Source organism: Theobroma umbraticum, unplaced genomic scaffold (assembly GCF_002168275.2).
Source record: "Theobroma umbraticum cultivar Fairchild unplaced genomic scaffold, ASM216827v3 scaffold_44.0, whole genome shotgun sequence".
In the NCBI taxonomy this organism is placed as follows: domain Eukaryota; kingdom Viridiplantae; phylum Streptophyta; class Magnoliopsida; order Malvales; family Malvaceae; genus Theobroma; species Theobroma umbraticum.
In genome coordinates, this window is record NW_018397255.1 from 8308217 (window position 1) to 8380061 (window position 71845).

General features: G+C 32.9%; 5 protein-coding genes across 9 annotated transcripts in view; 1 reads left to right on the plus strand and 4 right to left on the minus strand.

Annotated features, from left to right (window-relative positions):
- Positions 1 to 1140, minus strand: part of LOC110429376 (putative receptor-like protein kinase At2g42960) — a 1645-nt gene extending 505 nt beyond the window's left edge. Inside the window, 3 exon segments of the mRNA XM_021445394.2 lie at positions 1 to 97; positions 284 to 388; positions 476 to 1140. The exon segment at positions 1 to 97 is cut by the window's left edge and continues 26 nt beyond it. Of these exon segments, the coding sequence (XP_021301069.2) occupies positions 1 to 97; positions 284 to 388; positions 476 to 1140 (867 nt within the window).
- A 3864-nt stretch (positions 1141 to 5004) lies between these two features.
- LOC110429142 (uncharacterized) lies at positions 5005 to 8224 on the minus strand. 2 transcript variants are annotated; one of them, XM_021445033.2, is made up of 4 exons: positions 7871 to 8224; positions 7711 to 7778; positions 7201 to 7295; positions 5005 to 5870 (listed from the first exon to the last, which is right to left on the minus strand). In XM_021445033.2, the coding sequence occupies exons 1-4, from the start codon at positions 7980 to 7982 to the stop codon at positions 5333 to 5335; spliced, it is 813 nt and encodes a 270-aa protein (XP_021300708.1). In that variant the 5' UTR covers positions 7983 to 8224; the 3' UTR covers positions 5005 to 5332. The 2 variants fall into 2 exon arrangements, with proteins under 2 accessions (XP_021300708.1, XP_021300709.1); XM_021445034.2 differs by having other exon boundaries at positions 5005 to 5867; positions 7871 to 8218.
- A 1626-nt stretch (positions 8225 to 9850) lies between these two features.
- LOC110429139 (callose synthase 7-like) lies at positions 9851 to 36139 on the minus strand. 2 transcript variants are annotated; one of them, XM_021445032.2, is made up of 42 exons: positions 35498 to 36139; positions 35061 to 35161; positions 34265 to 34377; positions 34088 to 34175; positions 33875 to 33985; positions 33621 to 33776; positions 32643 to 32735; positions 32433 to 32524; positions 32174 to 32297; positions 30485 to 30619; positions 30319 to 30395; positions 30160 to 30247; positions 27695 to 27817; positions 27493 to 27607; positions 26961 to 27292; positions 26786 to 26838; positions 26498 to 26558; positions 25440 to 25521; positions 25260 to 25309; positions 25058 to 25144; positions 24772 to 24876; positions 24484 to 24578; positions 24306 to 24387; positions 24052 to 24215; positions 23760 to 23883; positions 23539 to 23642; positions 23341 to 23452; positions 23091 to 23242; positions 22640 to 22749; positions 22425 to 22556; positions 22267 to 22335; positions 21900 to 22077; positions 21701 to 21812; positions 20431 to 20553; positions 20141 to 20259; positions 19920 to 20003; positions 12776 to 12888; positions 12474 to 12703; positions 11445 to 12242; positions 11261 to 11311; positions 10907 to 11092; positions 9851 to 10242 (listed from the first exon to the last, which is right to left on the minus strand). In XM_021445032.2, the coding sequence occupies exons 1-42, from the start codon at positions 35703 to 35705 to the stop codon at positions 9988 to 9990; spliced, it is 5787 nt and encodes a 1928-aa protein (XP_021300707.1). In that variant the 5' UTR covers positions 35706 to 36139; the 3' UTR covers positions 9851 to 9987. The 2 variants fall into 2 exon arrangements, with proteins under 2 accessions (XP_021300707.1, XP_089641916.1); XM_089785790.1 differs by having other exon boundaries at positions 12474 to 12888.
- Positions 36140 to 36840: 701 nt separating this feature from the next.
- On the minus strand, positions 36841 to 58943 carry LOC110409041 (callose synthase 7-like). Its single transcript, XM_021418254.1, has 42 exons — positions 58433 to 58943; positions 57020 to 57120; positions 54963 to 55075; positions 54792 to 54879; positions 54580 to 54690; positions 54360 to 54488; positions 52063 to 52152; positions 51835 to 51929; positions 51572 to 51695; positions 49562 to 49693; positions 49394 to 49470; positions 49230 to 49317; positions 48499 to 48621; positions 48284 to 48401; positions 47702 to 48033; positions 47503 to 47555; positions 47327 to 47387; positions 45653 to 45734; positions 45496 to 45545; positions 45299 to 45385; positions 44958 to 45062; positions 44642 to 44736; positions 44489 to 44570; positions 44237 to 44400; positions 43965 to 44088; positions 43751 to 43854; positions 43175 to 43274; positions 42941 to 43092; positions 42531 to 42640; positions 42347 to 42445; positions 42169 to 42237; positions 41876 to 42029; positions 41660 to 41780; positions 40714 to 40836; positions 40524 to 40642; positions 40299 to 40382; positions 39689 to 39801; positions 39387 to 39616; positions 38217 to 39014; positions 38030 to 38080; positions 37605 to 37790; positions 36841 to 37287 (listed from the first exon to the last, which is right to left on the minus strand). The coding sequence occupies exons 1-42, from the start codon at positions 58632 to 58634 to the stop codon at positions 37051 to 37053; spliced, it is 5676 nt and encodes a 1891-aa protein (XP_021273929.1). The 5' UTR covers positions 58635 to 58943; the 3' UTR covers positions 36841 to 37050.
- Positions 58944 to 68402: 9459 nt separating this feature from the next.
- Positions 68403 to 71845, plus strand: part of LOC110429209 (DEAD-box ATP-dependent RNA helicase 53, mitochondrial-like) — an 11332-nt gene continuing 7889 nt past the window's right edge. For all 3 annotated transcript variants that reach the window (XM_021445130.1, XM_021445131.2, XM_021445129.2), the window contains exons 1-5: positions 68403 to 68888; positions 69007 to 69134; positions 69562 to 69973; positions 70348 to 70446; positions 70623 to 70847. In XM_021445130.1, coding sequence (XP_021300805.1) covers positions 68517 to 68888; positions 69007 to 69134; positions 69562 to 69973; positions 70348 to 70446; positions 70623 to 70847 — 1236 coding nt within the window. In that variant the 5' untranslated portion in view covers positions 68403 to 68516. The remainder of the gene's footprint in view (positions 68889 to 69006; positions 69135 to 69561; positions 69974 to 70347; positions 70447 to 70622; positions 70848 to 71845) is intronic.

Below are 71845 nucleotides of genomic sequence, written 5' to 3' on the forward strand. Positions count from 1 at the left end.
CATGCGAGCCTCCCAAGTAAGGGTACCATGCTGGCGCATTGCCCCATGTAGCCATTGTTCCAAGTTACCATTATTCACATATTCATATACCAGCATCCTATAAAATCAACCAGCAATTAAAGTTATAATCTGATTTGCAGTCAAATCAAACTCAAATAACTATAAAGACCGGGGTAGGATGAGAAAGGCTAGCATGCATTCACATATTAATACACAATTATGGTTAAAAGCGAAACTGCAATGAAATTGACGAATAAATCGATGAAACATATTCAAATTTCACCTGTGAACTCCTTCTATGCAATAACCCAAAAGCCGCACAAGATTCTTATGTCGAACATGACCAATGGCCTCCACTTCAACCCTAAACTCTTTTTCTGCCTGCCCCCTACAGATCCAATTCACCAATATTGCTACAAAATAAATAAAAACTGCATTAAAAGATATAAGATAGTGTCTCAGAAGATATCCTTACAGATTATTAAGAAGCTTCTTTACTGCTACTTCAGTTCTGTTGATCAGTCTGCCCCTGTAAACCACCCCATATCCACCCTCTCCAAGCACATTCTCTGTTGAGAAACGATTTGTTGCGAGCTCAAGATCCCTAAGAGTAAACCAGTGACCCCACCCAAGATGTGAAATTTCTGGCAGACCAACTAAGGGAGAGGCTGTTACTAGTCCTCCACATGACAATGCAGACTGCTTTCGGACTGTTCCAGAGCTCCCTTCTTCCCCTGAATGGGAACTAAAACCTCTCTCATGATGGTAAATTGAACTACATTGACTGATATTATCAGGATCACTCGATTTGCTTATCCCCAAATGAGCTAGCATTTTCTCTGAATTTTTATCACTTGATTTATCATGAACAGAAAGGAATAAACTTTCAGGATGATCATTGAAGCTCTGAACCCCAACCTTGTCAACCTTGATATCTTTTGAGACATTTGGTATTTGAGAAAGTGGGAACTTGTCTACTGATCTTCTGGATCTCCTTCGAAATGTAACCCATATAGATAAAATACAAAGAATCAACACTATAAATGCCCCAACAGATATACCAATCAAAACCCAAAGTTTTAGACCCAAAAATGATGTCTTCTTTGATAATTCAGCATTTAAGGCACCTTCAGATGACATATCTTATCTTCTGGGTTTTAACAGTCAAAATTGTATGTAGTCTCTTGCGGACAAAAGTTTAATGCATTCCTCTCTGCATACCACAAACATGTCATGTAACACCAGACATATCAAAATGAGCAACATGTTTAATAATTTTCAAAGTCCATAGATGCATTTTTTATCAAATTTTATGCAGAATAGGCTAGATGTGATTGACATTTCATCCATGCTCATCAAAACCATCCTTACACTCAAATCGGAAGACCCAAAAAGATAATAAATTCCATAAGATTCTTAGCTTAATCTGCACCCACTTAAAAGAACCAAAAAGATGAAAAAGAAAAGGATAAAACATAGCAGGAGAATCTGATACCACATGTAATGAAGTTTATGACATTTTTAACAGTTTCTTGAGTTAAAAAAAAAACTACTTTTTTTATGCATTTAACAAATCAAGAAAAACCATTCTTTAAACAAGGCAGACCAATAAATATTTCACAATTAACTCAACATTCCATGATAAAAATACGCCCCAAAAAAGAACTCCATTTCTATTGAAAAATGAATAAACTTGTGAAAAAGCATCACTTGTGATCCAAGTAAGAGACAGAAAAAGTAATTCAAAAAGAGAAAGCATTTACCTTGATCTTCTTCCTTGAGCATTCACAGAAGCAAAGAAAAAGCCTTTTATTTTAGCATCCAAGAGGGACTCTCAATGAGCAAAAGATAAGAAGCCAATGCAGAACAAAACCCAAAGGCCAGAAAAGAGGTATAGCTGCAATTGCAAAGAGGAGTAGTTTACAAGTAGAAGCCTTTTCTTTTTTCTTTTCTTTTTTTTTTTCTGTTGTGGTCTTCCAAGTGGGCCAAAACAAGAATTCAGCTAATGATAAAAAGAAATGGGCAAGAAAACGCCAGACAAAAATCTAATCTTTCAAGCAAAAATGGAGAGAGAGAGAGAGAGAAAGAGAACGATAGAAGCTTACATATATAAGCAAAAAAAAAAAAAAAAGAAAAGGGAAGAGGTGGGTAAAATGGTTGGTGGGTCTTTGGGTGTTTGAGAGAAAGCTGGAAAGGAAGCTTAGTTTGCAATGGAGGAAACGAGAGAGAGAGAGAGAGAGAGAGAGACAGAAAGAAAATAGTAAAGGAAAAGCAAAAATGAGGTGAACAAGGAAGGTGGGCATTTATAACTGCGTAAAGAAAAAAAAAATTCCACTGAAAGCATATAACAACACACACAAAAGTTTATGTTAAAGAAAGTTAAAGAAAAAGAGGGAAATTGAGGAATGGGAAGAAAATCATTCGAAAAGAAGAAGAAGAGTCAACCCAAATCCAACTGGAGGAAAGTGACACAGGAAAACTATTCCTAAAAATAAAAATCTAAGCCTACCTTGATCCCTACTTACCAAATTGTCCTTCTATCTCCCATTCATTTAATTCTTTAAAAATTTCATTTTCCAGTAATTAGCATATCTTCATCTGTCATGAAAATGGCTTTTTAGGGTATGATTCAACCCTTCCATCCATCGACAACTCCACTGTACTTGTCATTGTTTTCTTCTTTGACATTTCATTTGAAGTTAATTACCCATAAGGCTGATTTACCTACACACATATATATATATATATATATGTATATGTTTATTAATAAATAAATGAAATAAGTGCCATTTGAACACAAAAACAAAAGATATTTTTATTTAGATTGCAAGAGTAGTCACCATCTTCAACCATTCAACTAATACATCTCACTGAGATTTGGTAGGAACCCAACTTTCCAATGGGAAACAGAAAAAGATAACATTTATTGGTTCTACATTGGGGCCATTTAATTCAACTTTATTTATAACTATCTAAACCTTTGCCAACAAATCCAAGCAAGTTTCAACACTGTATGCTTCAGGCTTTCCATTTCCATTCTTGCTCTCTTTCGAGAACCAAACGTTGTTGAATGCATATATATTAAAAAAACAAATGAAGGGAGAAAAAGCATCCTCGGTTCTTTGCTCCTTGCTAATGAATTCAATTTCTTTCTTTAGTAATAATCATGAATTTGTTTTGTAGTACTTTGATAGAGAAAAACCTTAAAATATGTAATACTTTTGACTTTTTTACTATCTGTGGGTAATAAAATTTAAATTTTAGCGCATTATCAAAAATATCAATTAATTGATTTTATATAGATATTCACTAGTATTGATCTAATAATATAAAATTTAGATATTTTATATTTTAGATTTAAAATGTATTCAAATACATATGAGATCCCATGTAGAATAAATTTGGAATTGGAAAATAAATTTGGTTGGTTGATTGATTGACAGAAAAGTTAGCTATAAGAGTTTGATTGTATTTATCAAAGACACATGGTGCATTGAATTCAACACCCTTTCTATCATCAAAGAAAACCTAGAATAAAGGGCATGGAAATATGAAATTTCTCCAATAGGTCCAAATTATTTGTTTTAGTACTGCAGGTCGAAATTATTCCTATCTTATCCAAAACTATAAATAAACTCTAATCTCTAATTAAACCTGACAAGCATTAACAGTCATACTAGTAAGTATTAATATTTGCATTGCATAAAGTTGGTTGATATACTTAAGAAGCCCAGTTGTGTTGAATATAAATAAAACAATCGTCAGACTTTTGACCAGCCAATATGAAGGATTTCTTTGGGGTTTTTAAATGATTTGTCTTTTTGGCAACGGTTCTCAAGGGTAATCATGTCATTTCAAAGCGATCGAACCTAAATTCGCAATGTTCTGAGATTAGATAAATTAATAATTTCCAAAGGGAACAAGTGTGCCTCTCCTGGGGATATAATCATGGGGTTTAGGGAGAAGAGAAAGGCCCCCAACGGGGGAAGTTGTGGCTTCTGACAGCCTTTGATCTCAAGCATGACTTTTCAGTAAAGTATTTGTCTTCAATTTCTCTTTCAGATTTACTTTAAAATTATATAAATTTTTTTATATAATGGTAATAATAACTTTGTGTTTGTATTATTGTTTTTCTTAGGGGCAAAAAGTTGCAGCCAATGAGACATGCATTTGTGGGGCCCGGTTGAGAGATCTGTGAACCCTAGCATTGACTGGCAGCATCCAAACCACGATAAGTATTAACCCTAGCATTAACTCAGCTTGTTTTAACAAATCTAGAATTGTTCAGATCATATGGGTTTCATGTGGTTTTTAGTGTTTAGGAGATCAGAGACCTCACGCCCATTGCAGCTGAACTGCCACTCTTTTTTCTTCTCCTTTTCAGTCTCATCTTGTTTTAATTAATTAATTAATTAATCTGCGTCAGAAAAAATATAAAAATTAATGAAGGAAATTATAGTGCCAACTAGTTAGACCAGTCATCATGGTGGCACAAAATAATAATGCGGGAGGAATGTGTCCATGCTTCGCCACACAACACAGAGGGTAGGAATGTAGCCATGGCCATGAGAAATGGGAATAGATGTACTTAATTCTTTCCTTGAAGTAATGAATGAGACAGATACACACATATTCATACATTTTTTAACTGCTAAACTTTGTCTTCGAGAGGGGTCCGTTGTACCAAGCATAGAAAAAAATACTAAAAAGGCTGGGTCCCGAATGAATTATTTAATATCAAATAATAACTATATTTTTTTATTTTTTAATTTTAAATTATATTTTATTATTTTAATAATAAAATGTATGTACCCAAACTTGGCTTTAAAAAAAAAAATAAAGCCCCAACCTGAACCTACTTAAAGGACAATCATGTGCGACCAGTTGAGCGAAACACACACACACACAAACATACATTCATGAAGTGAGAATAAAAGCTAAAACATATTTTCATACGATTATATGAAATCCAAATTATTATAAACTTCTGCAAAGGACACCACATTATTAAATAACAAATTTCTTATTGAAAATAGTAGTAACTGCTCTCCTCCCCCCCCACAAAAAGAAAAAAAAGATAAAATAATACATCAACTATTCTAACACGTACCAATTAAGATCACTGGCTAGTCTTCTAGATGAGAATGTGACTACAGTCATGCTATATGCACTAGCTCTGTTAGTGTCTAAAATACATGTAATACTGCATAAGCCACCTCTAAAGGTTGTGAGCCATTGTGCAACAACAATAAAACCTGATGATGTCAGTTTCAACCTCTACAGTCTTACCTTGTGGTCAATTATATCTAGACTAGACTCATCCTTAATAAATTTAGGAAGGGCCATGTATCCAATCCTTCTGCAATGAAGATTTGAATATTTGAAGCAGCAGCGATGCTTCCCTCCTGCCTAGCTTTTTTATTCCATAGCCCTTATAGACACCAAGTTTAAGAGCTTCTCGTCCTTCTTCCACAGCTCTTTTTCTAACAGCTGTCAGTAAACCTGAACCTTGAGGACCAATGCCATCATCTAATTTTCCATTTTCTTCAAGTTTCTCATTGGCCATGTCACCAGGCTTTTCTACACATTGATGCTTGTCTTCCCCCTCAGTTTCAGCTCCATCAACATGAACATCTTCATGACCATCAGACTTGCTACCACCCCACCATTTGTTTGTAGTAATTGATAAGCCATCAGATGGGAATCCATACTTAAATTCATCTGATGTTGTCATCCCTGTCATCAAGCTTCGATGGCCAAAATTCAGGGCCTGCCCAGTTTGTATGTTTTTTGCTCCTTGTTGCTGCAAGTTAGGCAGTGCTGTGGCACCTTGTAATTTGGATAGTTCATTGTTTTGTGTTTGAGAACTGCTGCATACAGAACCATGAAATTGGAAACTTATTAAAACAAGGATAAGGATTATCTGGCAGGAAAGTCTCAAATGGTCAACAATCTGAAAAACTGACATGCCAGTGGGAGAGGAACAGTGTGGTTCAACAGCAGTAATTATGTGCAAAGAAGCATCGACAAGCATACATTTCTCATGAAAGAAAGTTTTATACAGTCTGAACGACTACAATACCAGTAAGTGAGGAAAGGAGTTGAAGAGAAATAATCAAGTGCGAGGAAGCAATCAAGCAAGTCTATATGTGTTTTTGCAACAATGAATAGCCTTTGAACTTGTAATCTGTCATCTGTTTTGAAGCTGGGAGTGGTGGGCCATAGGACCAATCACTTCTTCAGTTCTTTTTGATATGGATAAAAGAAAGAGTTGAAGGGCTTAAATACCATTAACTTTAACCTCTCTCATATAAGTGGGACTCTAAATAGTGATACAAGTCAAAACTTGCTCTATTCTTCTCTTTTTGTTCTTTGTGACTAAGAAAAGGAAACTCACATACACACCCCCATCCCAAGTGACTTCCAAAGTCTAACAGAGAGATGATGTGATGAGATACTGGTACAACGATCTCATTTTTGTTAACTTTAATCTACATCATTAAGAGAAACCTAGTGAGAGTTTTAAGGAAAGACAAGCATGATATCAGCAATTAATCAAACATATGACTAACAGAAATAATGTGCTCGAACTCTTCTTTTTGCTTAACTACCCACAGAGGAAAAGAAAAAAAATCTGTTACAAGAGTAACACAAGAATCTATTTATAGAAGTTTGGAGAGGCTTGATTATGTGTCCACAAAGCACTAAGATGGAGCTCAGCTATACTATAAGTATGAAGAACACATTTGACAAACTAATGGATTGGTCCTTGTTTACACTAGATAAGGTCCATGAATTAGTTTTTCTTTTCTTAAAAGAGAAAAGAAGAAGAGAAAGCTCATAACTTAAAAAGTTCAAACTTGATTTTTCCTTTTATGTTGCATGTTTTTCTACTCCTTGCTAGTATATGATCTACCTTTTTCTTATGAGAAGATATATCAACATGAATTTTATTTAGCATTATCTTCAATGGTTTTTATTATTCAATTGAATAGATTTTCCTACTGTAAAGCATATGAACGCAACTCATGGTGATTTATGTGTGCACCAAAGTAAGAGAAGCATAAAACACACAATAATAATCAACATGAATCAACAAAAACACCAATTTGGCCACCAAAAAGTAGTCAGACCCATTAATACAAAAGCATCCAAGTAATCATGATGACATCAAATTGTACAGATCTTGCTACGTCATACCCCTGCCGATGAACCTTTGACAGCTCTGTGAGTTCCTTTCTTTTTTCTCTAGCTGCATGCCTCTTAATTTCTTCAATGCTCTTCCCAGCTAAAAACTAAACCACATTTCAAAATTACATTATACATAGAATAGAACATTGAATAAAAGAGAAATGCCAAAATGAAAAAATTAAAATCTTTCCCAGGAAAGAAAAAAAAACATAAAAAAAAAACCATATCTATATAACAGCATTAACATGTGAATTGTAAAGCAGGCAGAAAACAAACATGGGTATCGAACCAAATTGGTTAAATGTTATTAGTTTTTAAAATGTAAATGGGTAAAGCCTTGAAATTTCCTTTTATCTACTAACAAGCTAAATTACCCAGTATCCATCAGAGCTTATGACAGTTTTCAACCAAAACTATCCAGTATCCATCAGAGCTTATGACAGTTTTCAACCATTTATCTAACTTTAAATCATACTAGAAGAAAAAAAGGTAAGATAATGCGCTGAAGAAAGGGGTTACCTTCCGATGAGGCCATCTGTCAAGACCATTTTCACGGCAGATTTTCTTGAGAGCACTGGCGCATACACCTGAGGATCGAGAAACAATCATAACCAAAAACCCCAAAAGAATTCTTCAATAAATATACCTTAGAAAAAGAAGACAGAAAAAAAAAACTTACCAAAAGTGGAAGCAGCGTCGTAGAGAGGAAGAGAGAAGAAGTCGGCAATGTCATCGAAGGAGAGAGATTGAGCAGCTGCTGAGCTTGAATTCTGTTGCTGTAAGCTCATCATTTGATCTACTCTAATCCAATCTTAATCTCACCTTTTTCTTAAAAAAAAAGGAAAAAAAAGAGGCTAAAATAATATAAGGGAAAGGTTAAATTTTGGGGAACAAAAATTCTAACAGGTTTCATCTTTTTCTTCTAGGCTCTCGGCTCTTGCTGTGGCTGTCCCAGTCGACTCTTGCCTCTTTGGGTTCATGCCATGGTTAATTCAATAGGGTTGGGCCAATTAGCGGATGGATTGGACAACTTTAACCCTTAATGACATCAAACCAGTTGGGCCCTATTTGAGGCACTGCTCTTTCTGGTATATAAAATTAAAAAAAAAAGAGAAAAAATAAAACTTTATGATATCACTGTCCTCAAATATAAAAAATAATTTTTTGGGATTAGGTCCAAAATTATTATCTAATTAATATGATTAATCAAAAAATTTACCACTCATGGATGCATTTTAACTTAATAAAAAATGATAAAAAATTAACAGTAACTGAATATCTATGGTAAATATAAAATTGACCTAACCTCTGTGAAAATTCCATACCCATATCTGGACCTTTTTAAGTATGATTTTTTATTAATATAATTATTAAATTTCATTATTGTATTTATATTTATGAATTTCAAATTTCAAGTTGATCCAAAATATTTAACTGTTTGTTAAAAAAAAATATAATTTTTAATCATTAAATATAATAGTACTTGAATCAAATCTGATTCCTCTATAGATTTATGTGTATATATATATATATATATATATATAAGGATTTCTATTATGAGGGGCATCATTACATCTCAGAAATCTTGACTATAAATTATAATAAATAATTAAAGTAAAATAACTCTCATCTTATTAACTCTTAATCATAAGTTCACATGAGTCTTATTAATTTTTGAATAGACAAAATTCACAAGTATAAGCACCATTAATAAAAAATATAAAAAACTTAAAATCAATTTAACAAAACCTTAAAATCAATTCACAAAACTCTATATCCGATTCAACAAAATTTTAAAATCAATTCAACAAACCCTAAAATTGATTGAACAAAATCCCAAAATCAATTCCACAAACCCTAAAACTTGCTCACAAAACTCTAAAATCGATTCATGAAATCTTCTGTGAGGGGTGCCTGTATGATCACGGAGGAAACTCTTGAATGCCTAAACAATGGTGCCTGAGCTTATACTATTTTCACTTGAGACTTTGGGATAAAGCTTTGAGTTATTCTGCTTTTATCTCGTAAAGTGATATTTCAAATTATACGATAAAATTATCTATGGTCAATTAGTAGGCCTCGATCAACTCCAGGAAGCTCAGCAAGCAAAATCCTCTTTTAAATCTCTTGAAGTGGGATCCATTTTATGAGCCTTCTCATTTGCAAATGGGAAACAACGTGATTCACTCATAATACAGGAAAATTATGACATAAAGGAATCGTCTTTAGACAAAACAAAAAGAAAAGAAAAACAATTAATATAGCAAGGGTATGAAAAAGACAAGGACAAAAAACAACAAAAAAATAAAATAAAATAAAATACATAACCAATTTGAGCTAACTTTTAATATATGTAGACGTGGACATCTCCCTATTTTTGTCTTATCAACACTAAGTAGAGAAACATAATCCATTTTAATGTAGAGAAATTGAGCATCATATTAAAACCTGAATTGGAATAGCCTGGGAAATGGTGAGGGAAGGGGAGTTTGTTCATTAACTCCGACATTAGCTTTGCCATGCAATGCACCGCATATAATTGCCCATCCCAATTCCTATTTGGTGGAACTGGAAATAAAATATATTTTGATTGAGAAATTCAATTTAAAGCATGCCTCCAATCCTAATATTTGTCCATGCATGAGTCTTACTTCACAGATAACGATTGTAATTCTTTTTTTTTTTAAATTAAAGAACTAATATTGTAAAGAGTACGCAATAAACAGGTCAGAAGAATTGCTAAAACTGAATGGAGCTTACAAAAATAGTATGGCTGATTCAGTCAGCACAAAGAATTCAAGCATACTTTAGTGGAGATGTGATGTCTTTCTCTTTCCTTCCTGCAAGGATCATAGAAATCTGGAGGCCTCTGCTGAATGCTTGGTTGAAGAGCAGTCGTGTTTGGAACTCCGACACAAATGGGAACCATGACAAGATAGCTATGGGCATGAACAATATCAGACCCATAATATACTCGTATGCCCTTGCCAGCTCCTTTATCGACTCCCAGAATCCTAAACCTTTCAACACTGACCGCAGTGCTTGTCCAATCTATGGATGGCACAACACAAAAAGAGAAAACGCGGGTTTAATGAGATTGCTGCACGTAATCAGCGACATATGCTGTACTTCAAGGACAATAATGTTACAAAAGAGTAAGAAACAAGAATTAGTCTACTAAATAATCTTTATAATTCTGAAGACAATCTTCAAAAACAAAATAATAAATAAGGTTATGCATCAGTAGTTTTCTTCACCGTATCAACCAGCTAGAATGAAGGAACTTACAAACAGGATGACTGGGGATTCCAACTCTGGCTTGAAAATATAAGGTACAGGCCATACTCAAGTGGAAAAAATTTACAAACTTGGGAATCATTGTGAGAAAAGTTGCAAAAAGGTAGATGGATCAGCGGTAGAAAACATATTTCAGCTAGAATATTTACAACAATTAAGCAAACAGAAATCCTAGTAGTAATTAAGGCATTAGCTTCAATTCTTCTTCATGAGAGATGCTCGAAGCTTGTAGTGTTGCTGTGATTTATACTAGTGAGCAATTTAATGAATTTTTAATTAGTTTTTAACTTATAATGGTTGCCACCCACTGCCAAATTAAGAGAATAAGATGTATGCAACATTTAAATTGTGCAGCTGCTAGTATGATGTCATATAATGTATAAAAAGTTGTATTATAATTTCTGAAGTTTAAACTTACAAGAAGAAGTGCCCATCCAGTGGGCAAGAAGGCAAGGATGGCAGCAAATACATCCGAGATTGTGAGGCCACATACTACAAATAGGACAGTCATGACTGACATGAAACCGAGGAATAGAAGTGCCTTCAGAATCCTGAACATGAGCTGAAAGTCGGTACCAAATCTTCGCCTACCCATGGATACCATCTGAGAACATGGGGAACACATAAGCAGGAAGGGTCAAAACCAAAATTAATATTTATGCTACTTAAAAAAAATTAGACAAATATGAATGCATGAGCAGCCAGTGGAGCATACTGCCAGTTCTTTAAACTTGAAGCTACTCTAGAAATGTCTCACTTAAATTGTTCATACCTTTAACACCAGAAGGACTGTTACCATAACTAGCCAAGAAAGTCCATAAACCTACGGGGATCAAGTTAGACAGTAGGAAGATGGAAATATGAACTAGTAAAATTAAAGAGAAAAATTTCCATAGAGAAAAGAACCATTCATAGGCAAAAGCAAATGGTATATAATTGAAGTTAGAAAATTATACCAGTAAGCTCTTGCTGTGATGAGCTATATCAAGGTGGTAGACAATCCCATACTGGAAAATGAAGAAGCGAAATGCCAGGATAATCTCAAGCACCCTTCCCCTAATAGTAGTGAATTTAAGGTGTAGTTGTTCTTCTTCCCACCATGATTCCCAACTTTTATCAGGGTCTATACCAATACCACCGCGATTTCCCATCCACCTCTTCCAATCTGTCCAGTCATCCACGGTTTTTTGCCAGTCAAAACCAGATGGATTAAACACAAAAGGGGCAAACAACCAGGATCCAACCAGGAACCACATGGAGAATGTGATGAACAAATAAAGACTTGAACTGCGATAGGATTGCCCATAAACTTCATACAGGACCAATAGTATGAGCAGCTCCAACCCTTTTACGAAATGACTTCTGGAGTACAGCCTGTAGTTATCTGCAAACTTTGCATGAAACACAACAAACCCACGGCCGGTAGCTCGATATTTAGAACCACCATGCAAGATAGTTCTTCCAAAATAATGCGCTTTTGTACCAAGCTGAAAAGTAAAGAATACTGAGGCCAGCTGTAGCTGCATGATGATAAAGTCACCCAGAGCAGTACGAAAACCTTTTTCCAGGCCAATTTCCATAACCATGGGCAGGACCAGCAACAAGCCCAACTGGAAGACTGACTGTGTAGCCAAAGCTTCTTCGAGGGCCTTGCTCTGATGTACAGTTGCATTCTCAAGAATCTCTTTTTCCAAACCACTCATAACCATATATAAACGTCCATATAAGAACACATATACTGTAAGGACCGTAACCTGAATTGAAATAATGCCCAAATCAAGCTGTAAGTAGTTAACCCAAATTATTTAAGAAACAATCTTTCATACTTGTAACCTGATTAGACTATATAAAATTCTTAGAAAGCAACCTAGTCACCAAAAATTTGGAGCAGTCCACTTACATATCATCTGTGACAAGCATCTACCAGTATGTAGTATAGTTTCTAAGAACAAAATAACCAAAACAAGTTTCTCTAGTTAACATACCATGCTACTGAAATAGAAGCCCACAGTTGTGAAGTAGAATGATAACATTCTATAGAAATCAAACCGACGCCCAAGCCGATAAACATCCCGGCTAAGTGTCTGCTCTCCATTTCCATTGGCAACCTTTGCCTCAAAAGCAGATATCTGATTCATTCCAACATCACGCCCTTTTCCGACTTGGATGTATTCATGATGTGTTACATAACCCCCACGCAAAGTAGAATTGAACCCTGAACAAGATAACACAATTAACAAGCAGACTATGGCTTCTGATTTAGAGTATTTGGCTGACTGAAGATTACCAGCAAATATATCCTCGCTTAAGTTAATAATTTTTGAAGCTTTGCTTATGCCACCTCTTGTTATATGGAAGATTCTGTCAAATATATCAGGATGACCATAATGGAACCTTACCCTGGAAAGGTAAAAAGAAACATTTAAGAGAAACTCAGGTGATAATGCAACATAAATAAGACAGCTCAACTAAAATCTTGCAAGGCCATAAACTTTGGACTTTCCACAATCATGGTTATGATATATGATTGGACTCAACATATACTCATAAAAATTGTAAGAAATTGGGCTGAAGGCCAAATTTACCTTTCTGCTAGGGTGATGGATCAAATTTACCACTAATCTATAAACCGGTGTAAGTTTATCATTGTACTTTCTAATTTGGTTGCCAAATGGTCAGAAGTTCGAATATTCAAACAATCCTTTATTTTCTCATGGAATATTCTTTTACCATTAACTTTAGACCATTTTTTAACCAAATTAGAAAGTACAGTGGTAAAATTGCACCTGTTCAAAGATGAGTGGTAAGTTTGAACCATCACCCTAAGTAGAGAGCGAAATTTGAACCTTATCCCTAGAAATTTTATCCAATGAATATATTGAAAACATATGGATAAACTTCCAACTGCATTCATTTCTACCTTTTTCTTTACAATTTCTCATCTTCCCAAAAAGAATTTCATTGGTACTGAGCAGCTCCAAAGTCCTATGAGCCACTAAAAATATGAACAACAATAACAAGTGCCACTAATATATAGTCATTAAGCTTCACTGAAACTTAACAGCCTTATTATAATAATGAATGGTCATATTTTACACAGCAAACTTATTTACACATGTAAAGCCTGATGATGATGCCCAGATTAAGATAGGTTAAGCTGGATTTCTAACCAACACTAGAATTGAACAAGCTGTGCATAGTATTAACATTCCTAAGCTTTCATATCAAACTCTAGTCAAGTCAAGATAGAATTAGGATGTCACTGTTTTGAATTGCTATTAAACAAGAAGGATGATCAGGTTGGGTCAACTGTCCAGCAGAATTCATTTATTATGGGCAATAAGTATAAAGATTTTGCAGTAAATTCACTCCAATACTAGTTGAATCGATATGTTGACAAACCTTGAAAAGCAATGGCATTGTAGAGGAGAAAAGATATCATGTGATGAAAAAGAAATGGGAGAACAAATTCCTACTACTTCCTCATTAAGCTATTTTTCCCTAATTCAGTGTGTTCTCATACACAAAAGCAAAATTTTAATGCAGTAATGTCACAACCTAGGCATATCTTGGTGATTTAATCAGGTATAGGGCTTATCTGAGTATCATAAGTCTTGTGAATTGTCTTGATGTTGACATTATTCTTCATTTATCTATAAGTTGGTGTTCTGTTTGCATTTCTGATTTAAGGAGATAAACCAATATTCCATAAATCTATAAACAACTGTACACTTTTCATATACTAGGAGACTTTGCTAGTGGGTATTACTTATTTTCTGTTTCCTTTTCTCTTAATCTCATATGCTAATCTGCTCTTGATAATTCTTATTCTGAATCTTTGCCTACTTTTCTAATGACATATGCAGCTGGTTCATTTGTTTCTCAAAAAAGAACCCCCAAATTCTTTCAACAACTCTAACCACCTTTTGATCAGTCCAAAATTTACTAAATGAACTCTTAAGTCATATTGAGTATGTCCATCAGCAGAAAACTAGATGATTTGTTCTTTAATTCCAGCCAACAGATTGCCATCAGTTTTGTTGATAGCTCATCAATTTATTTCATTGACTATATTCCAAATTTGTAGGAGTTAGTTTAGGGATATTATTTCCTTTCTATTTGCCTCCTTTTGCTGGATTATTTCTTGATTTCCTGTTCCCTAATTTCCGGTAATTTACCAGATTCCAAGACCTAATTTAGATAGGTTTTCTAGTATATAATTAGCATCTAATAATTCCAATAGAGACATCAAAGAATTTTGTTTCATTCTCTGTTTTCATGGTATCAAAGCCTCAGCTCCTCTGACCAATATTATTGGCCAAAGCAGCCATGGCAGATGTAACTCTAGAAGGTACCTCAAAGTTGTCATCTGAAGCTTCTAGAAATATGTCTTCATCTGTGATTCCTACTGTCGGGGAAACCCATTCTCTCCAAATAACCCAACACAAACTCAATGGGGCCAATTTCCTTGAACAGTCTCAATCGGTTATGCTAGTAACATGAGGCAAAGGAAAACTCGGTTACTTAACGGGTACAAAGGCAACACCAAAGGAAGGAGCAGCAGGTCATTCAGCTTGGGCGTAAGAGAATTCCATGGTTATGGCATGGTTTATTAATTCCATGAAACCTAAGAATGGCCGTATGTATTTATTCTACAAGACGACAAAGGAGATATGGGATATGGTGCATGAAATGTACTCAAATCTGGAAACTCAGCACAATGTTTTGAGGTTACATCTGCCCTAAGAAATACAAAACAAGGTAATCTTTCAATGACTGAGTATTTCAATACTTTGACTAAGTTATGGCAGGAGATGGATATGTTTTATGAAACAAATTGGCATTGTCTTGAGGACAACTTAAAGTATAAGCAAATGCTTGAAAACGAATGAGTATTTGATTTTCTTCATGGTTTAAGTACGGAGTTAGATGAGATATGAGGTCGACTTTTAGGGACAAACCTTTTTCAAACATTAGAGGCATGTGCAAAGGTGAGAAGGGAAGAAAGCAGGAAACGTGTTATGTTAAGAGTGACCACAGAGGTTGTTTCAGATAACTTGTCCCAAAGTTCTGCTCTTGTTTCAAAAAAACATGAACTTGCCAATTCTGGTGATCAGCATGAGAATTGGAAAAATGATAAAGCCTGGTGTGATCATTGCCAACGTCCATATTATACTAGAGAAACTTGCTGGAAGATACATGGAAACCAGCAAATTGGAAGGAACGTAAACAAGGTGAACAAAGCAGAGATTTTCAAGTTGTTGTAGAGGAAAACAAGGCTGGAGGATTAGTTTTTAGCAAGGAACAGCTTGAACAACTACAAGTCCTTCTTGCCCAACACCAAACTGGTGCACAAGTTCCAACTTCAAATTGTTCTATAGCCCAGAAAGGTAGTTATCCCTCTGCCTTGAGTGCAAATTCTGAATCTAATGGCCCTTAGATTATGGATTCAAGGGCTTCGAATCATATGACTGGATGCCATAGGTCTTTATCTACCTATGCCCCATGCCTGGGAAATATCAAAATAAGTGTTGCTTATGGTGCTTTATCATCTGTTGCTGGAAAAGGATCTGTAAATTTGGTTCATATGACACTAAAATCTGTACTTCATGTCCCAAATTTAAAATGTAATCTAGTGTCTATTAGCAAATTGACAAATGATTTGAATTGTGTGGCTAAGTTTTATCCATCATTTGGTGAGTTTCAAGATTTACTATCAAGGAGGACGATTGGCAATCTTAAGATGCGTGACGAGCTGTGCTACCTTGAAGATAATGGACAAGTGAATAAACAAGCTCTAGCTCTAAGTGGTGAATTGACTCCTGTTTCCAGTAAGGTTATGTTATGGCATAATAGGTTAGATCATCCTAGTTTTCCATATCTGAGAGCTTGTTTCTTTCTCTGTTCAAGAATAAAGACATCAATTCTTTTCACTGTGAAACTTGTATATTTGCCAAACATACCCGTAATTCTTATCCAAATCAACCATACAAGTCATCTAAATCTTTTTCATAGATCCATATTGATATTTGGGGTCCTTCAAGGGTAAATAATATTTCGTGAACCAAATGGTTCATAACCTTTATTGATGACCATTCAAGAGCATGTTGGGTTTATCTTCTCAAAGAAAAATCAGATGCAGACACCATTTTCCAACATTCCATAAAATGATCCAAACTAATTTGATGCATCAATTCAAATTCTTCGAACAGATAATGGTTGAGAATATTTTAATTCAATTCTTGGCAATTACTTTACAGAAAATGGAATTTTCGCCCAAAGTTCTTGTATCAAAACCCACAGCAAAATGGTATTGCTGAACGTAAAAATCGCCATCCGTTGGAGACTGCACAGGCATTTTTGTTCACAACTCATGTTCTTAAACAATTTTAGGGTGAGGCAGTCTTAACTGCATCATACTGATAAACAGACTTCCATCCCAAGTCCTCCGATTTAAAACTCCTTTAAGTATCTTACTGGAAACCTATCCTCAAACTTGATTGTTCACCTCCTTGTCTCCAATAGGCTTTGGCTGCAGTTCCTTTGTACATAATACCAGTCCTACCCATGAAAAATTAGATCCTACAACTATAAGTGTATCTTTGTTGGATATTCTCCGAGTCAAAAAGGGTAAAAATGCTACTGTCTAACCACAAAAGAAATGTTTGTTTGCTTAGATATCACTTTCCTTGAATATCAACCTTTCTACCCAAATCCTACTCTTTAGGGGGAGATACTAGGAGAAGAGAAGCTTTGGGATTGTCTTATTCCTCTTCTTGTAGTTGCTAACATGCCTGAAACGCCACCAGGAAATAAAAATCCTCCAATTATGGCATTAACAGATTTTGGCTTGGAAACAAGGGAAGATCCAAATGATCTTAGTCAACAACAATCAGAGGTTTGTGTTTATTCACAAAGAAACAAAAAGCCTCAAGTGCAACCCTTCACTCATCAACCATGTTTGCAAGAGCCCAATCTACAGGTAAATGCTGAAACTGATATTATTGCTGCTAGTGATTCTTCCAATTTGTCTCAAGTGGATACTCAACCTAATGAGTTGGACATTCCAATAGTTCTCAGGAAAAGGGTTAGATCATGCACCCAACATCCTATTTCTAATTACTTATCTTACCGCCGATTGTCACAAGCATTCCACTTTGACAGCAAAGGTTGAAAGGGATGAGATTCCGAAAAATATTCAAGAAGCTTTTGAAAAACCAGAATGGAGGGCTGCTGTACATGAAGAAATGAGAGCCTTAAAAAGGAATGAAATTTGGGATGTAGTGGAGTTACCTGAGGGTAAGAGTTCCGTAGGGTGTAAATGGGTGTTTACCATTAAGTATAACTCAAATGGTGAAATAGAGAGACACAAGGCTCGTCTAGTTGCCAAAGGATTCATTGAAGTTTCTGGGGTGGATTACACAGAAACATTTGCTGCAGTTCCAAAGTTAAACACTAAGGGTGCTACTATCACCAATAGCTAATCTTGATTGGGCACTACATCAAATGGATGTCAAAAATGCCTTTCTAAATGGAAAGCTTGATGAGGAGGTTTACATGGATTTGCCTCCAGGTTTTGAAAGGGAAATTGGTAATAGAAAAGTATGTAGATTGAAGAAGTCACTATATGGATTAAAACAATCACCAAGAGCTTGGTTTGACCATTTTGCAAAGACTATAAAAAGGTATGGTTACCAACAAGGACAAACTGATCATACTCTTTTTTTCAAGCATTCATAAGATGGAAAGAAAACTATCATGATTGTGTATGTGGATGATGTTATTTTAACCGGAGATGACCCAGAAGAAATGGAGAGGCTTAAGAAAACTCTTAGGAGTGAATTTGAAATCAAAGACCTTGGGCAACTAAGATATTTCTTAGGGATGGAAAGGGCAAGAAGCAAGAAAGGTATTATTATCTCTCAAAGAAAATATGCATTAGATCTTTTGAAAGAGACAGCGATGCTTGGTTGCAAGCCAGTTGAAACACCCATAGTTATGAACATGAAGCTTGGAAGAACAAGGAATGGAATTCCAGTAGATAGGGGGAGACATCAACATCTATTGGGAAGATTGATTTACTTATCTCACACAAGACCAGATGTTGCATTTGCTGTAAGTGTAGTGAGCCAGTATATGTATTCTCCGAGTGAAGAACATCTTGAGGCAGTCAACCAAATCTTGCTGTATCTAAAATCTACACCCAGTAAAGGCTTGTCCTTCAATAAAAATGAGCTGAGAAGTGTGGAGGCATCCACTGATGCAGATTGGGCAGGTTCAGTTGAGGATGGGAGGTCTACATCTGGTTATTGTACAAAGGTTTGGCGGAACCTAGTTACTTGAGAAGCAAGAAGCAACCAGTTGTAGCTCGCAGCAGTGCAGAAGCAGAATTTAGAGCCCTTGCACAAGAAACCTGTGAGCTGATTTGGTTAATGAGGCTAATGGAAGAACTGAAAGTGTCTAGTATGGGACCTATGAAGCTATAGTGTGACAATAAAGCTGCAATAAGTATTGCACATAATCCGGTTCATGATGACCGAACAACGCATGTGGAGATAGATCGACATTTTATCAAAGAAAAAATAGAAGATGGGGTAATTTGCATGACCTATGTGCCTACCAAACAACAAATAGCTGATGTTCTAGCAAAAGGGCTGCCTAGACCGAGTTTTGAAGTGCTAGTACAGAAGCTCGGAATGACCAACATTTATTCACCAGCTTGAGGGGGAGTGTTGACAGCTCATCAATTTATTTTATTGACTATATTCCAGATTTGTAGGAGTTAGTTTAGGGATATTATTTCCTTTCTCTATTTTCCTCCTTTTGCTGGATTATTTCCTGATTTCTTGTTCCCTAATTTCTGGTAATTTACCAAATTCCGAGACCTAATTTAGATAGGTTTTCTTGTATATAATTAGCACCTAGTAATTCCAATAGAGACATCAGAGAATTTTGCTTCATTCTCTGTTTTCAAAATTCAATCAACTTAAACCGTTTTTCATTTATTATCCTATAACCTTTCTCTACTTTTAACCCTAAAAGACTCCTATGAAAGGGTTTAAATCTTGTTGGTAACCCAACACCAACCTGACTCTCCACAGTTCTCATTTAAAGTTCGTTCACAGTTCTATTTTATGGAGTTGTGCCAGAATTGAGATGAGTAGGGTCTTGGAAATTTCAAGAACCAGATCATGATAGAATCAAGATTATTAAGTCATGTCTGAAACTGACCTAACCCATCCAACTGGACCCAACTTGCACCCCTCACTAGACAGGTAGGTAGATTCTTCATCAACTCCTCTCTCTCTCTCTCTCTCTCTCTTTCAGACATTAGGCTCCTCTATTGTACTATAGTAGAGTCAAATATGGATGTCAATCACATGTAACATCGCATAATATTCAAGGGTTTAAGACAGAAAGTTTAGGCTTACCTCAGAGGATTTGCTAAAATCCGTTGCCCAATAGTTACAAAACTAGTCTCTTGATTGGACATGAACCAAGCTAGTGAAGAAACACTGTCAAATAAATAACAATATACATTACTACTATCAAATTGTTCAGTGTAATGTCTTGTCCCATTTTCACTAGCTTAATCTCAGCTATTATGCCCCAAAAAATCAAATTGAATTCTTTGAGATATTGGTAAACTCACCTTCCAGTAAATATATGCTCCCTTAGACCTAATATTGACGGCTTTCTCTGTTTACGGCGAGTTTTCAGAAATTCCTCCAAAACATTTCTCATTTTGTATGCCTCTTCAAAGTAATTATCCTGAAAACAAAGCTGATTATTTGTAAATGCATCTTTCGAATAGGTAAAACAAAAGGCTAATTCCTTCAAAATATTTCCCATTGTCAAGCCTCTTCAAAGTACTTCTCCTCCACAGAAAACATAGAAGAACTTTTGCAATGCATCTTTGAAATAGGTAAAAGAAAAGGCTACCTGATTCATGTCTATGGTCTGAAGGGCTTCTCCACGAGTAAAAATAATTGCATGATTTTGATTTTCAGGCTTGCCTTCACCGATATCTGTTGGGGGACCTGGTAGCCTGATGCGGTATATTTCCTAGCAATAACATCATTTTGCTATTCATGAATAAAAAAAAAAAAGAAAAGAAATTGATTGTAAAATTTTGAAAGTTTAAGAAGTTTTCACAAATAAGAATACAGGGAGTAATTTTAGCAGTTCGCACAAACAAATACAGTGCTAATTCAGACTAAAACCCGACATTTCTTCCTCTCCTTCCACATCAATAATTACCAATAGCGAAATGGCCACTCTTCAGCATCTCTAGTACCCTATTTCAACTACATCCCCATCTTATGTTTGGCTTGAAATACTAGCATTAAAAGGATGAGCAGGATAAAAAATTGTCCTTGTTCATATGGTTTAGAATGTACTCCATACCTTAGAAGAAGAAGAAGAATGAGACAAGCATCGGCATGATGGACATGTATGAACTGGACAAATCACTCATCTAAATATAAGCAAATTACATACTTAAACTTTCATCAGATGTGTGACATTAGAGTGGCTAGTACAGACATCAAGCTATATAAAATATGCACAGAAAATGTCTGTTAAAAGTAAATGTAGGGCTAGCAATTTGTTAGACAATCTAATAACAATGGGCATACCCCAGTTAATTTGAAGGGTTTAGATTTAACATAATTGTATTCATGTCATAATCATAATCATATCATATGTTTGTGTATAATGTAAGTTGACCAGCTTAAGCCAAAAGTGACATGCACTGAATCCTTTAATTAACCATGTAAATATGTTATCTGTTTAACACAAACTCAATGCATCTAACACATTTAAACCCTTTTCTAAAAATTATTAGCACTTAAAATTAATGTTTTTTATTGATTAACTGTACTTCAATATATTAATCATGTCATGTTGCACCTAAATGTTGATATGTCTTATTAAATTAAACAGATTATTGTCTATGTTTTCATATCACATTTTCAGTGTTTGTGTCAGCTATTCCTTTTGCAATAAGCTGACATTGAAAACAACATAATTAGGATACGATAAAAAGAATTTTTACACTTAACTACAGTTCGAAGAACTACCACTTCTTGTCAAAGGAAAAGACTCGACCTTTTGTGCACAGTTTGGAAAAGTTATTTGTATAATGGGTTGGGACAAAATAGATGCTCTATATTGTCAGTTAATTTGATATTAAACAAGTTCTGTTTCATACCTCGTCCAATTTTTCACCTCCCTTGACAAGAACAGAATAATAAACCTTCTGAGATCTTTCATTCACTGTCTCCTCTCTTTCATCGATATAAGCAACACGCAGAGATGGATACCTTTGCAGTTTCCACATATATAAAGATGAAATCAAACTCTATTCTATGTGCCGAACTTTGAGATTGAAATAGTTAACACTAACTTACGTTAACATGAGATTTAGAATGTTAAGGTAACAACTCCTATCTCGTGAGTCAGCAGATTTTTTCTGAGTGCCATAGAGCTGACAGGAAACTACATAGGTGAACTTCATATCGGCCAGTGCTTGCGCATGCTCTCTATAATATCCCCGATCCTCAATGGCCTGGAAGCCTTCCAAAATTGCTACAAGGGAACAAGTGAACACTTCATCAGGCTAGTTTCATCACACCAGCTTTTAAAGGGAATTGGAATGATACATAGGATATATATATATATACACACACATATATGTATACATGTATGTATATGTGTACATGTATGTACATAATGTATACATATATGTATATATATATCTAAACAGAAACAACTAACCAGAAGCTCCAGAAAATTCTAGAAGGAATTGGAGTTCCAGAGCCTGCCTGTAGTACATCATCCCTCTCACTGGCAGAAAGAGAATGGCATAGCTCAAGTGAGAATCTATACAGTTAAAGCTACTAAAAGATAAAGTGATATGTTTGATGTTTCTAGACCTGTTCTGGAGAGTGTCTGCCCTCTATAAGATACCCACTTCCGAATTTCCTCTTTCATATGAGCCTCCTCATTCTCATCTTTGATTCCAACATTATTCTGTTTCATACGCTCTAGAAAATTGTTCCATTCATCTGGCTTGCAGTCGCCAATATCCAGTTAGTCATATGTTTTACATACAGAAAAAGGCATAAAATAGCAAGAGATCACAACTCACCTGGATATATTTTCTGTAGGTAAAACAGAATTGAGATTCCATCCTCATTTTCCTTAGTGAGTTCTTCATCTGAATAAAGAACATCTTCTTTGTAGTATGGAGTCAAAACGCTGAACCAGAGAAGCAGTCTAAGTGAGCATATAGAGGCATCTATCTACATAATACTTTTAGAAGGCTGCCAAAGTGCTCTCATTCATGTGATATAGAATGCATAAGCACATTAACTGATCATGAAGATACTAAAGTAAAACAAAATCTTAAATGTAGTTTAAACAAGTTAAAATATTAGTTATGACCCACAATTAAAGCAACTAGCCACTGATAGTTCTGAAACTGGCTTTAAGTATATTACCATAATAAATCTTTAAAAGGAAAATTTCCCCTTTCTCAGTTCTTTTTCTTGCTAGCAAACAATAATATGTCACTAATTTGATGTCCTGCAATACCTCACCTAAAGGAAAGCATGTCACGAACTTTTGGGGCACTTGGCATATTCATAAACAAGGAGTTTGCAAAAAATGTGATGCGGCGCCGAGCCTCCAAATTTGGAGGCACATTTATAGCAGATTCTTTAACAGTCAAAAGCAAATAAAGCCTATTGGTCTGCAGAAAAACATATAAATAAATATATTACCAACCAGATATTTGTGTGAAAAATAGTTACACAATAAATAACCAATATGAGTCCATCTCAAATATACCTTCTCCCTCCAAGTTTTCTGCTGTATAAGACTAATATTTATCTTTTCAAACCTCTGCTCTTTCTTTTCAAGTTGACTGTGTCCATAAAGTGGGTGAGCTCTTTGAAGGATGCTACAAAGAAAACTTGTAGGTTAATTTTGCCACTTAAGTCTGACACAAATCAACTCCAAAAAAGTTTTTCATTTTCTGGCACTCACTCATTGCCTTTGACCATAACATCCTGCGTAATAATTTCCATGATATCCTGCAGGATATTGATTATCTGAGATCTGAATGTCTCAACATCTTCGATATCAGAAAGCTGCCAACATAAAGAGAGACATAGTGAGAGGTTGGTATTGGAAAGTACAATTTTATGGATAACCTTATAAATGCAGTGCCATAGAAAAGTTATGAAAATGTAAGGAAAGAATGTTACCAAGATCCTTAGAAACTTTTCCAACCTATTACTGAGTGAAGGCAGCCCACTCATCCGAAAGTTAGTCAAAAATATCTGCTGCTGTATGCTATTGTCCACTTCCTGAGAAATTGCTTCAACAGTCCTAAATGTAAAGTGAAAGCAAAGTGAAAAGAAATAATAAAACTTCTAATAGAGAAGAAGGAAGGGGATATTTTTTTCATTGCTAGACAAGGTCAAAAGCTCCCCTGATGCAATTTAAGATCATGTTCAGAAGTTTTTCAAGTTCATAAGACGAATGCTTCTGCCTTACATCTTATCTGCTTCATCTTCCAGAAGGTTGTATATTATATCTCTGAGTGTCTCATAACATTCTATTACCGCTGAATGCATATAATCATCAGCTGCTATCTTCCTAAATAACTCCTCATCATCCTTTTTCTTAAAATCTTTTGCCATGTCCAATGCAATAGGAATCTGTCATGTGTTATAAACCAGACACTATATAAGACACAGGATCTTGCATTGAGCTCAAATTTAATATCAAAAACTACTACACATATCTACCTTGCTAGCAAGCAAGAAAGGGGGCCACTGGACAACAGAGACATCACTTGATGAAGATGGTACAAGTAGCAAATCTCTATCCCTGGACAATAATAACTCAAAAGAAAATATTAGAGTTCTCTATATGATGCATTTAACAAATTTTATTGCCAGATAATTAAGTGAGGAATTGCCCAACCTATTGTTGATCAGATCCTGCATCCGCATAGAATGTATGAACTTATTCCAAACAAGAGAAAAAGCTGCAATATTCTTTCTTTCAGTTTCCTCATCCTGCCATGTTGAAATGTTTTTGTTTAACCAAAGAAACAGAAAGCAAAAGGAAGTACAGGCTCCACAGCTTTATAAATTACGTGCAAACTTTGCCTTTATGTCTAAAAAGACACACATTTCAACTTGGATAGACTGGTAATCCAGATAATTAAGAGCAATCACATAAACAGCACTATATCGCTTAAAACACTACCAGATGCTTTTTTCTGTTATACTGATTTGTTCTGGGAACAAGATGACGACAAAAAGCTGCAGGCACAGATTCAAATCTAGACCGCAACATCCCCAACGTCCGTATCTGAAAATGCCAATTGAAAGAAACCAACATTAAGAAAAATAATCACTAAGTCTTAACTAACAGAAAGACAGAAATAAATTCATTTTGTTTCACCAAAATCATATATGGTGTTCACAGGGCAACCAATATTTTTCTTTTGAGACATGTGCCTTCAAGGTATGAGAACATCTTGGCTACTAACCTCACCCAAATGGCTGAAAGCTCCATGAATCCCACCAAAAAGAGTAGAAAATATGGCATACCATATTTGAGCATCCATAAAATAAACCTATATGGAAATAAAATAAGACTAGTTATTTAATTTAAACAAATTGTTTAATAATTTTAAGTACCTCACAACAGAATAACTCATCATTCCCAAGAGTTTCTACATGCTAACTTACCAGGACTATTGGAGCCCAAATTGCAATAACAACTCCAATGTTATGAGTTACTACAGAAGATTCAAACATGACTTAGTACAGGCCATAGCCAATTGGGGAAAAAAAGTTCGAAATGACACAGACTAAAGAAAAGCAGATGCAGAAAGAGGGAAGGGGTAGTTTGAGGGCTAAACATCATACCATTCTTAAAGAATTCATGCCACTGATAATTATCCACATGCAAATCCATGATTATCTTCGTTGGTTGAATTAGTGGCAGTATCTATCAGCAGATCATGTAAAAAAACACCCTCAAAAATTTTCACATATCCTTTAAGGCAAGAAAGAAACAGGTAAAAGCAACTTCTTTATATGTATTCACATAGCATAATAATATATCAACAATTCACCCAAACTAGAATAATCTTATGTTCCAGCTATAGTGGCCGCAAAAACTCTGCACGCTGAACCTAGTCATTTAAGCCAGTTAAGAAATTTAAAACTTGTTTTAATTTTTCTACACACATGGTAACTAGAATCTTTTGAATTCTTTGACACCCTGCAATGCGCACAACCGCAAGCACATGCACAATATAAATCTGTGTACATAATTACTGGTACAGATGCAAACACATATGCACACCTAAATGCAAACATATGGGAAAGAATCACAGGCAAAGATAGCAAGAAGAGTTTACGACAGTGAAATATATTAAGGCTCCTTTTTGTCATTGCTCTAACCATTGCCCTCTGCATTCTCAAATTTTGTGATAAAGCAAAAGGAATAGTAAAATTTGAACTTGTGCATTAAAAAAATGAACACGTGGCTAAGAAATAACAGCAACTGAATCATAGGGATGTTCTGAAAATTTTGTGAACTTTAATAAAATTGGATGGCTCATAGTAGATGATGATTGTTTTCACGGCCTAGAATTAAAGAAATATTGTAACCCTAGTAGGATGAGTCTTTTAGACTCACTGAAACTCTATTACACCCTCGTTTACTAGTGTCAATAAATGCTTATGTGTCTGTGCAAGCAAACATAAATATATAACACACGTGTCCATAAAGCCATTTCAAGCTTCTACAACTGAGGTGAAGATACCTAAATCTGTAAGCTACATCAAGCTTGGCAAGAAGATTAATTCAAACTGAAATTTTGTAACACTTTTACTCACACGTGTGCTAAAAGAAGTAATTAATTATTAGGGTTCCACTTTAAGACAACCTATATATAAACTAAAACAGAAGAAATCACCTCCACATAGTAGCTGAAAGCTAGCTTGCTGATTAGCAGCACAATCCAAAAGAGTGTGTACCTGAAAATATGAAAAATGCAATTCATTCACTGGAGAAAAGGCATGTCCATAATACAGCACAAACGCATAATCTTGAATCTTTGAAGAAGAATGAAAACAGGATTACAATCGACTAGCACCAATAGAGAAAAAAATCTCATAACCTCCCCCTTCCCAACCACTGGTTAGAAAAATCCTTTCAACAGGGGAAACAGAAAAATAGGAAAAAGCAAATTCTTTTCTCTTACTTCAGAAGAGAGAAGAAGTCCTCGTGCATGCCTCTTCCTACATACAATTTTGGCTGCATCATGGTACAAGTTATATAAGGAGCCCAATTTTTAAAAGAAAAAGGAAAAAGGACATACTGCTGCCAAACGGAGAACAAGAAATTCAGTGAAAATTAAGAATACAAGTTATGCTTGCCTGAGCCCACCACATAATAAAAGTGATAATCCGCCAGTTTGATCGCTCCATGGCTTTCCGTAAAGGGGGAAGTAGAAATAGTATAGCAGCCAATATATTGGGTATCAAATATATAGCAACAGCATAATTATAAAATGACTCATTCCGCCAATCTTTGGCCCAACTGCTGAAGAACTTTACAAGCCCTGATGGATTCTGTACAGAGCTAGAATAACCAATGGGCAAGACCACAGCCCAGACAGCTGCTAAGGCAAATTTCAAAAGGTACCGAAGTATTTGGGTAATTTTCAAGCTTCTCCAGGCATTGAGACTAAGAATTATATCCAGAGTAGCTGCATGAAAAGTGATGTGGAATCACAAAATCTTTCAACTGCCACTAAAATAAGAAATAACTGGCTAATGAAATTTAGAACTATAAAGGAATTCCATGCAATAATATGTGGCTATACATATTGTGGTTGATTAACAGCATTGCTTCTGATAACCAAATATTCATATAAAGGAATCAATTAGCCAAGAACATCCCTAGTACCTTGCAGAAAATTGAGAAATGCAGCAGTAATGAAAATAGTCAATACACTTCTGAACACATCTTCATCAAAAAAGCCAAGAAGAGATCCAGAATTCCATGCAACAATTAGCATAGCCTGAAAACCATAAGGTCTTGTGATGAAGTAAATTTCTTTAAGAAAACAAGTCAGAAACAAAATGTGCATGCTCTATCATTAGGGTACCTGAAAAGCCATTATAAAGACTATCCACATGCGGTCAAAACTTCTGTAAAGGTGCCAAAACGTTCTGGCTTCTACAAAATTAACTTTAGGCTTCTTCTTTCCAACAGTAGCTTGATTTTGTCCCTGTAAGTAGACAATGAACATGAACTTAGATCTTTGGAAAGATGAAAGAACCAAATTAAATAGTAGGTGGTGAATGTCGAATGTGGAGAACCAAAGGGGTAACCATAGACATTTATGTTTAAGTCCCATTAGCAAGACAAAAAGACAATTATGCAGTCACAGGAATCTGATGTTTCTCAGGGAAAAACAGTGCACTATTGTCTTTTTGGGGGGTAATGGGGGGATGACAATGCCAAATAATTCAAATCCTAAGTTATCGAAAAGAATGTGAAAAGTTAAAAGACTAAGTTTAACCAAAACATAAGGGCATACAGTCAAGAAATGAAGTTGTAGGTTCTTTGCATGATTTTTATGCCATTTACCAATTTATTTTAAGTAAATTACATGAATTATATCATTTTGGTTATTGGTCAAGTCTAGGTTTCTAGGAGCTTATAATTAGATCTATTTATTGTACTCTGCACAATTACTAGGTCTTCAATTAAAACTATCATAAGTTACAACTCTCTCTCTCTCTCTCTCTCTCACTCTCTCATATTTGGGGTTTTTTATGTTTGCTGCCACCTCCATTATCTTCACAATCAAAGCCTTGAATCAATCCACTGCAAACCCACTGCCTCTCTGTTTGATTGCAGTCCCAGAATCTCAGCAAATTAATCTTTTGATTTCCAGCCATTACTCACCATCAAAATTCATCAACATAAACCTTAAACCCCTTTTATAAAATCTAAGCCAACCTCAAGCTGTATAGGCAAAATTGTCACACATATGCCAAGAGACTAATACAATAGTTTCATGACCTCTAGTCGTGAGACAAACTAAAACATGAAAATGAATAAATAAATACCCTTAAAAAGAGATCTAAAGAGCAGCTAAACCTAATTCACTATACCTCTGCACCATAGTAGCAGCAAGAGTTTCCAAAAAGTGACATACACCTTTGTTTCCAATATCAGCAAAAGTAGCAGACATTCCCTCAAAAAGACAGAAGGAATTTTAGGGGAGTGGAGGGAAAAAGGAAAAAAAGGAAGTTGATGCTAGGAATTGCACATATTATTTATAAATTTCATACAAATGTTGTGATTCATTTCAACTGCTTGTCAAAGCTCCTAAACACAATGCACTATAGGAGACCCAATGGACATGATCCAAAGCATTCCTAATATCTAGGAGAAATCTAGCTCAACACATGAAATGTGGCATCCATTTGCTGAGAATAATGCAGTCCAGAACTTCTCTGCCCCCCACTAAATAATTATGAGAATATAAGCCAATCATTCCAATTGCCTCCTTTAACCTAATATCAAACAACTTTGGCAGGGTTTTGGATTATTACCAAGCAAACTAACTAAATAGAAATCATTGATGTTGGAAGCTCCTCTACTCTTGGGAACCAGTTCTATTGCTAAAACACAATAGTGAAACTTAGCAATCATATTTGTAAAGCATCCATTCTATATAAATCCCAGCACTTTGAGAAGCTGCAGTTAGGGTCATCATCCATTCATCCTGTTAGAATGAGGGGCAATTTATAAACAATAATATGCAACTCAACATCAAATTGAGAAGGCAGAACATTAAGCAGAGATTCCTACATGCCATTAGGCTTCCTTCTATTTGTAAGCCTTTGAGAATCCGTTCACGGGTGAAGCCATAAAGTTGGGGGCAATAGAATAAATCCCCTTGAAGCAAAACCATTCTAGTTATATCCCAGCATTTCATCTTTCTCTAACTCAAAGCACTATCCCCAACTTGAAGCAGTTTTGTTCTCTTGTAAATTCATAACAAACTCCAGAATTTCGATCCATAAATTTACATCCTTTTTAACCCTAGCCATCTTAAAACAGCTGAGCTTTGCAATAAAGTTGATCTAGCCAAAATATTTCAGCAATAAAATTCTTTATGTCTAGAAACAATTTTCCTCTAATCTCAAAAATTAATTCAAAACACATCCTAAAGTTCTAAGTAAACTTGCTGAAATATAGGAAACTTTATAAGAAAAAGGCACTAAATTTTTCAGCATTCATTGTTAGGGTTGCCAAAGGAGCAAAATTTTATAAAAGAAAGAGCAGTTTATCTTTCTATTATCATTCTATTTTTCTCTTTCCCTAATGCCTAGGTCAGGATTATCTCTTTCTTATTACCATCTGTCCTCTTCATTTTCTTTATGTGTCATCCTTCAGGTCTAATAATAGTTCAGTATTCCTAATTTAAGTAAAATAAATACATCATTTCAAATTATAAGATAATTGTTAAACAACCAGCATCTGTTCCATTGAAAAAAAAAAAGCGATAAAAAAATAATAATATTATGAGCTATAAAAAATATAGGGAATATGTACCTCATTTGCTGGTGGCGGCTCATCTGAATGCGCAAAAAAATCTGCTTTCGAGTCCATTGGCCACTTCAACTGAAAACACCTTCTAGACCTAGAAAAAGGAAGGTTTACCTATTTATCCAACTTATTGAGCAAAACTCCTTTACTATCGAAGAAACTCACCAAAAGTACTCATTTAGGTCATCATAGTTTCTCCATTGTGAGTGGCTTGCCTTGCCTCCTTTGTTTCTCTTGGCTTCCTTTTAGTTAAATAAAATCAATTTTCAGCTAGGAAGATGTAAATAAATAGAATGAAAAAAGTATGGAGGTGCAACAAAATAATATTTACCCTTCGAAGAACTCCATAGAGAGGGGTTATAACATTCCTTAAAAAAGATTCATCATCTGGTACAGAAGAATGGTATGTGTCCCCACTCACAGGATGTACATTGCTAAATAGAACTCCATAAACATCATTTGCCATCTTATAGAATGAAGAAAGAAGATTCATTAAAAATATGACAAAGCTTTAAAATATGCACAAAAAAGGAGGGGAAAGAAATGTAATTTAGGAAGCTTCCCTTAGTGGGAGAAGCTAACCACATATCAAGCATGACGACAATCACCACAATTATATCAGTACGATACAGTGACTTTGTTAATATTCAAGCTGCCTGCTGTTGATCGTCGGACTCAATTGGTGCATCCAGCCTAACACCAATTGGTAATAGGTGGAGAGGTCCAAGTTTGAAACCAAATCTAAAGCCACAACAAACCCCAAACTTAACCAACATGGGGCAAAACCAATTACCACTCTCCCTTCTGTAGCCAAATACTAACAACTGAAACATACAGGCTTAACACTGACAAGAATATGAGGGTAAGAAACAACAAATTGCTAATTACAAACAGAACAACAAACAACTTGTACGACATCCAACTTTAAGGGCATCCAACCTAGAACCAGTTGGCTATAAGTGCAAAGGCCTAACTTGAATATCAAATAGGGTTTTCTGGAAATATCATTGGTTTGATAAGAACAAATTCCCTTGTTTGATGCTACTGTGCACTCTTTGAATCACTTTGTTTTCCATAACTAATCTGATCAGTATTCGCTTATCTGCTACTCCTTTGGTACAAAATATCATGTGAGCAAAAAAAAGTAAGCTCAAAATTTTCACCATAATGTGTGCATCAGTGTTCATTTCCATTTCTCTTTAGGTGGACAGTATCAGTTTTTCGGCAACCAAATTAGCAGATTAGCTACGGTAATTTTACAGTACTTAACTTTGTTCATGCTACCACAAGGGTGAATTTATGTGAAAACTAATTAGATAAAATTCCCCGGGAGTAAAACCAATTACACGCAAGAATAAATAGGATATGACCTTAGACACGAAAAACAAAAAAAGAACTTAAAAGTAGAATGAATAATGAGAAGTGAAGTGTTTCTAAACTTTATCTTGTTATAGTTGGCCCTCGATTTGTAGGTCAAACTATTGACTCATCTTGTTCAGGTGAAAACTACAAATATTACACCTCGTTTAGTCGGATTTTGGGTTTAAAGGGGAGTGGATAGACATTATTTAGACACAAGTCAGTTTAGATTTTGCTCTTTTAGATTGTAGGTTACTACTTAACAAATCAACACAGTTACTGCATCCCTCTTATCAGTGCCCCTACTATATCTGAATTTTACTATTTATGATGCATTAGCCATCATCAACATGATTAGTCAGAAAAATAAATAAAATGACAAATATAACTAATTATATCTATAAGGTTTGATAGATTAATGCTACCAATCTTTTTCCAAGAAGAAATTCACAAGAACTTAAGATGAGCAACAATAAGACTAAAATGATTCTTAATGATGAAAAGTTGATAAGATCAAGGAAAAAGCATGACATTCAGTTTAGGTGACTTAAAATAAGAGGAAAAATCTTATAAGAATTAGTGAAAAACTAGCACCATCCTACCCATAGATAAATTTCAATCATGGAGAATGCCTCATTAAAATCTATAGAAAGAAACATACATTATGGAATATGTAGCAAATGCATTCAGGCATGAATCGGATATTTGAAGCTTCACCCCAGATAAGAAGATAAAGCGAAATATAGATAAGCTCCAGCTGTTGTCTATCACAACCTTGTTGAAACCTGTAAAATAAAAAATAATCCAGGCACCCAATGTAAAATCTAGGAGTTCAACTCGTGCTATAAAAGATAAAAATGGTTTTAATTTTTCTTGCTACAGTTACGTAGTTGATGATATGCAATAACAAGATGACTAACCTCACATGTGACTTACAACGCAAATAGTTGCACCATGAACGATAATTCTTGAAAATTTTATCCACCAACCTCCTTATAGTTTCACCATTCAGCTACAATAAACTTGTAGTCAGTCTTGAACAAATGATGACATAAAGATGAAACTTAAGTCTGCTCCTAAAGTAGAAGAATCAAACAAGTATAAAGACGCACCAGTAAATGAAGATTTACCTGATCATAATCTTCAAGATTCTCTTTTTGCCTTACATCCATATTTGCAAGCAACAATATCAAGTGCTCTCTTTGATTTGCTACATTTCCTTTCTTCAAATCCCAAAAAATATCATTAATGATATTATATAGAGAAACTGATATTTCATGAAGAAATACATATGATACTACATAAATATTGTACCTAAACAACTTGAAAGAAAGAATCTTTGCTAAAATTTCTATGAACTCAAAAAGTCAACCAGGTACCTAGAGTTGGATGCATAAAATTGATTGAACTATGCTATTGTGGTACATTCATAACTATGATCATTAAAAGTTTGTCAGACATGCTTTCTAACTGATCAGAGAAGGCTTTAGAAATATTATAGCTTTACAAATACTACGATATATCTTTCCAATATAATCTATTGGTAGACTAAATTATACAGGAAAAGTTGTTCAAATCTTGGCCAATTTGTTGGTTAAGCACATAAAAATGGGCCCAAGTCAACAACAAAAATGTCCAAGGCCTTATTACTTTTCTTGAAAACCATTTTGAAAGAAGAAAAAGAAATGAAAACTCTTTCTTTTCACAGGTTAATTTTCCATAATTTTCACTATTTTACTGGAAGGTTTATCAAAAGGGAAAAATGAAAACTAGGTGGAAAATGTTAAGGAAGTTTGTGCTATTCACTGTTGCAGTTTCTATTTCACTCAATCTCATGATTATAACCGCTTTCAATCACCTACATAAAGCCCAATACTTCCATCCTGACCTGAAGAGGGCTAAACAAAATGAAAAAGAAAGTCTAAGTCATTGATGGCCTAGTAAAAATAGCAAACCATCCCCTTGGGAGATCAAATTCAAGTCTGATTCTTTTTACACATTAAAGGTATGTGGGATTATGATACACAGCCAGCTCAATAGTGACCTGGAATCCATGGCACATAAAGTGAAGTACAAAATAAGTACAACACAAGTATTCAAGGTAGTACCTGAAACCCAAAGAGAGAAGAAAGCCAATCAAGTATATCATTTACTGGTTTAACCCTCTCTTGAGGGATATCATCTCGAGGAACATTGGATGTCATAGGAACTCTGGGCATAGGGAGACCTTCCACCTTTTTTATAGCACGAAGTGCTGCTTTAATCTGCAATGATTGTGGAACAAACATTACCATGGTGAAATTAGACAATAGAAAGACTATTCGTATAACCAAACAAATTATATATTATGTACATATACAACCTCAGGAAGTTCCATAATAGCTGGTTTAACCCCAACAGCATACAACGGGAGAATGTTATAGTGTTCATATTGCTCCCTTTTCTTCTCAACTTCTTTAGCATATCTCTCAGTCTGGAATAACAAAATAACTTACGATAAACCATTTGAGTGTATTCACATGAAACATGCCCTTCAAAACTTTATACTGCAACACCAAGAATATACTTATCAAACCTCATCATCAACTCTAGAAGCTGGCACCACTGTCCTCAGCACATCATACAACACTGTAGCAATCTGATAAATTTTAGCCATCTCCTCCCTTCAAGAGCAAGAAAAAATCAAAAGACTAAGACAAATGCATAACATGCCTAGCTATAACGGCATTTTCAAGTGAAATAAAGATCTCACGGTTTCTTTGTATATTGGCCATCTGCAATGTTTTGCAAATAAAAATGCTGATAAAACAACTGAATTTCTCTTGGATCAGATCTTGCAAGTTGAGGCCTTGTCTCTTCTTCCTCCTGAAAGAAGGAAAATTTTATTTGCTCTTAATGTTGGAATTTTTGAAATAGAATAAGATTGTACTCTACATAATGAACTCTAAAATTCCTGAGGAATACATCAAACTATTTAGGCAAAAACCTTATCAGACAGTAAATCAATAACCAATAGCAGAAAAACAATATCATAATAACTGTAAGATTTGAAACCAACAATGATGAGAAAATTATCTCTAAATTTGTGCACGGAGTTATTTGCAGAAACAGTCAAAGTTGACAAATGACATGGACTCATAAGACTTCCACATAAAAGTTCCTCAAGAAAGTGACCCAAATCTTTTGAATGGAAGACAGAACCCCATCAATTCAATTTTCTATCTTCATTATGTAACAAATCATACTTTAATTATATTTTGTATCCTTGTTGGTCATGCAGAGAAGAAACGATAGAAGAAATATTCAGCTTGAATATGAAAATTTAGGGAGAAAAATCTAAATTGAGTAGCAATCCACAACTTAAGTAACAAAAGTCCATGAGATCTGCTCCTTAACAGCTAAAGCATTTAGAGAAAGAGATGTACCTTTTACACAGTTATACCACCAGTCTTTCTACAGTAAAGAAGGGGACTTTACAGAATAACTGTTTTAGCAAGTATCCAAGAAAATGCTTAAATTTTTAAGCAACAATAAGCGTTAAAGTTTACCTTCTCAAGTCTATGCAACAGATAGGTCTTAAACTGGCGAACACCACGTCCACTTGATGTTGGATCCATTTTGTGAGCCTTCTCAAATGCATGGAAGCGGCCTAATCGAAAAAATACACATATATATTTACAAGGGTCACAATATTAAGCATGTAGCTAGCAATATCACTATGAACATTACCTCTTGCCTTCGAACAATAATTCTACACAACTATATATTAAAGTACTTATAGAAACATTAATCTTCAGCCAACTGAATTTTCAAGGTAGCGAGAAAAACTTAGTAGAATATGAATTTGATGTTGCGTCAGTGTATACCATCTCATAAGCAGTCGCAACCATTTATTATTCTGAATGACAGTCTATCAATTACAAACTCGAACTGTTTTGGTCTTTAAAAAAAGAAGAAGAAGAAGTAAGGAAAGAGAGCGAATTACAGAGATAAGCGACTCTTGGGTTATCCTTTTCGATTTCATTGGCGACACGGAGAATAGGGGCAATGGAAGCCACGCTGGAAGGCACCAGCTCACTATCTGCCGTGGAGTTATCCTCATTGGGAATTTCCACCATCATAGTTTGAGCCCGAGTCATCCTCCTGGAAGGCGGCCGAGCCAGGTCGCCCTTCGTCCCGCTCGAGCTCGCCATGAACCCGAACCAATAACTTCTTCTTCACTAACAACGTTGTGTATTCTGGGTTTTTTACCCTTTGTGTTTTTGGTGATAGCAGTAGCAGCAGGAGTAGAAGAGCAAACCAAATTAGCTATCATCCTTTTTTCTCTGAATTAATTTTTTCCCTTTTATTTGTTCTGGGGGAAAAAGAGATGCTTTGAGTGACGGGTGGGGCAAGGGCAAAGGTAAAGGCAAAGAAGTTGCCCCGAGAAGAAGAAAAGAATGCCGATGAAAGGTATAAGCTAATATTTGATTTGAGCTGATTTGTTGGTGCTTTTGCTTTTTGGGGGAGGGGGGCGTTTGGAGCTTTTCTTCTTCCTTTTGCTATTAACAAATGGAGGATTAGACTTTAAGTGTGAGCTTTTCGTCCGGAAAGGAGCTGGCAGCTCTCAGCGGAACAGAGTCCTGCACTAGATTGGATTGGGGGCGGGAACTTTTACTTTTCTGTCATGCACAGTTTGGCAGCACCACGAGATGGCATGTTTCTCCAGTTACAGCTCGACACGTGTTTACACTGATTGCAGACCCTCTTCCCTGCACCTTATCTGACTTTTGCTGACGTGGCTCCGCCCGAACGAATAAGCCAAATCGGTCCAGATTTTTCTTTTCTAAATTTTTTTAAATTAAGATTTCGAATAAACTATTAGTAGCCAGAAACATCTCGCACGGTGAATTTGAAGTGATAAATTTTTATTTTTAACTTTTTACTAATTATTTTAAATTATAACTTTTTAAAAAATACTCAATTGAAATAATAATAAAGAAAGTAAAAAAAAGAATGATAAAAACGGTTTGCAAAACTAGAAAATGGTGTGCAGATTTCAAAGCAAATTTAGCAACTTTATGTACATTTGTTAGAATACTATTTCAACATCACGTTACAATTTTATTACTTATTATACACTGTTGTTGTTACTTAGTTCATATTTCTCAAACCCAAAACATGTTTGTTAAGTAAAAAGAAATCCCTTTTTTACAAACCCAAAACACCCATCTCATCTCAAAAATTTAAATAAATTCCAATATTATTTACCACGAGCTCGCAATTTTTTTAACAAAATGATGTTAAAAGTAACGAGGACAATGCATATATTACTTTGCTAATCAAATCTTTTCACCAAATACTACAATACAATTATTTCTATTACTCAAAGGCATTCATCAAATACTACAAGACAATTTTCATCAAATCTTAAGCCATTAGGCCCAAAATGCATAAATACATAAGCAATTCAGGGCAGGTTGGGGGCTTGGGAAAATTGGTTACACTGATTCTCATTTTAACTAGGACAGAAACATTGAACATGAGATGCTAAATAAATCATTTAGGTGAGGCCTTGTCTTTCCTCCCAGCAAGGATAATAGAAATTTGAAGTCCCCTGCTAAATGCTTGATTGAAGAGGATGCGGGTTTGAAACTCAGCTACAAAAGGGAGCCATGACAAAATGGCTATGGGCATGAAAAGCAGTAATCCCATGATGTAGTCATAGACTCTGGCCATCTCCTTTACTGACTTCCAGATTAACCCCTCCAACAAAGGCCTACAAGCTTGCGCAAGCTTGAAAGGACAAGGAAATGGACAATGTTAGGTAATACATTATTGTATGACAAGTGCTAAACTTTTAGACAGTCGGTCTATCAGATTACTCACAAGAAATAAATACTCATGAATTTGTTTTGTTATTATATTCATACTGTCTGAGAGTAGTCAGACTGTCCACTGTCAGACAAAATAGCATTACCCTTGTTGTATTTCATCTCTATAGATTATTAGAGATATGACAATATACAGTATGGGAATAAAAAATTGGAACATGGAAATGGAAACACAAGACATAACATTACTCCCATAATTTAGGAAAGCTTGAAACTTACAAGAAGAAGGGCCCAGCCAGTGGGCATGAAGGCAAGGACAGCAGCCAATAAATCTGATATAGTGAGGCCATATGCTTTGGATAAAACAACAATGATCCCCAAAGAGGCAAGAAAAAGAAATGCCTTGAGCATCCTGAATGCTAGCTGAAGTTCGATACCCAGTATTTGTCCACCCACTGATACAATCTGCACCAACATGGGGATCACAATAAGCAAAAAACCAGATCAATCTGTCTTGGTAACAAAACAGGAAAAGAAAATAAAATCTTATTTATCTGTTATTTCCTACTGGAAGAACATATAAAGGAGGATTAAAAATAATAAAATAAAAAGCAGATACATAGATGCATGCAAAAACTCAAGCACAATGTTTACATTTATGCTTGTGCCCTTCTTCAGCTACAAATTAGAGTTTTATCACATACCTTTGACAATAAAAGCACTGCTACCATAACACCCCATGAGAGTCCATAAACCTGCAATATTATATGTCAAACGCTTATGGTAGTATACTGGTTCCATAGCAAAATCAGAAAGAGGATGGTCTTGCAACCTAACTGGTCGTGAATAGAAAAAGAAAAAAAATGTATCAGTGAAAATAGCACATTATACCAGCCAACTCCTACTGTGATGAGCTATATGAAGGTGGTAGACAATCCCATATTGATAGACAAAGAAGCGAAGTGCAAGAATAATCGCAAGCACTCTTCCTCGTATATTTGTGTATTTAAGGTGCTCTTGTTCTCCATCCCACCATGATTCCCAACTTTTTTCAGGCTGAATACCAATACCTCCACGAATTCCCATCCACCGCTTCCAATCAGTCCAATCATCTACCGTCTTTTGCCAGTCAAAACCAGAGGGGTTAAAGACAAAGGGAGCAAATAACCAAGATCCAACCAGGAACCAGATTGAGCAGGTGATAAACAAATAAAGCTTTGAACTGCGATATGATTCCCCATAAACTTCATATAAGACCAATAGTATACCGAGTTCTAACCCTTTCACAAAGTGACTCCTTGAGTACAATCTATAGTTATCAGCAAACTTGGCATGAAAAACAACAAATCCACGCCCAGTAGCTCTATATTTAGAACCGCCATGCAAGATTGTTCTCCCAAAATAATGTGCTTTTGTGCCAAGCTGAAATGTAAAGAATACAGAGGCTAACTGCAGCTGCATGATGATAAAGTCACCCAGAGCCGTGCGGAACCCTTTCTCCAGGCTAATTTCCATAAGCATAGGCAGGACCAATAAGATGCCCATTTGAAAGACCGACTGAGGAATTAAGGCTGCTTCTAGGGACTTGTTCTGATTTATGATTGACTTCTCCAGAATCTCTCTTTCCATTCCACTCATAACCAAGTACAAACGTCCATAGAGAAATAAATATACAGTAAGCACGGTAACCTGAAACAATGTAATGCCAAAAACAGAGGAATACATGTTTATTCCCATTTCACAGACTGTAGGAAGTGTGACTAGAAAAACAAGGTCAAACAGCATGCACTGTGGCTTGTCATTAAAAAATAATAGATTCTATTAGTTTCCGAGTAATAAGTTATATACTGACTGTATATGGAGTGAGGTAACTTCTCAATTGACTAACCCATTAAACATGAAAATAAATACTGCTTTACAACTTAGGAAATCAAATTTGCCCTTCTCCAAAAAGTGCAGGGTAATTAGGCTATATAAATGATCCAATCACCTAAAGATTATCTATTTACCATATTCAAGTACATAAAACCTTAAAGAAAGAAATTAATTTGGTTTGCTCACCATGCTATTAAAATAGAAACCAACAGTTGTGAAGTAGAATGACAGCATTCTATAGAAGTCAAATCGACATCCAAGTCGATACATATCACGACTAAGTGTTTGCTCTCCATTTCCGTTTGCAACTTTAGCCTCAAAAGATGATATTTGATTCATGCCCACATCACGTCCTTTTCCTACTTGGATATAATCATGATGTGTTACATATCCTCCTCGAAGAGTCGAATTGAACCCTGAAAAAACTTGTGGAATTAACCTCCACTATTAAACTTGTGGAGTTAGTTAGATTAGTTACTGAAGATTACCTGCAAATATGTCCTCACTTAAATTAATAGTTTTTGAAGCTTTGCTTATGCCACCCCTTGTTATGTGGAAGATTCTGTCAAATATGTCAGGATGACCATAATGGAACCGTACCCTGCAAAGATAAGATCATTATAGAAACTATGGTTGTTATGAAAGAAATAAATACAATCATACTAGAGATAAGTAACAAAGTTATAATTCCCTAGCCCCAAATAATTATCAACTTGTCAAACAGAGGTAGGAAATAGATCTAGACAAAGAACTATTGCTGAATATATGCACTAAAAATTCCTGTCACTTGGTTACTTGAGAAAGTTTTTTTCATCTTGGAGCATTGAAGTATTTGTTAGATTTTATTTGATGTGACACCTATTGTAGACTGTTTTGAGAGACAATTTGAAATGTTATGGGACCAACCGTAGGAGTTAAATGTACTTAAGAATATATTAACAATATAACATATGGGCTATTCATTTATCACTATTATTCGGAAGGTTACTAAATGACACAAGCAACCATTTAAACTCCTGTTCCACATGAATATTAGCAACAACCCATGTACAATATTTCCTAAGCAACCATTTACTCACAATGAAAATTTAAGGGTACCTCAGAGGACTCGCTAAAAAGCGTTGGCCGATAGTTACAAAGCTAGTCTCTTGATTGGACATAAACCAAGCAAGTGATGAAACACTGTAAAAGAAAATTAAAAAGTATAAAAATATTAGTAATTAGCAATTTTTCTGCAAAATGGCTGCATTTTGACTTGCATGTGCACCCCTGTTACACTTATCAAGATAAATTAACTTTGTAGTGACAACTGGTCAGACTAACCTTCCTGTAAATATATGCTCTCTTAAACCTAATATTGTAGGTTTCCGTTGCCAGCAACCGGAGTGCTTGAACTCTTCCAAAACATTTCTCATCTTAAAAGCCTCTTCAAAATAGTTATCCTAAAAAACAAAGTATTAAAAGATGTTCAAGAACCTTAATTACCTATCTTGAGATGGAGAGAAAAAGCTACCTGATTCATGTCTATAGTCTGCAAAGCTTCACCACGGGTGAAGATAATGGCATGGTTTTGGTTTTCAGGTTTTCCTTCACCAACTTTTGTTGGAGGACCTGGAAGTTTGATGCGGTATATTTCCTAGAAGTACAATGAATATATTAGGATGTTGCAAACAATTACATATGTAAGAAAATTGATATCAGCTTGTAGGCCAAAACATGCTTAAGCATTTGACAATTGCGATTTCTGATCAAATGTATCGCCCAGACACATACCTAATTCAACAGAGAGAGAAGAGCATTTTTCTTTCACTAACATGTTTTTGATTCTAAAGCAAGCATAAATATCATTGTAAAAATTCGTAGCATCATTTATTAGATTGTTATCAAACTATAAGTCAATGATTTTGTATGATTGTTGAGTAACATTTTACTTTATTTTAGCTACCATCAATATTGATTTTTGTATGTGTATTTTTTTCAGTTTTCATGTGAAAAGTTTGGTAATGGTTGTAAGATATTTGAGCTCTTAAGGGATTTTGATTGGAACCAAGGAGAATGTACTGTCCAAGATCAATCAAACTTTGACAAATCTCTAGTATCCATTAAGAACTAGGCTGTAATTAATGGACTTTGGGTTTTCCTATTTTACATCCATCACAAGGACTGAGAGAAGGCGTGAAAAGCTAGTGGACTAGGAAAAAATCTAAAAGAAACAAAAATTACTCGCGTATATGTGTATTAGCAGTAGGTTAAGAAGACATTGACTCACCCCATTATGTACTAAACTCGCTCAACCCCTAGTGTGTCCCATTGGGTTCAAACAAATCATAATTGGGATGGGGATGAGTAGACAACCAATAGGGTCGGGAGAATTGCATCCTATTAACCAATCAAAATTACATAAACAAAACTAATAAATACCAAAAAGGAAAAAAATTCCTTATCAAACTAGCACTTACCCTTTCATAGCCATCAAATTTATCACCTCCTTTGACAAGAACAGAGTAATAAGTTTTTTGAGCTTCTCCATTAATAGTCTCCTCTCTTTCATCAATGTAAGCAACACGTAGAGATTGATGCCTGTACGATATTAAAATAAGGAGTGATTCCAACAAAAGTTGTAATTTACATGGAGAAATATAGTCTTATAAACAGGACATCAACAGATAACTTACATTAACATGAGGTTCAGAATATTCTTTTGACGCCTTTGGTCTTTAGAATCATCAGAACTTTTCAGAGCTCCATAGATCTGACAAGACACAACGTAGGTGAATTTTAAATCAGGAAGTGCTTGCACTCGAATAGAATCCTCCTCCCTTGAAATAGCTGCAAAGTTAATAAATAGTTAATGGTTGCATGGCAAGATATTTGGTTATAACAATCCTGAAAGATAAAAGATATTAAAATGTATAAATGAAGATAATAGTTCATATTTCTAACAGAATGTGTCTTTAAAGCCACAAACCATTATGATTAGGGAATTCCAGGGAGCATTGAAGTTCTAGAGCATTCCTGTAGTACATCATTCCTTGCACTGACAGAAACAAATAGGATGATGTAGCCATATCAAACATCTACATACAATTATCTATAAAAAAAGTTAGTCTATGATGGATTGCTAAGTTGACCATCATCATCCAGACCTGATCTAGAAAGAGTCTGTCCTCTGTAGGTTGCCCAGTTACAAATATCCTCCTTGCTCTCTCTGTGATTCATACGCTCCTGGAAGTTGGTCCATTCATCTAATTTGCAGAAATTACTAGCATAATAAGTCCATGTTATTTCAGATGATAACAAAAATAATACAGAAGTGAATCCGGAACTCACCTGGATATATCTTCTGCAGGTAGAACAAAGTCGATATCCCATCCTCATTTTCTTTATTAAGTTCATCATCAGAATAAAGAACATCTTCTTTGTAATATGGAGTCAAAACACTGAAATAATAAATCGAGAAGTAAATGAAAGTTGGAGTAGAAAGAAGAAATTATAATAAAACATATCTTCTCTGACTACCATAAGGTCTTTAAAACAAATTTCTAGATAATAATTCGCGTGGAATGACCCTGTAGACATTAATCAATCATGAAAAGGAAAAGAAGCGAAATATTAAATATTCCTAGATTGACACGAGCCATCAATCCTTCACTTTTACATTGATTAACATCAACCAGTCACAGATAATTCTGAAGCTGTATTTAGTGTAAGACCATTGCAAATTGTCAATGGTCACTGACCTGAAGGAGCGCATATCACTGACTTTTGGTGCACTTGGCATCCTCATAAATAATGAATTCGTGAAAAAAGTGATACGACGTCGAGCCTCTGAATTTCGAGGCACATCAGCAGCAGATTCTTTGAAAGTCAGAAGAAAATGAAGCCTACAGGCCTATAGAGAATTGTCAAATATAATAAAAAGCAAATCTCAATTAGCAATATTTAAAATGATACTCAAAAACGGAGTTCAGTGCCTTGTCCTTCCAAGATTTGTTCTGTCTATCCTGAATATTAATCTTTTCAAAACTCTGTCCATCTTTGCTGTTCTGAAAACCGTAATCTCCTTGAAGGGTTCTACAAAGAGACAAGGAAATTCATAGCCCATATTAGTGATGAAGACTCATTCAGTGGTATAATAATTCAGCAAATCACCCGGTTGAAAACTAGTAGTTTCTAGTTTGGCAAAGACTGATATGGTTCAATAATTACGTCTAGAAGTGGAGTCCATGATGGCTTATTTTACAGGGATTTCATCAAAATTACAGGTCTACATTTGAGGCGTCACTAGGCAAGTTGTTGTTGGTAATCCCAGTTGCAAAACACCATGGAAACTGGGGATAAATTTGAACTTGTTGAGATGTTGGTGCTACAGCTTTTTTCTTAGAAAGAAAGAGATCATATTTTTTAATTATGAAGCCTTCTGTTCTAAACCACATGCCAGAGCTTCTAATATGATTTTTTTTTTCATTTTAGCTAAGGCAATTAAAGTATCTAATGGAAAGGGAAGAAGAATTCCTATCAACATAAAGCTTGTATTTTTCAGTGCTTACTTCTGACCGTTAATCAGAACATCATGTGTAACAGTATCCATGATACCCTGCAGGGCCTTGGTTATCTGGGCCTTGTATATTTCATCATCATCGTAATCAGTCATCTGTAACATACCAACTCAAGTAACAGAGTACTTAAAAGTGTGTCAACAAGAAAACAAGAGCAGAGGAAAAACAAAAAAGGAAGAGAATAAAACTTAAGCTTGATTGTTACCAAGATGTTTAGCCACTTCTCCAACTTTATACTGAGGAAAGGCATCCCACTCATCTTGAATTCTTTCAAAAACCTCCCCTCTCGTCTACTATTGGCTACTTTGTCATAAATGTTCATCACAATCCTATTCCACAAGTAGAAAAAGGAAAAAATTAGAAGACAATTAATGGAGAGAAAAAGAGGAGTAATTTCTTATATACAATGTTAAATTGCTAAATGACATTTAGGACTATATCAGTAAGTTCAAGCCAATAATATGAATGCAGCCTTACTTCTTATCAGCCTCATCGTCCAAAAGGCCATATATAAGACACCTGAGCGTCTCATAACATTCAATCACAGCTGAATGCATATAAGAATCACCCTTAATCAGTTTAATTAACTCAGCATCCTCCTTCCCCCTAAACTCTTTTGCTATGTTCAATGCAGCAGGAATCTGTTACATGTTGCAAGGGAAATAAATTATAACATAAACAACTTGCATCACATGTGGTAAACTTGAGAAACTACTGAACTGTGTTTACCTTACTAGCTAGCAAGAAAAGTGGCCACCGAATCACAGAGTCCTCACTTGAAGGACATGGGACAAGCAACAATTCTTGATCCCTGGAAAATAAAAGAGTTGTATATATCTTTATATTTCATATGGTATGAGGTTTACGGCAAGAAGTCCTCACCTATTGCTAATTAGATCCCCCACACGCATGGAACGAATGAATTCGTTCCACATTTGAGAAAAATTTGCCATATTCTTTTGTTCTATTGATTTATCCTGCAATAAAGGAGTTTTCTTTAGCCAAAAGGAAAAGAAAATGGAGAATGGATAAGGAAACAGCCCAAAATCATCTTCATATAAACCGATGACAAGATACCACATGAATTGGCAGCATTAATATTTAAAATAAATGCTTTGATATCTGGCATTATGCATAAAAATCTCAAAAAATTGAGAGCGATTGCAGACATTGGTAGAATCTAAGCAGTCCGCACTACCAAGAGTTTTGTCTTTGAATCATGATGTGCTGATGGCAAAAAACATTGACCAAAAGCTGGAGGCACTTTTTGAAATCTGGATCGCAGCATCCCAAGTGTACGTATCTAAGAAATAATTGGATGAAAGCAAAAAGTTACAAAAGTAATCTCCCTAACATAAGTAACAAAAATAAGTGGGTTAGATGCAACGAAAACACCTTCAGTGCTTTCACAAAATCATACATATATAAACATACGCAGAAGTTGGTGCGTGTGTAATGTGATTGGATGTGTACACATGCGCACACATATTTTTTTTAATTGACATATTTCTAGTAGCATGAGCATAAATTACAGCATACCTCACCCACATGTCTGAAGGCTCCAAGAACCCCACCAAAAAGGGTAGAAAATATGGCATACCATATTTGAGTATCCATAAAATAAACCTATGCATGAGTAAAACACTCAGAAAATTACACAAGTTATATAGGTATAAATAATCATTATGACCATGACATCAAATTATCCATTATGAGGTTCTTATATGCTTACTTACCAAGATAATTGGAGCCCATATTGCTATGATAGCTCCGACATTATGAGCAACTACAAAAGTTTTAGAATATGAACTAGTAAATGCCATACAAAGATATAAGAAGATAGTTAAAAAAAATCACAGAGGGAAAATTAAATATGAAGAAACAATGTATTACCATTCGGAACAAACTTGTGCAACAGATAGTTTTCACCAGGCATATCCAAAATTTCCTTTGTTGGTCGCACAAGTGGCAAAATCTTAAAATAAAAGTAAGTATAGAGCTTAGAAGCAACCTTCTTTTGATTCTACTATATAGTAAACGAAAGTAATTTACACAAATCAACATAAATGTGGAAAGATCAATAGCTCGTATAAATAAGAATCAAGAGACGTGCTTGCACAGATCTATTAATATCCGTAAACTAGCTACCTAGTTGCAAGGGCAAAACCAGAAATTTCATTTTTGCAGTTGGTGGTCCCGGGGGAGGGGTGCAAAAATATGCAGGAGAGAGTTCCATTCAAAATTAAAAGTTACACCTAAGAAATTCTCTAAATAATTTGTGTTGTCTGTAAAATATATTTTCTACTGTTCATGACATGATATTTTTACATTTAAAAATAAAAAATAAATAAATTGATAATGAAACTTAATAATAAAAGTTTGTTACCAGTCATAAAACTTAACATGTTAGGTACAAAATTTTCCTAAGGAGGGATTTTTTGAATGGCCAGCATAAAACTTTATTTGTTCAAAAAAATTTTGATTGAAAAACAAGGTCATTCAAAAGCCAAGGGTGGGGGGCGGAGGCCTCCGCCAGCCCCTTTGGCTTCACCTCTTCCTAGTTGTGGCCCAGCAGGAACTAAAGAAACCAACACATTTTTAATTCCTATAATTATTACATATTATATTTTAGATGATTTATCTCAGCACCTTGAGTCACACTAAAACTTACTTTGACACAGAAAGAAACAAATGAATAAAACCTCATTAGGAACAGAAAGAGGATTTCAGTATGTTGCAGAACAATGCAGGTAATGGCCAAACCACGTGCATTCTTCTCCAACATGCTTAAATGATTTTCTTTTCCCCCCGAGATTTTATTCAGTATCTTTTATTAGCTGTGGTTCAATTCATTATTGTGTGTATAACTATTGAAGAATGTTTGTGTCTGATTAAAGCAGACAAAAAAATGACCATGACAAATTTCTTTACTGCCAGCAGTAAAAAAAGATCCACATCCAGGACCAAAATTCAACAAAAAATTAAGCAGATTTTTTACTAGTGAGGCTACAAGACATCATGTTTTCCGACTCATAACTCTGTAACATACAACCAAACGAAATTCACAAAGAATAAGCTTCATTGCTTTCTTCTACTAATAATTTTATTTCCTAAGCTGAAGAGTAAGAAACAAATAATTTAACTTGTAAAAGAAGTGAAAAAGAAATCAACCAATGTTAATAAGTTAAAATTCCTGATACAGAATTTTTGACTTGAGATGCATGTTTAAATTAGATTACTGGATTTGAGAAGAAATAGCCCACGCAAAATGTCCCTCTGTAGTCAACACTTTATTGGAACCTAAAGTTTGATGTGTTTTCAAAACACTAACTAGTAAGAATTCTTTGTTCATATCTATGCTGCATGGAGACTTTAACTTGTTAAGTTTCATTCTAGGATAAACCATATTACACATCCTATTCCATGAGGCAATTGCGTGAGATAGATAATTACATATAATTATAAAAACTCATTAATGCAATTGATCTCAATATTTCCATAAAATATAATTTTTGAGAATTTTGAATTTCAATACTGATTCATAAAAAAAAAAAAAGGAGAAATCACCTCAACAAAATAGCTAAATGTTAGCTTGATTACTAGCAGCATTATCCAAAACAAGGTGTACCTGAGTGTATTAAAATACAATTATTTTAATGGAACGAGTTCAAATCCAAGCATATGTAGAAGAACTTGAAACATAGCTGAAAAAATAACAACCAAAAATAAATTTTGTCTCTTACTTTAGGAGTGAGAAGAAGTCCTCATGCATGCCTCTTCCGACATAAAGTTTTGGCTGGAGCGAAATAAAAATTATACACAGAAAACTCAAAAAATTTTAAGCAAGAAGACACCAAGGGAAGATGAAGGGGCATAAAAGCAAAACAGCAAACCGAAAACTTAAAAAGAACAGCCAAAAATAATAATGCTTGATATGCTTGCCTGATTCCACCACATAACAAGAGTAATTATCCACCAATTTGAGAGCTCCATTTTTTTCCGCAAAAGTGGAAGCACAAATAGTACAGTAGCCAGTAAATCAGGTATCAAATAAAGTACAACAAGATAATTATAAAATGACTGGTTTTGCATATTCCCAGTCCACTGTTTAAAGAACTTGATAACTCCTGTTGGATTCCGCTCAGAAATGGAATAACCTATTGGCAAAATCACAACCCAAATAGCTCCCATGAACAATTTCATAAGGTATCGTAGTATTTGAGTAAATTCAAAGCTCCCCCAAGCCTTGAAAGTAAGACCTATATCCAGAATAGCTGCAGAAGGAAGAAATGCAAAGATGAAATTCATCAAACATACCCTATCTAGAGCCTGTTGCCAAAATGGGGTACAACTTATTGCAGAACTCTAATAAGCATATTATAAAATTTATGAACAACATTGTTTCAAAAAAAAATTATGAATAGCAGAAAGCATTATCACAAATATGACTCTCTTTCAATTTATGAACATTTACATGAGACTGCTTCCATAACCACTCATCAGTCATAGGAAAACTTCTGTTACCTTCCAAAAGATTGAGAACAGCAGAAGTAATGAAAATGCTTAACACTCTTCTTAAGAAATCTTCATCGAACAAAGTAAAAATAGACCCAGAACGCGTCCATGCAATAATTACCATAGCCTGAAAAAAAATAAAAAACAAGAAAGAAAATACAGATGCAATCAACTGATTGTGTAAATAGTAAAGAACATGGAAAAAGGTGAAAAATGAAGGGCACCTGGAAAGCCATTATGAAGAATATCCACATTCGGTGAAAACTTCTATATAGGTGCAAAAATGTGCGGACTTCAACAAAGTTAGTTTTATGCTTCCTCTTTCGAATAGTGCATGGACTAAAAATCTGACAGGAATATATGCACGTGACTCAAATCTTAGGAAAAAAAAAATATTAGGTAAGATGAAAAGAACTAAAATAGAGGTCCATATGATAGAGAAAAGAGTAAGGCTAGTGTGTTTAGAAGATGCTGAATATATATCATAACTTCTAAATCAACCTAGTTCAAAAGACTCAAAATCCCGATCAACTAATTTTTAGTTGGCAGTGTGCATACAAGAAAAAAGAATCATGAAAAATATGAAATTTGTGAAAAGAGATTCACTGGAGCAAAGAATATACTTAAACTACATAAGGGACACTAAGGTCAAAACTCAAAAGCTACAGCAACTTCAAAATGTACAAACATATTCATGACAAACTGTTCAATACAACTAGTACAGGGGCCAAATCTTTGTCCATAACATGACCAAGTCACGAACTAACAATCCTTCCAAACTTTCATGGCTGCACAAAGTAGATTGTTCTATACCATCTCCTCCAAAGAGAACCAGTATGAACTACAATTTTGTGAACCTAATTTTATTGAACAATAATTGTCAAATTAATCAGATAATAATATAATTTATGGCTAAGGTAGATTAAGCCTACAACCAACAGGCAAAAGAAGCTACCTCGTTCAGAAGTGGTATCTCATCAAGCTGCACAAAAGAATATTTTTCATGGTCTCTTCTCCACCTTAGCCTGAAGCAATTTTCAGACCTAGAAAAAAAATTTTCTAGATTTCGATTATCTGACTGGCGTAGACAAAACAATATTCAATATTCAGGAAACTCACCAGAAAAACTCATTTAGATCATCATAGTTGCTCCATCTAGAATGGCTTGCCTTGCCTTCTTTATTTTTTTGCACTTCCTTTCTCCACAAATCATATCAAATTTTTAGCTATGAAGCTTTAAACAAATATTATCAAAAAATTCTCCAAATAGAATAAAATAGAAATTACCTTAAATAGAACTTTGTAAATAGGTGTTATGACAGTTCTTAAAAAGTATTCTTGGTCAAGCGCTGCTGTTTGGTTTGAGTCACTTACAGGATGCACTTTGCTAGATAAAATTTCAAAAACATCGCTTGCCATCTTATCAAAATCATGAAAAAATAAACAAAGCCACTTTTAGTAAGACTAGAGGCCATAAAATACTGCACAATCAATGATGAGAAAAGGGAAATGGTTATAACTTGGGAATCCAACCACATTATCAATTATGAGCAGGATCCATCTGAAATTCTAGGATATAGACCTCACAGGCATAAATTAGATAATCTTCACATATTCTAGAATTTAGCTATCAAGTTTAGATTCTATTGTTGACCCTAATATTATAAAAAAAAAATAGAATCAATATTGAGGTGGAATTGAGACAAGTGAAGTCAAATACTAATGAGCTCAAGCTCACTATGTAGATGAGCTCACTATTGACTCAAACATATCCTTGAGCTCCAGCTGAATTTGAAAAGAATTTGTTACAACTAAAGCTTGGCTCAGCTTGACTAATTACGCTACACAAGCTCAAGCTCAAACTTGAGCTTAAGCCAAAACTCAAAAATGCTGATCAAATACCCTCCTTTTTATAAATTTATGCAATTTTAAAATAAATTCCTACACCAATATACCTATAAAAACACAATTCTACCATTATAGGTGCATGACTTTCAATCATTCTAACTTACTATTTTACCCTTGAATACATCTTGAAACTACTTCCTTCAGCTACTTTACTATATACTTCACACATCTTAAAAGATTGACAAGAGACTAATTATGCAATGGGAGCAATCCTAAGATTAATGGTAGGATCCTAAAGTTATTACCAGATTTCTAGAATATTAATAAAAGTTTGGCTTCACAAGCTTTGGACATGAAGCTCATTAAGGGATTCTTCCCCTTAACCTTTTTTTATAGTGTTTGAATAGCTTCCATCTATCATCCTTGATGCACAGCATTACTGGCCTATCACCTTCTCACAAACTTTGCCCCTCTTTATTAAAAGGTGAGTTTTCACTACTTCATTGGAGGCATAAACAACACCCCTCAACCTATACATAACATAGCCTCAACTCATTTGACAATATCAAGTCTCTACAGCCTTAAATTTCTCAGACTGCATTTTGTATTTACCTTCATTCAACTATCTTCTGGTTTCCTACCTTCCTAATTCCACCTTCCACCTTTTACTACATTTATTTCCATCACCTACCAAAATGCTCAAGCACACTAAAGAGTGACTCTGCCTGATCCTTCTCTTTTGCCCTCTCTTTCCTCCTGCTTACTCCATTACAGCAATACCCAATCCCTTTACAAGAGACCCTATATATTTTGGCGACTCTACTAGATAGGCATCACAAACTACTTAGTAGAACAGTAAAATTTTCCACTGTTAAACCAATAGCAAAATACTACAAGTTTTGTAAAAGGTGATTGCTAGTCTCCAATTTTCCAGAACTGTTTTTAACTATTTTCACTCTGAATGTACTTCATGAAATGAAATGCCTAAAATCCTATGATCCATCTGAAGGCAAAGATACTAAACATTGCATGTGTCTAATAAAGACAACCTGACCAAAATTTTCACTTCTGTACACTGTGCCCTTTCTAATCTCATCAAATTTTTGTACACGGTATAAACTGAGCAGTAAATGCACAAATTTGGAATTAGCTTTGACATGTTGACTAAATCTTAGACAAACCCAACAAATGTGTTGTACATTTTTCTGTCTTCTCTGTGGTTAGTTACACACAAAATAAACACATTTGATATCTATTATCAAATAAAATCATTATTTCCAAGAATCATGTACACTTGTGATCACAAAGGGACAATGAAATGACATTCAGTCAAACATCAACTTGCCATTGCCAAGATGAGCATCTTGATAGACGCTGAAAAAAGACTAGATGGTTAGAGACCTTATAAATCAAGGACGACGATTTGTTGAAACTAAAAGGGTAACTTACATTATGAAAGATGTAGCAAATGCATTCAGGCATAAATCGTATATTTGATGCTTCACCCCATATGAGAAGATAAAGTGCAATGTAAATGAGTTGTAGCTGTTGTATTGCGTAACCTTGGGGATACCTACAAAGTTAAAGTTTCATTCAAAAGACATCACAAGAAAAACCCATTGTGCTCAATTCATGACATAAGGTTTTGCTACTAAATTAAACATGGTTAACAAATTGAAAAGCTTCATTTCACAAGCGCGGACAAAAGATACCTTCTAATATGCGATTCATGATACATAAAGTTACACCATGATTCATAATTCTTGAATATTTCATCAGTCAAATGCTGTATGGTGATACTATCAAGCTGCAATACACTTCTTATTAATCATCAACAAAAGATGTCATAAAGGTGGAAATTAAAGCCGCAATTGCCGGAACTGAGAAGATATGAGACTCAAAAAGGAAGCATGTAGCAGCAAAGAGGACCAATGATTCACCTGAATATAAGTTTCAAGATTCTTATTCCTCACATCAATATTGGCAAGTAGCAATATTAGGTGCTCCCTTTGATTTGCTATATTCCCTTTCTTCAATCACCAAAAAGATGAGAAGACATAAAAAAAAGTTTTAATATTCATGATATAATTATCAGCAATAGCTATTAAATCAAAGGATCCTTTGCTACATTATCAAAGCGTCCCTGGATGGTAAAACTGTCCTACATGCCTGAGACATCCATCCATGAACTTTACTCATTTAGACGAATATTAATGTGGCTTTCATAGTGAAATCAAAGGTTGTTATATCTTGGTGTAAATGAGAAAAAAAAGATTAAAACAAATAACATTTACATCTTTAAAAAGAAAAAGGAAAGGGAGACAAGTTCTCCATGCCATCTCTCCGTTCCCACAAAATACATGGTTAAAAGAATTTATTACAAATTATCAAGCATTTCAATAAGCAACAAGTGTCCAGGGTGTTTACCAACTATCTCACTATTTTTATTGTTGCAAAATTAATGAGCATGTTTTGAGTAAAAATAAGTGAACAAATATGATCTAGATCCCAGAGGTTTACTGATACAATCTGGGGGTTTTTTAGGTCAGCTAGTTGCTTAGTGAGGTAAATGTTTACCAGACACTCTGGCTCCAAAAACCAGGCTCATGTCACTATAAAAGAGTAGAAAACTATATATTTGTTGTATTTTTATTTAAAAATGCAATAACAAGATATGAACTAATCTATTATTTAGGAGTTGCCTTGATGATTTTATTATTAAAAACCTATCAGCCTTCGTTTCCAGTACAAGAGTTTCAGAAAATATTCTACAAATGGAGGTAATGACAAAGTATTACCATAATGATCATATTTCTCCTTAATGTGCTCTAAAAGTTAATAACATGAAAGCTTATGATTCTGTTTTGAGTTTGCCCTCAACTCATTGTCCTTAAGGCTATTGAAATTCCTGAAATTTCTGCGTCCTGGATAGAAGCCTTCATAATTTCACAAAGTTTTCTATTGCTATTAGTTGTTGGAGGGTTTCTTCAAAAGGGTGAAAATTCTTAAGACAAGGAATTCTTTTATCTGCTTACCTGTTTGTGACGGTCATGAAAGTGTTCAGTAGAATTCTTAATGCTATTGCCTTGACGAATCAGTTTGAGTGTCATCCAAAAGGTAGAAGGCTGAATATTTCTCATCTTTTCACAAAAACTAAGTTTGTTTTTCTGCTGGTAGGATTAGTTCAATTCAAATTATCAGAGGATGGCATATAGATTCTATCAACTCCCTGATTTAAAGCCCAATAATTCTGAAAGGGAAAATGTTCATAGAGGGTATTTCTGAAACAACAAGCAGATTATTTTGCAATACTTGAGTTTAAAGAGGGAAGACTATATTTTCCATTTGCGGGTTTCATTGATTTTTGGAAGACTCAGACCAGCTGATTGTAGTTTTTTTGGATAAAAAAACTAAAAGAATAAACGCTTGGAGTGCTAAATAACTTTCCTTTGCTGGAAGAATTCAATTAATTCTGTTCTATGTAGCATTCATTTTTTCCCCCAAAAAAAAAATTAAAAAATGGAGCAAAAATTTAATTCTTATTTGTGCAATTGAGCCCAGAAAATATAGGAGGAATAAGGTAAACCCCACCTATTGCAATTTCAACTTTTCCCACATAGCACCCCATGAATTTTTTTTTTTCACAATTAGCACCATGTAGTTAAATTTTTTTTTCAGAGGGGGTTACACAGTTAAGTTTCACCAAATAAAATTACCAAAATACTATCAATTCAAAAGGTGTTATTTGTTCACACTTAAGGGTAGTTTTATAATTTTATTGGATAGAATTAATGGCATAACTCCCTATGGGAACGAACCTTAAGCAAATGGATCTAATTGCAAAATAAAAAACACATGATGCTACATGAGAAAAGTAAAAACCACAAGGGATGTAGGTGAAATTTATCCAAAGGAATATGTTGCGCCACTATTCTTGGAGCATATCTATAAATATTCTTGATTGCATGAGACTTGTTTAGCTGGTTACTTCTAGTTTTTGGGGTATTTTCCATTGGATAAATATTCTTCCAAAAAAGCAAATTTATATAAGGCAAGTGTTATGAGTTGTTCCTCCTCTAGCAGTAAATAGGTTACTTTGGCCCTAAAAATTATGCAAGAAAAAGTTATTTAGTGGAGTATATATAGGGTTAATGTACCTAGAAATACCTAGAGGTAAGAGCAAAACAGATAAAATTATGAAACAGAGAGGAAAGTAAGTAGGGATGTATTGCACTACCTGAAAGCCATAAAGAGACAAGAGCCAATCAAATATATCATTAACAAATAAATTGACATCTACAGTTGAATGAGCCAGGGGCATTGGCAGATTCTCCACATTACGTATGGCTTGAAATGCAGCATTGATCTGTACAAGCCGAAGGAATCAATGTTGTGAGATCCACCATTAGTGCGAACAAGCAAAAACCAAGACATTACAATGTTGCATTATATACAACCTCAGGGAGTTTCATAATTGCTGGTTTTATCCCAACAGCATACAATGGAAGAATGTTGTAGTGTTCATACTGTTCCTTTTGGCTCCCAAGTTCCTTTGCATATTTGGTGGTCTGTGATGCCAAAATCAATAATGAAGCACTTTCTAAGTCCTCCACACATAAAAATGAGCCCTCAATGAATTTGTTTAATGAAAAAATTAAATAAATCAAACCTTATAATCAACTTGTGAAGAAGGTACCACTGCTTTTAACACATCATGCAAAACCATTGCAATCTGATAAAACTTTGCCATCTCCTCCCTTCAAGAGTAAGCAAACAGAACAAGTATAAGGGCAAACAATATGCTACATTAAGCATGTTAAAGGTTCAAGTAAAGCCTCACGGTTGTTTTGTATCTTGGCCCTCTTTAATATTTTTCTCATAGAAGATCTGGTAATACAATTGGATTTCTCTTGCATCTGTTCTTGCAAGTTGACGCTTTATTTCATCTTTTTCCTGAAATGAAGAAAATATTATTATTTTCTTAATTGTTCTCGATCAAATTCAAAAATAAGGTCATTTCTTAGTCATAAAAAAACCCACTCAAACTAAACGTTAAGTTGTTAAATATGGACTCAAGAATAGGTTTCAATGCCAAAATGCTCTCTCATTCACAAACTTTTTGGCCTTCAAAGCATGGAGTAAGTACAAGCACACCACATAGCTTGTGCTGAAATTTATTTATAATGAGAACAATCCAGAATCAAACAATGCAGCACAAAAACAAAGAGGTTTTGCCTACATAGAAGGAGCACCGTAGGTGACATGGTGTTGCACAAAAAGGAAAGTAGAGAACTGGAGATGGAAAAAAGAAAGCCTAGGCAATTCTTCGATTGCCGAAGTATCACATGCTAGGTGGTAGTGATGATGAGATGAAATGTGGAAGTAAGAAGTAGAAATTAGGTGCTATGAAGAGTAAAACAGACTGCAGATTAGCTAGCAAATCATGGTGCAAAATCCAAGTACGAGTACAATGCAGCATGGAGAAATTTATTAGCTGTAAGGAGTCATGTAAAAGATCCAAATTTAAGTGAGGTAATTGTGTAGTATCCTTTGGGAGTTAAGAGTAAGAAGCAATGACTGTATGGTAGCTGGAGAAGGAAAGTCTACAGAAAGAACCACAGTCATAGGTAGCTTTACCAATCCAATGGAGAAGCATAAAAAGGAAAGTCTAGGATGAGTCATCAAATGATTGAATGACACCTCATCTGGCAATAATTGGTGGGTGAATAGGATGTCAAGGCTTGATTCATACATCGTGAAAGGGCTTGTTTGGTACCATGTGTTAAGGATTCTACATTGGGGTCAGACACTGTTCTAAGAAAGTTTGATGTAGCACAAGGTGAAAAGAAAGCAAAGAAGGAGGAAGCAGAGGGGTAAAGGAGGGTAGAGAGAGAAAGACGAGAAAAGGGATAGAAATGAGGCAGATTAAAAAGAAAAAAAAGAATGTTCACATTTTAATTTTTAAACATATCATCTGGACTAGAAACTACAATAACAAGAATATCACTGCACTCCAAAACCTAATTTAAACAAATAGGAAGATCTAATAAATAATCCAAATGACATAAAATCTTTATGGAAGCTCCTGATCCAATGTTAAGAAGGTAAATTGTCCTCTACATAGCCAATCAGTTTAAAAGCACATTATATAACCTGAAAACTACAGTAACAAGTCTTAATAGTGCAACCATAATCCTAGTTTTAAGCAAATAAGAAAATGCCATAAAGAGCCGTAATTGCCAAAAAAAAAAAACCTTAAATGATGGCTTCCGATATCAAACTTTGAGGAGATAAATTCTCCTTGATGACCCTAATCAAATTCTGCCAAGCGAACAGTCTCTAAATCATTAGAAGTTCTAGGATCAATGCAGGATCCAACAGCAAATTCCTTGTTTGATCCCACTATGTAATTAAGTCACTAGTTCTCACACGATCTCATGGCCTACTATAATAGCTTAAGGACTAATTAAGACAAGCACCTTCATGTGTATGACTTATTAATATAGGTAGTCTCATATGTGGTAAATAAATAAATCTTATTATAAGAAAATAACATTATTATGAAAAAAAACAAGCATCCAAAGTACCATATCCAAAAACAACTCAAACTCCAAGTTTAAGTTGCCAGGTAATGGCTCAATAATAGGTTTTTAGTCTCTAATAGATATAACAGTGATACTAAATAAATCAAAATCAGTTTTCAACTAAGAAGCTAAATGGCACTTATATTCTTTTTCACTTGACTTTACAAATTGAACTCAAATATGTATTCCACTTTATATGAGATAATCAGAAGGAAACTAATAGTGAAATGATAATGAGATCCAACGTGAATTGCATAAAACATGAACAATCTTTGAGAGTGGAATGGATAAATAACAGTAATACAAGATATACCTCTTCTATTTTATTTGACAAATATGTCTTGAGCTGGCGAACACCACGTCCACTCGATGTTGGATCAATCCTGTTAGCCTCCTTAAATGCATGGAAGCGGCCTAAACATACAAAAAGAAGCAAGGCCTAAAATGAGTAAATTCCAATCCAGCAAGCATGCAGAAATTTGCTTTATTCCACAAAAAATTTATAACAGTTATAAATTCCTATGTCAAAAGCATAACTACTAGTTAATAGAACCGATACAGCATCAGAGACATTATAGCATTGTCAAATTCATGGAGATTAGATAGGCCTTCTTGTAGGCAAATGACTAGTTTGCATTTTTGCCGATGACTGTCTTATTTAAAGATATGTAACTTAGTTAAGTGCTTTATTTATTAACATATCTATAAGAACAAAATAACTCATGTATCTCCATCATACCTAATACAACTAGTTACTGGCTTTTCAGCTTTTCCATGAAAACAAACCCATATAATAAGCCATTCTTAGATCCCTGCAGCACTACTGAATTCAATTTGGACTTGAGTTGAATTTGGTTGGACTTTTTTCTAATTTTTTAATAGGATTCATATCAAATGTAGCAAGGTAAGCAATGATTAAAAAAATGAACATGATCTACTAAAAGTCTTAAAAAAATAAGTTTTTTGTCTTATTTGACTCTATTCTCTCTACAGAGCATTAATAAATGCCAACTTCCACAATGGTAACAAGGCCAAGATCATACTCCTAGTGCAAAACAAACTTAGTTTCCATTGGTATTATTATAAGATTGCACTCTAGTATAAATATAACAGGAAGGTACCCGCATTGGTTGACACCTTGACATCTTCAGTTGAACCCAAATCCTCTTCTTTTGTAGCATAGTAGTTGAGCCCAACCCAAGTTGTTTGTGCCTTCATTTATGTCAAATTTTATATCTCTCTTATGTTTAACAGCCCAAACATAATCAGTAGGAGCTTCATTGGTTTTCTTTTCGCCAAAGGGAAACATAAGAAAAGTAGATAGAAATACATCTCTCTTAGCCTAGTACATGTTTCGAATTGCTGCCAGAGTAAAGATATCCACATAAAATTTAAATATATCCACGAATGATAAAACCTATCATCCAAATATTGTCCGCATTAACATAAATCATACAGTTTGACTAACGAGTTCCCTGACCCTAAGGGCACCTATCAAATTTCTATTTATAAAAATATTTTCACGTTTAACGCAACAGCTGACAGTCAATAGCTTAAACTGATGATTTTCAAGGCATTAAGAAGATATTTTGCAAACATAATAAGGGGCTTAGTCCCCTCGCATAACAAAACCCATTATAGGAAAAAAAATGATTTGTTAGCAAAACCCATCATTTACTATTTTTACAAAAAGAAAATGTGAAAAGTTAATCAGAAATGAGCTTACAGAGATGGGCAATTCTGGGATTATCATTCCCAATCTCGTTGGCAACTCGAAGAATGAGAGCAATGGAGGGCAAAGACGAGGGAACCAAGTCACTGTCTACAGCCAAGTCCCCAATGTTGATAGGAAGATCAAACATTATAGCCTGCGCCTTCGACATCCTCCGCACAGGCGGCAACGGCTTCGAACCGCTCGAACTCGCCATGCTTCAAATTCACACAAAAACAACAACCAACAACAATGACACACTGAGGCAGAGTTGCATTGATTCAGACTGAATTTAGTGTAAAACAGAGTGAGGATCATTTTCTTATATAATACAATAGAATTTTTGAAAGATAGTTTGGGCTTCTGGGTTCTTTTCACTTTTCGGCCATGATTAGATTCTGATTCTGGGATAGATAGAGAAGCAAGCAACATCGCTTTTCCAGTAGGATTTGCAGCGGGAACTGCTTTACTTTTGGCTTCTTTCTCTTGTTATTTGTTAGGAGGAACTAGGGACGAACATGTTCATTTCTTGCTTGGAACGTTTACATGCTGGCAAGTCTGTACTTTAAAACATGCTTTTTATTATTATTATTATTTTTAAACTGGTTAAAATTACAAAGTATAAATAGTATATTATATTATATTTATTAACTTCCTTTATTTTAATACAAAAATACCAAATTGCCATCTCAATTTGTAAATTAGGCTCTTTATCTCCAAAATTTAACCCCAATATCATATTCATCTTTAATTTTAACAAATTATATTAATAATCTTTAAAGTTAAGATACATGTCATTTTAATTCTTTTAATTTAAAAAATAATTTATTAATCTTTACTCTTCTAACATTATATTTAAATAGTCAATTCATCAATATTTTCATTAAATTTACTATTCAATAACGACATGGATTTTTCATATAAAAAATATGTATATTAATTATTTATTTAAGAATTTATATTATATTAAAAATCGTAAAAATAAATAAATTTATTTCCTAAAAATAAAGAAATATTAAAATTATTATTTTAAATTATTGTAAAATATTTATATAAAATTAAAAAAAAATTATGTTTTTCTTTCTTTTCTTTTCTTTGTTTCTTTATCTCCTTTTTTTTCTCTTCCTCTCCCTTTCTCTACTATCAGCTGGAAGCTGATCAACGACGGAAGAGCGCCAAATCTAGCCCAGCCAATGTTGCAACAACACCTAGAGCCAGATTGGCCTTTGTTGTCGTCAATCCGACAACGGAGACAAAATCAAGCTTAGGGAAAGATACTATGAGTATTTGACTTAATTATATAAAATTAAAATATTTTATAATCAAGTTTGAATGATAATTTTATTACTTATATCGTGTTCATAGAGGGTTCAAATATCACTCTTTAAGACCTGATATTTAAATTTGGTTATATTTTTTTAATTTTATGTAATTAAAAATAAACTCATATTATTAGTTAAATTAATTTATGAAATTAAAATTATTAATTAACTTGTAATATCTTTTAATACATATATCTTACATATTGTTGTTAATTTACAAAGAAATAATTACTATTATATATTTTTAGTATATATACTTTAAGTATAAACATATTTACTCTCTATTTTATGTTAACGTTACAAAAATTATAACTTATAAAATTATTAATTATAATATATATTTGTTTATATAAATTTATAAAATATATACTTAAAAGGAAATAGTAAGATTATAATAGTTTTGAAATCTAGTTTTTTTTTAATTTCATAGATAAACCTATATAGTTAATTAAACTTGTAATGTTTTAAGTTGTTTGAATATTCGGTTTTAGTTATTTAAGTTGATATTTAAGATACATGTTTTTGAATATTTAAACTTAAATTTTAAAGTAAAATACCCTTACTTTTTAAATTTTAATCAAAATTACTTCAAAGTTCATTAGTTTTCAAAATGAACACTGCGCCTAAAAATACTAACAGTTAACAAAGATTATGAAAAAAATTAAAATATTTTTTGAATTAATTTAAAAATTATTATTATATTTTTTTTTAAAAAAATAAGGAGCACCAACTTCCCGAGAAAAGGGAGCATCGGCCAATGCTCTTAATGGAGGAGAGCTTCGATTCTCCCTAACTCTCTTCCCTAGATAATGAGCTCTTTTTTTATTAATAAAATTATATAATAATAATTTTAAAAATTAATTAATAGTAAAATTATCTTTTGATCCTTACGATGTCATCAAGTTGACAGAAATACTAATAGTTGATTAATGACTGTCCCTACGTATCTAGCGAAAAATATTTTTTTTTAAACGAAATATCTATTTTGAAAACTAATAGATTTTTATATATTTTTTATCAAAACTTAAGAAGTAAAGGTCTTTTACCCTAAATTTTATTATTTCTACATTTTTATAAATTTAATTATTAATGAATTATATGAAATATGAATAAAAATATTATTGTAACTAGATACGGGTACGGATTTAGGTTCAAGTAATTAGGGACACATAAAGAATATTTGAATAATTTGTTTATATAATCAAATTTTTAAATGAGTTCGAGTAATTATTAAATAATGGGTACATATTATGGTCAAGGTTAAGATAATAAATTTAAAAAATATTTGGATACCCCATTTATTAATGGAGTTCGAGTTTGAGTACTTCAAAATTAACAAGTACCTTACTTGTCAACATCCCTAATCAAGCTTCACATTCCCCATTTTTTCTTGAGGAATTACTTGCTCTTGTGAAGAATAAATGGTGAAGAGCATTTAAACTACAAGTTGTACCCTTGAAACATAGAAGACAAAAAAACATATTAGTTTGATCATTATATTATCTTTTTTGTTATTTTAACTTAGAAGCCTTGAGCCTATTATAGTTTTAACCCTTAAGGGGTGTTTGATTGGGGAAATAGAATAATCATCCATTCCTTATTCTAATTCATAAGATAAAAGTTGTATTTGGTTCAATGAAATGGTATGGGAACTTGATGACATAAATGAAAGAGTCGTCACTATTTCTTTTGTCTAGGTGTAATTGATTATTTTATTAAATTTATCATTTTTAATGAAATCCTAAATTTGACTTATATTTATTAAAAAATAAAAGTTCTAATTTACAAAATTGAATTCGAATTCGAGATTAAAGTTAAGCACAGAAAAGATATTGGCACCTCGCAATGTTCGGTCAAAGAGTTCATACTTATATTTCTCTCAATTACTATTTGTTATTATTTTTTTTCAAATTTTTATCTATTATTAAACATTGAAGATTTTTCTAAGCATGGATTTAGAAAAGTTTCCTTATCTTGAGAGTTTTCAAGAAAACACATTTATTATTTTGAAGAGGTTTCATCATGTAATTCATTCAATATTTTAAGAGAAAGAGTGCAAATTTTAAATTTTTCCTTTTTAAAATTATTATTATTTAATTTGTTGTTTTTATTGTTATTAACTAAGATAGTACCCATAGCTATGATTCAAAAAAGGTCATAGAAAATATAGATTATGTTGGAGTAGACTTCAATTTGATACCTCCAAAAGAATTTGTAGAAAAAACTATATTGTATTAGCCAACTGTATGAATGTATGATTTTTGTTGATAGAAGAAAAGATAAATTGGTATTAATTGAACATAGTTATTTGTTTTGATTTCAATAATTAAAAGTTGTTCCTAAATATATGATTTTAAAACAATACTTTCCCAAAAAAGATAATAATCTTGCTAAACATCCAGCAATTTTTTTAAATTAAAAATATATTGCTCAATCAAAACAAATAATATTTGTGATTTGGAGGTTTTCATTTTTGTTAGATGATGTATATCAACTTTCTAGATGTAGGACTTATACTTAGCTAAATATTAAGGGAATATAAACTTTGCACAACTGCCAACCTATACCTACATATATGGTTATAAAATAGTACTTATCTAAAGAAGATTATAATTATATTAAAGATTGTTAGATGTATAATAAAATATTAAGAAATAAGACAGTATATAACCTATACTACTGACAGATTAAGATAAATAATTGTAAAATATAGGATAAAAGTTTAATGTAAAGCTCCTATCAATATAAAATAGTTACTAATTTCTAGTAGTATTTGTTTTTTATATATAAAATAAGTGACTAAAGGTTATAAAGTTTAGTTGATTTAATTATTTGTTTAATGATGACTGTGTGCTTCATATATTGAGAAATAAATAGGTCTTTTTGACTTTTTATTTTATTTGATGAATTGGGTGGATATTTATTGGAATTTAAACATTCATATATAAAAAAGATGGCTTAATATTATAGATTCAAGTTCATGCAAAATAAGAGAATATAAACAAAAAATAATATTAAATTGTAATTAATAAATATTAAATTAATCTATCCTTTCAGTATTAAAAATAAATTATTGTTTTCAAGTATTTTTACTAAAATAAATAAAAGAAAAAAATGTCAAAAATAACATAGTTTTGACATAAGTGTAAAAAATTAATTCAATTAAGAATTACAAGTGTCAACCAATTGACCCAATCAGTTATGACTATTTAAGATTTTTTAAAAAAAAAATTAGACAATTTGAGACTTAAGGCATAACTTATATAAAATCAAGTTTGTAAGGTTTCTCATCAACATAAACTTAAGAATAATAAATACTAAATTGATAGAGTTCAAAGAGAAAATCAGTGTTATGAACAAAATTTATTATAACTATCATCTATTACCTAAAATTTAATTAATATTTATCGAACAATGAAAACTCTATCATAATTTTTAATAAAAGTATCAAAACTTATTTCAAAATTTTCAAATTTTGTACATTTGACTTATATAAAAATATCTTTCAATTTATTAGTTTGAAGTTTAGGTTTTATTTAATGGGTCTTAATAAAAAATTTCTTAACCTTGATTAAGGAATTTCATATAATTAGTCTTGCTCAGAGACCTGTGCGTTTGATTTTTAATTACTTTTATAAACATAAAAAAATAAAATAAAGCTTTGATTATATGAAAAGAGTGAAATCCCTCCAATAGTTACTAATTTCTAGTGCTGTTTATCTTTTATACATAAAATGAATAGTTAAAAGTTGTTAAATTAAGTTGATTTAATTGTTTATTCAATGATGATTGTGCATTATGTATATTTAAAAATAAATAAACTTTTTTAATATTTTTATTTTATTTAATGAATTGAATGGATATTTATTGAAATTTAAACATTTATGTATAAAAGAGATATCCAAATACTAAAGATTTAGATTCACGTAGAATAAGATGATACAGACAAAAAATAATATTAAATTATAATTGATAAATATTAAATAAATTTATCTTTTAAGCATTAAATGTTAAAAATTATTATTTTTTAAAGTATTTTTAATTAAATAAATAAAAATAAAAACAAAACCTGTCAAATATTAAAAACAACGTAGTTTTGATATAAAGTGTAATAAAAATTAATTCGATAGAAAATAACAGATTGCAACTAATTGCTATAATCAATTATCTTAGTTTTATATATATTATAGATATAATTGTCGATTTTAATAAATAAATGAAGTCCGTTCAATTGGAAACTCCCAACTTTCAATCTATTAAAGTTCAGTTTATAATTAAAATATTAAAAATTTAGTATTTTAAATATATTTAAAAATAAAATTTAATTAACACGCGTTGCTTGACTTAAAAGATCATGTTCGAAGCTCGTCACCAAGTTGGGCCTAGCCCACTAACATAACAGTAGCCCGACTCACACCATAAGATAAAAGTTAGGTTGACATGTTGCGTGAGGTTTCGTAGGTTTCTGCTTCGATTTTAGTGGTTTTATATTGGACTCTGGATTTTGGGCTTTTTGCTTGGGTTAGGAAAATGCCAAAGCTTTGTATGGGCCACCGGTTTTACGTTCATTTCTAATTATTCAGACAAAATATTCTTATTATTAAATTAATTTAAATAAAAAAGTAAGAAACTAAAAAAAGAAAGAATGAAAAAATAAGTCGATTACCATAATATAACAAATATAATGATGATAAACATGAATTTAAACAATAAATGTAATTAAGACAAAGAAAAAGAAAAAAGAATGGGGAAGGAAAAAATTACCATGGAATAAAAGATTATCAATTGAAGCTAAACAATGATAAAAAAAAGAAAAAGAAAAGATGAGCTAAAAGAATTAAAGAAAATAAAGGAAAGAGAAAATGAAGAGCGGAAAACATTATTTCTTCCGAAAATCAACTTGAATCGTAATAATAAAAAGATAAAAATGTAAATGGGTAATAAAAATAATATAATGATAAGTGGGAATTTAAATATAAATATTATTTAGAGAAAAATTAAAGAAAAAAATGGAGAGGCAAAAAATATATTGTTATTGTCTATTAAAAAATTTTAACGAAAGTTTTTTTTTTTTGTGCCTATTTTCTTTCTTTTGTTATAAATATTTTTATAAAGAAATTTATAATTTACAATAAATTGAAAAAATATCTGTTTGATTAAATTATTAATAATTTTTTTTAAAAAAATTATAACACTCACTGGACACTACGGTATTTCAACGTTGGTGACGTGGCATAGATGTTTAAATTGTTTTATTTATATTCTAATCAATTATGTTATTAGCAAGTATAAAATTTTTAACCTTTAGAATCTACCCTGCAGATTTAACAAGTTTAAAGAGCTTAACCTACCAGAAAAATATAAATATGGACCCACCCTCGATCACGGAACATTAAATTAAGAGGAGCAATTTATTTATAATTAATGAAACGTTAAACACAAGCAAAATTAATTAATTTTTTAATTATCAAAAGGTAATGACCTTTCAGTTTTCCTGATTATTTTACATCTTCTTTCAGGTAGAAAATATGTTTCTTTTATAGTGGAGATTGTTTGGAGGAAAGAATGGAAGGTATAAGGGTTGTTCTTAATATCTATCAAATGAAGAAGTTAGTGACATTTTATTGTTAATTGTAATATTAGTCAAAATTATAACCGGACAAAGAATCTTTTGCACAATTCTTCATTCTTTTATTGACATTATTGTACTTGTTTCTTAGGAAAAAAAAACAAAAACTAAAAATATTAATTAGAAGGAAAGAACTGACAAAAAGAATAACATAATTTTTATGAAAATTAATCATTTACATTTATATTCTTAAGTAAAAAATATAACCCATTAAGAAATTTTAATTCGTAAATAAATAATAACAAAGATAAAATATTTATAGTAAAATTTAGTTATTTTAAAATTTTGATGTAAAATTAAAAGAATATATGTAAAAAATCATAAAATTAAAATAATTATTGTTAAAATATTGATGTAAATGAGAGAGAATTACTGCAAAAAATCAATTTAAACAAAATAACAATAAATTTTGTGAAAATTAATTATTTATATTTATATTTTTGAGCTACAAATAGTTAAATATTTACAAATTTTAATTTATAAATAAATAATAATAAGTGTAAAAATAATTATAATAAAAAATTATCATTTAAAATCTCGACATAAATTCATTAGAATGAATGTAAAAATTCATGAAAGTGAAACAAGTACTATTAAAATATTGATACAAATGTATAAGAATTAATATAACAAGTCAATTAATTTAATATAAAATTAATTTTTATGAAAAATAAATATTTAAATTTGAATGCGCCAACTAAAAGTATTTAACGATTTACAAATTTTAATTTATAAAGAAATAATACTAAAGATAAAAATAATTATAGTAAAAATTAATAACTGTAAAATTTTATCATAAATTTATAAGAATTAATGTAAAAGAATTATAAAAGTAGAACAAGTATTATTAAAATATTGATGTAAACATATGAGATTTAATGTACCAAGTCAATTAAGTTAAAATAAATTTAATTTTTGTTAAAATTAAACATTTAAATATATATTATTGAGCTAAAACTATTTAACAATTTATGAATTTTAATTTATAAATGACTAATAATAAGGATAAAGATAATTATAGTGAAAAAAAACAATTGAAAAATTTTAACATAAACTTGTAAGAATTAACATAAAATATGATAAAAGTGGAATATGCCTTGTTAAATTATTGACGTAAATATTTGATATTTAACGTAACAAATTAATTAAGTCAAAATAAATATAATTTTTGTAAATATTAAATATTTAAATTTATATTATCTAGTTAAAAATATTTAATGGTTTATAAATTTTAATTTATAAATAATAAAAATAAAAATAATTGTAGTGAAAATAAACAATTGAAAACCCTTGATGTAAATATATAAAAATTAATGTAAAAAATTATAAAAGTGGAATAAGAATTGTTAAAATATTAACATAGATGTGTAATATTTAAGGTAAGAAGTCAATCATGTCAAAATAAATATAAATTTTTTAAAAATTAAATATTTAAATTTATATTGAGTTAAAAGTATTTAACGGTTTACAAATTTTAATTTATAAATAAATAATAATAAAGATAAAAATGACTATAAAGAAAATTACTTATTAAAAAATTTTGACATAAACTTATAAGAATTAACGTAAAAAATTATAAAAGTGGATTAAAAATTATTAAAATATTAACTTAAATGTGTGAGATTTAATTTAATATACCATTTAAGTCAAAATAAATATATATTTGTGAAAATTAAAAATTTAAATTTATATATATTATCATGTTAAAAGTATTTAATGAATTATAAAATTTAATTTATAAATAAAAATGAGAATAAAAATAATCGTAGTGAAAATTAACAATGAAAAAAACTTGAAGTAAATTTATAAAAATTAACGTAAAATATTATAAAAGTAAAAAAAATATTATTAAAATATTAACTTGAGTATGTGATATTTAAAGTAACAAGTCAATTACGTCAAAATAAATATAAGTTTCATGAAAATTAAATATTTAAATTTATATTATAAGTTAAAAGTATTTAACGGTTTAGAAATTTTACTTTATAAATGAATAATAATAAAGATAAAAATGGTTATAGTTAAAATTATCAATTGTAAAACTTTAACATTAACTTGTAAGAATTAACGTAAAAAATTATAAAGATGAAACAAATATTATATTAATGTAAATTTATGAGATTTAATATAAAATGTCAACTAAGTCAAAATAAGTATATTTTTTTGTAAAAATTAAAAATTTCAATTTATATTATCAACCTAAAAGTATTGAACAGTTTATAATTTATAAATAAATAATAATAAGAGTAAAAATAATTTTAGTGAAAATTGATTATGAAAAATACTTGACATAAACTTGTAAGAATTAAGTAAAACATTATAAATGTGAAACAAAAATTATTAAAATATTAACTTAAATGTGTGAGATTTAACATAACAAGTCAATTATGTTAAAATAAATATAATTTTTGTAAAAATTAAATATTTAAATTTATCTTATGTGTTAAAATTATTTAATGATTTACAAAATTTAATTATAAATAAATAATAATAATGAAAAAATAATTATAGTTAAGGTTTTAAATTAATAATTGAATGTAAATTTGTAACAATTGAAAAATAAAAATAAAAATATTAAAATATAGAACTAAAAGTTTTGAATAATTTACAAATTTTAATTGATAAATGAATAATAATAAATATAAAAATAATTACAGTAAAAAATTATAATTAAATAACTTTAATGTAAATTTATAAAAATTAATATAAAAAATTATAAAAAAATTATTTAATATTAACATAAATGTGCAAGTGGACGTAAAAGTCAAGTTTAATCGAATTAAATTAATTATATGCAATGTTAATATTAAAAATAATAATATTTTATATTTTAAAGTAAAAAGTAATGTAAAAATAAAAATTAAATAATATTTAAAATAACATAAATAAATTTAAAATTACCCCTAATATCAAAATGAATAAGTTTAAAAATTAACCATGTTATTTAACTGTTTAACTGTTAATTAAATTTTAATTATTTTTTTAAAATTAGAATAAGATTAGGCTTGCTGTAGCGCTAAGCTATTACAAGGATTACAAAATCATAAACCCTTCGCCTCTGTCTCTGTTCATTTCTAAAACCCTAACTTCCTTCCCTTCTGACGAAATCGTTTCTGTACTGTTATACAGAAACAAGTTTGCAGAAAAAATGATAAACACCGTCTTAAAACGCACAGCTTCCTTAGCCTCCAGGCCGATCCTCACGGCGTCCGTTCAAACTCTCCTTCACCACTTCCACTCAACAGCAGCAGCAGCAGCAGCCGCCAGAAATGCTGAGACTCTTTTCATTAACCGATTCAAACCCTTTTCCGGCTTTCCTGGGCCCACCGCGAGGAATTTCCATGCCAAATTAGGGCCGTTGAATTTCAGGGCATCGCCCAGCTGGCAGGCGGAGTATGCTGTCGAAGATTATGAGGAAGATAAGGGAGGTGATGGACTTGACATCTCTAATCTAGGGATTGCTCCGGAGATTGTTTCCGCTTTGAAAAATAGGGGTATTACCAAATTATTTCCTATCCAGGTAAAAAGAAGAAAACATGATGACTTTGTTTTAGCTTTTAATGAAAATTAAAAAAATAAAAGAAAAAGAAAGAATTTCTTCTGAGGGGTTTTTGTTCTTTCTTTCTTTTTCACTATAGAAAGCGGTGTTGGAACCGGCAATGCAAGGAAGGGATATGATTGGACGGGCTAAGACAGGGACAGGCAAAACACTTGCCTTTGGCATTCCTATCATGGACAAAATCATTCGATACAATGCTCAACATGGGTTTGTCTTCTTTTTCTCTTCTTTTTTTTTTCTTTCTGCTGTTAAGGTTGCTGGTGCTTTTGCTAGTTGCTTTCTTTATTTTCGTAAAGAAAAGATAAAAAAAGTGCTTTTGGCTACAAAAGCTTTTTGCACAGCGAATTTCATAATTTTGATTTTATTTATGCATAAATGAATTATGTTTGAATTTGTTTTACGTTTTAGCCATTTACTCATTTTTAATTAAATCGTAATATATGATATAAATTAGCTTTTTAATATCTATTTCTAGCTTTCAGCAGCTATTGAGGAAGCAGAGAGTAAATAGCAAGCCAACAACCGAACAGACTTATTTGTTTTTCTTTTAATTCTTTTACCCATATGGAAGATTGATTGGTTGATTGATTATGGACAATTTTTGTTCTCAAATTAATTATGCATGTCATTGCAGACGCGGTAGAAACCCCTTGTGCTTGGTTTTGGCACCAACAAGAGAACTTGCTAAACAAGTTGAGAAGGAATTTCATGAGTCTGCCCCTAACTTGGATACAATTTGTGTTTATGGGGGTACACCCATTTCTAGCCAAATGAGGCAACTTGACTATGGTGTTGATATAGCTGTTGGTACACCTGGCCGCATTATTGATCTGCTCAAGAGAGGTGCTCTCAATTTAAATGAGGTCCAATTTCTTGTTCTTGATGAAGCTGATCAAATGCTTCATGTTGGATTTGCTGAGGATGTTGAAACCATACTGGAGAGGTTGCCTGAGAATCGTCAAAGCATGATGTTTTCAGCAACAATGCCTAATTGGATCAAAGGACTTACCCAGAAGCACTTAAAAAATCCATTAACAATTGACCTGGTTGGTGTGCCTATCTACTTTTCACCAATCTCCTATGTTCACAGTTATGATTTCTTGTTTTTAGTTTCACCACCTCTATTTGTTTGCAGCATACCTTTTCCTATTATATGGATGCCTTTGGTGTGCAGTTTATATATGGAAATATAGGGATCTAAAATTTTCAATGCATATTGTGGCATGTTGAAAGTTGTGAAATCATAATTTATATACTGCTGCTGAAATTTTGGTTATTATTAAAATTATTTTAACATATACTAAAGGATGAATTCTGTTTTTATCTCTCTTTTTTTTTAATAATGGAGATAAGCTTTGGTAGACGAAAAAATACATGCACATGGCACCACTTATTTCTTGTGGCTTATGTGGCCCTGCAGGTTGGTGAGTCTGATCAGAAGTTGGCAGAAGGAATTTCCTTGTATTCAATTGCAACAGATATGCATGGAAAAGCATCAATCCTTGGTCCTCTAATAACAGTATGAATCATGACATCAGGGTTTTTATTTTCCTGCTTGGCAGATTATCTTTTCTGGTTTTCATTTCTTTTCTTTTCTTTTTTTTTTAAATTCCAGTTTTCGAGCAATCTCAAACACATTATAGTTTTTACTCAATTATTATTTCTTCTTCTCTCATCATAGAATCCATTTGTTAGGAACATGCAAAAGGAGGAAAGTGTATTGTTTTCACTCAAACAAAGCGTGATGCTGATCGGCTGGCATATGCCATGGCAAGGAACTTTAGATGTGAGGCTTTGCATGGTGATATCTCACAAAGTCAGAGGGAAAGGACTCTCTCAGGCTTCCGAGATGGGCATTTTAATATTTTAGTTGCAACTGATGTTGCTGCTCGTGGCCTTGATATACCTAGTGTTGATCTGGTGAGTTTCAAATATCATTCTCTTTCATTGCTTTTAGCCATTGTTTAGATGGTTTTGCTAGAAACTATTGTTCTTGCAGTTGATTTTAGATGATAATTTAATATTGATGCCAGATATGTGTCCAGCTTGTTGTTTTCTTAGTAATGGTACCACTTTCAGGTTAATCTACTTCTTATGGGTCTGTACAATTTGACGTCCTAGAAGAATTTATCTGCTCTAAATTATGCATGATGCGTGGATTTTCTTCTAATCTTATGGTTTATTGTGATTGGTTTCAATTTTCTGCCCTTTTTTGTTTGCAATTGCTTCTTAGCCAATTTCTGGGTTGGGTACTTGGTGATGCAATATTTGTCACATAAAAAATTAGTATTTCAAGAGAAAAATAAGAGAGGAATTATTATTATTGTGTTTAGCCTTGCATAATGCTTAGGGACCATCGTTTTGTGCAAAATGGAAAAAAGTATTGGGCTTATGTAAAAAATAAGTTTGGGCTGAAGTCTTTGGAGTGGCTAGTTTGGATTAGAGTATATATGTTAACATTGCTTTGAGCTTACCCTCAAGGATCCTGCAAACTTTGGGATTGCAAACTTTGGGATTGCAAACTTTGGGATTGATATTCAGTTAAAGACTATTTGTTGGGGTGGCCATTGCCTTAGGCCATTTATAGAGTATTGGGCCATGATTGTTAATTGTTAAAATTAATACAAATTCTGTAGACATGCTATGGACAAGTCTATATGTTGAAATAGGAAGTTATAAAGGAATGCAGACTGCTAATTACTAGTGATGAATTTTCTCACTATTAATTTTTTTTTGGAATCCATGACACTTCCTAGATTGTAAGCGTTCGTAGATTCTAGCACTATTTTCATAGAAGGCTTCTGCATGCATTAATATTGTTGATTCTGAAATTGCAATAAATTGTTACTTTGCTTCCCCTTTTGTTTGCTTCAGTTTGTGCTTGGCTGAAGTTGTAAATAATTAGCATGTGAGGCGAT

Coding starts and splice junctions, on each gene's coding strand:
- LOC110409041 (XM_021418254.1), bottom strand. CDS start 58,634: ATGGCGAGTTCGAGCGGTTCGAAGCCGTTGCCGCCTGTGCGGAGGATG. Junction 47,556..47,701: donor TTGTTATGTGGTGGAATCAG/GCAAGCATATCA, acceptor ATTTCGCTCCAG/CCAAAACTTTATGTCGGAAG. Junction 37,791..38,029: donor CAGTGCTTTTATTGTCAAAG/GTATGTGATAAA, acceptor ATGTTGGTGCAG/ATTGTATCAGTGGGTGGACA.
- LOC110429139 (XM_089785790.1), bottom strand. CDS start 35,705: ATGGCGAGCTCGAGCGGGACGAAGGGCGACCTGGCTCGGCCGCCTTCC. Junction 35,162..35,497: donor CCCAAGAGTCGCTTATCTCT/GTAATTCGCTCT, acceptor TTTTTCGATTAG/GCCGCTTCCATGCATTTGAG. Junction 11,312..11,444: donor ATCACAGCAAGAGCTTACTG/GTATAATTTTCT, acceptor TGATCCCCGTAG/GTTTATGGACTTTCTTGGCT.
- LOC110429142 (XM_021445033.2), bottom strand. CDS start 7,982: ATGATGAGCTTACAGCAACAGAATTCAAGCTCAGCAGCTGCTCAATCT. Junction 7,779..7,870: donor CGACGCTGCTTCCACTTTTG/GTAAGTTTTTTT, acceptor CTCGATCCTCAG/GTGTATGCGCCAGTGCTCTC. Junction 7,296..7,710: donor ACAGATGGCCTCATCGGAAG/GTAACCCCTTTC, acceptor AATGTGGTTTAG/TTTTTAGCTGGGAAGAGCAT.